This window comes from Loxodonta africana, chromosome 3 (assembly GCF_030014295.1).
Source record: "Loxodonta africana isolate mLoxAfr1 chromosome 3, mLoxAfr1.hap2, whole genome shotgun sequence".
Classification (NCBI taxonomy): Eukaryota; Metazoa; Chordata; class Mammalia; order Proboscidea; family Elephantidae; genus Loxodonta; species Loxodonta africana.
In genome coordinates this window covers 7,207,899-7,278,566 of record NC_087344.1, presented here as the reverse complement: position 1 = coordinate 7,278,566, position 70,668 = coordinate 7,207,899, and the positions used below count along the sequence as shown (strand labels likewise).

At 49.1% G+C, this 70,668-nt stretch overlaps 2 protein-coding genes and 1 long non-coding RNA gene across 11 annotated transcripts; 2 read left to right on the top strand and 1 right to left on the bottom strand.

Moving 5' to 3' along the window:
• Window positions 1–16,329: 16,329 nt before the first annotated feature.
• Window positions 16,330–35,228, top strand: TICAM1 (TIR domain containing adaptor molecule 1). Of its 9 annotated transcripts, none has more exons than XM_064280331.1 (3): window positions 16,381–16,430; window positions 19,788–19,855; window positions 30,470–35,228. In XM_064280331.1, exon 3 carries the CDS (start codon window positions 32,826–32,828, stop codon window positions 34,926–34,928), a length of 2,103 nt encoding a protein of 700 aa, XP_064136401.1. In that variant the 5' UTR covers window positions 16,381–16,430; window positions 19,788–19,855; window positions 30,470–32,825; the 3' UTR covers window positions 34,929–35,228. The 9 variants fall into 9 exon arrangements, with proteins under 9 accessions (XP_003421709.1, XP_064136402.1, XP_064136401.1 ...); XM_023540707.2 differs by having other exon boundaries at window positions 19,788–19,866; window positions 32,687–35,228; XM_010601044.3 differs by having other exon boundaries at window positions 16,387–16,430; window positions 32,687–35,228.
• A 2,940-nt stretch (window positions 35,229–38,168) lies between these two features.
• Window positions 38,169–44,582, top strand: LOC111748437 (uncharacterized). Its single transcript, XR_002784158.2, has 2 exons — window positions 38,169–41,704; window positions 41,851–44,582. It is a non-coding gene; the product is annotated as an uncharacterized LOC111748437 (long non-coding RNA).
• A 682-nt stretch (window positions 44,583–45,264) lies between these two features.
• Window positions 45,265–53,287, bottom strand: FEM1A (fem-1 homolog A). The gene has a single exon (XM_010601045.3). The coding sequence runs from the start codon at window positions 53,150–53,152 to the stop codon at window positions 51,134–51,136; it is 2,019 nt and encodes a 672-aa protein (XP_010599347.2). The 5' UTR covers window positions 53,153–53,287; the 3' UTR covers window positions 45,265–51,133.
• Between the last annotated feature and the right edge of the window lie 17,381 nt (window positions 53,288–70,668).

Sequence of the window (70,668 nt, the reverse complement as noted above, 5' to 3'; positions counted from 1 at the left end):
CACCTCTTCACCGCACAGCTTAAATGGTTGCAGTCTGCAACAAGGGCCTTTTCTCCTGAAATAGGCCCACACAGGTCCATGCAGGGGGAAAAGGTATTCAAAGTCCATGGACCATTTATGTCTGTGCAGGAGCCGCTTCTCTCCTGATCTACCCCAGTTAGTGGAGCTGGCAAGTTATCTTTACACCAATTGTGAATTTATTCCTACTCCAAGGCCAGGAGGATGGCTTTAGGCGGTCAACAGGACCTATCTCAGACCCAGGGAATTCAGCCGCTGAAGCCAGCTTGGGGGTGGGGGGGGGGCGTGGTAAAATATGCACGAGTACTTAGCTTTTGCAGAGAGTGCCGTTCTTCTCTGGTTCCGGAGGTGTGAATAGGCTGTGTGGCTGGCTGCTTCTTCCTGAGGAAACTGTGGCTGAACACTAGTACTAGCCCACTACCGTTGCTGCTCCGGGAATGGTGCCTGAGGGCTCCACACGATTCAGGTCTCATAACTCCTCTCCGCTTCTGAATGGTCTCTTCCTCCCCCTGCCCCTCAGTTTGTTTTCTAACTTTGCCTTTGATGTTCAGGGCTCCTAGCTTGTCATAAATATATTCATTTCACTTGTTTTTTTCAGGTCTTTATCGTAAGAGGGATTGCAGGAAGCACCTGGCTATTCCGCCATCTTGGCCCCGCCTCAACCACTGCTTCTTGATCTAGGAACAGGTTCCTCATGAGCACAATTAAGTGTTCTGGGATTCCCATTCTTCACAATGTTTTTCGTAATTTGTTATGATGCCTTTGCATAGTCATTAAAACACAAGTAAACATTTTTCTTGTATTTTCTGCTTTCAGCCTGGAGCCATCAGACATCAGCAACGATATCCCCGGTTCCATATCCTCTTCTGAATCCAGCCTGAATTTCTAGCAGTTCCCTGTCATTACACTGCTGTAGCTGCTTTTGAATGATCTTCAGCAAAATTTTACTTGCGTGTGATATTAATGACATTGTTTGATAATTTCTGCATTCGGTTGGATCACCTTTCTTCGGAATGGGCATGAATATGGATCTCTCCCAGTCAGTTGGCCAGGTAGCTGTCCTCCAAATTTCTGGGCATAGACGAGTGAGCACTTCCAGTGCTGCATCCGTTTGTTGAAACATCTCAGTTGATATTCCGTCAGTTCCTAGAGCCTTATTCTTCACCAACGCCTTCACTGCAACTTGAACTTCCTCCCTTAGCACCATTGGTTCCCGATCATATGCCACCTCTTGAAATGGTTGAACACTGACTAATTGTTTTTGGTATAATGACTCTGTGTATTTCTTCCATCTTCTTTTGATGCTTCCTGAGTCATTTAATATTTTCTCCATAAAGCCCTTCACTACTGCAACTCAAGACTTGAATTTTTTCTTCAGCTTGAGAAATGTCGAGTGTGATCTTCTCTTGGTTTTCTATTTCTAGCTCTTTGCACATGACATTATGATACTTTGTCTTCTTGATCTGCTCTTTAAAATCTTCAGTTCTTTTACTTCATCATTTATTCCATTTGCTTTAGCTGCTCAGCTTTGGAGAGCAAGTTTCAGAGTCTCCTCTGACATCAGTCTTGGTCTTTTCTTTCTTCCCTGTCCCTTTTCAATGACCTCTTGCTTTCTTCATGTATGATGTCCGTCCTTGATGTCATTCCACAACTTGAATGGTTTTCAGTCACTAGTGTTCAATGTGCCAAATCCATTCTTCAGATGGTCTCTAAATTCAGGTGGGATATACTCAAGGTCATGTTTTGTCTCTCGTGGACTTGCTTTGATTTTCTTCAGTTTCAGCTTGAAATTGCATATAAGCAATTGATGGTCTGTTCCACAGTTGGCCCCTGGCCTTGTTCTGACTGATGATATTGAACTTTTCCATTGTCTTTTTCCACAGATGTAGTTGATTTGATTCCTGTGTGTTCCATCTGGCGACGTCCATATGTATAGTCACCATCTATGTTGGTGAAAAAAGGTATTTGCAATGAAGAAGTCATCAGTCTTCCAAAATTCCATCATTTGATCACCAGCATTGTTTCTTTCACCAAGACCATATTTTCCAGCTACCACTCCTTCTTCTTTGTTTCCAACTTTCACATTCCAATCACCAGTGATTATCAACGCATCCTGATTTCATGTATGATCAATTTCAGACTGCGGAAGCTAATAAAAATCTTCAGTTTCTTCATCTTTGGCCTTAGTGGTTGGTGCATAAATTTGAATAATGGTAGTATTAACTGGTCTTCCTTGTAGGCATATGGATATCTATCAGGGTAGATCTTGAAGTGTTCTTTTTGACGATGAATGCAACACCATTCCTCTTCAAGTTGTCATCCTGGCATAGTAACTATATGATTGCCCAATTCAAAATGGCCAATGCCAGTCTATTTCAACTGACTAATGCCTAAGACATCGATGTTTATGCATTCCATTTCATTTTTGATGATTTCCAAATTTCCTAGATTCATACTTTGGACATTCCAGGTTCCGATTATTAATGGGTGTTTGCACCTGTTTTCTCTCATTTTGAGTCATGCCACATCAGCAAATGAAGGTCCTGAAAGCTTTACTCCATCCACATCATTAAGATCGACTCTACTTTGAGGAGGCAGCTCTTCCCCAGTTGTCTTTTGAGTGCCTTCCAACCTGAGAGGCAGCGACATACAAGCCCCCACGTATCTGTCAGTTTGTTGTACTGTGCAGGTTTCCATGTTGCTGTGATGCTGGAAGCAGCTATGCTACCGGTATTCAGATACCAGCAGGGTCACCCATGGAGGACAGACTTCGGCTGAGCTTCCAGATGAAGATAGACTAGGAAGAAGGATCCAGCAGTCTAGTTTTGAAAAGAATTAGCCAGCAAAAACCTTATGAATAGCAGGAGAACATTGTCTGATATAGTGCTGGAAGATGAGCTAATATTATAGTTTATTTAAAGAGAAGTTACATTATAGAAAGCTAACAAGCACCACACACATATGTATACATGCTGTTAAAAAAAACAGGTGCCATCAATTCCATTCCAACTCATAGCAACCCTAGGTACAACAGAATGAAACACTTCCTGGCCCTGCACCATTCTCACAATTGTTATGCTTGAGATTATTGTTGTAACCACTGTGTCAATCCATCTCTTGGAGCTTCTTCCTCTTTTTCGCTGACCTCTACTTTTCTAATTGTGATGTCCTTCTCCAGGAAGTGACCACTTCTGATAATGTGTCCAAAGTACACACTCCAATGTGTGAGTAAGCAAAGGAGGGGACACCAGAGATTATCAGACTTTCGACCCCAGAGATAATATTGGAGCCTTTATTCTCTGTCCTAGAAGGTGACCCAGCTGGACCTGGACTCTCAATGACCCACAAGCACTCACAAGGACACATCAACTTGGCCCTGAGGTATAAAGACAATAGCTAGAACAATCTTGGGAGTCATTTTTTAGGGAATCTTTCACATAAACAAATCATAAACAAAGCCCAACTGACTGAGACTAGAGGGACCCTGGAGGTCCCCAGACCTTCTGTTAGCCGAAGACAGGAACCATTCCCAAGCCAACTCTTCAGACAGGGATCAGATGGACTTTAAGACAGAAAATGACACTGGTGAGGAGTGGGCTTCTTGGATCAAGTAGACACATGAGACTATGTGGGCAGCTCCTGTCTGGAGGGGAGATGTGAAGGACGAGGGGAACAGAAGCTGGCTGAATGGACATGGAAACACAGGGTGGAGAAAAGGAGGGTGCTGTCTCATTAGGGGGAGAGCAATTAGGAGTATATTAAAAAAAAGGACTAGCAAGGTGTATATAAGGTTTTTTATGAGAGACTGACTTGATTTGTAAACTTCCACTTAAAGCACCATAAAAATAAAATAAATAAACAAAGCACGAAAGACCCCCGGACTTCCTGTTCTTATCTTTCTGTTAGCATTTAGTGAATAGTAAGATTTGTTGGTCCAGTAAGGACCCTCCTGACTGTGGTTGCTGAAATCTGTACCAGTGATGGTTAAGAAAGACGATTCAAAATGTAGGATCACAGTGACTTAACAGTTTTTAGCTAATATGTGAAATGGTGTCGTTTTCAATGGTTTTGCCCATTTGTAACGTTAATATATACTGATGATTCTGTAATAATTCCTTGGACTCAGGCAGACATGGCTCTGTCAGCATGCTTATCCACTTCCAACTTTTGCCTCTTTTTTTTTGTTTTAATAATTTTTATTGTGCTTTAAGTGAAAGTTTACAAATCAAGTCAGTCTGTCACATATAAGCTTATATACACCTTACTACATACTCCCATTTACTCTCCCCCTAATGAGACAGCCCGCTCCCTCCTTCCAGTCTCTCCTTTCGTGACCATTTTGCCAGTTTCTAACCCTCTCTACCCTCCCATCTCCCCTCCAGACGGGAGATGCCAACACCGTCAACTTTTGCCTCTTTGAATGTATGTCGAATAAAACCTCTTTTTTTTGCTTTACTGAACGTTGTGATTTTTTACTCTTCAACACTGAGAACCCTCGCACACCTTAATTAAGCCCGGGTTATAGGAGCGTATCATTGTTGTTGTAAGGAACCCTGGTGGGGCAGTGGTTAAATGCTCAGCTGCTGACAAAAGTTCAGCTCTTCAAACCCACCAGCCACTCTTCACAAGAAAGATGTGGCGGTCTGCTTCAGTAAATATTAAACCCTTTGCTGTGAAGTTGATTACCAACTCGTAGCAACCCTAGAGGACAGAGTAGAACTGCCCCATAGGGTTTCCAAGGCTGTAAATCTTTTTTTTTTTAATTTTTTTTTTGCTTTAAGTGAAAGTTTACAAATCAAGTCATTCTCTCATACAAAAATTTATATACACCTTGTTATATACTCCTAATCGCTCTCCCCCTAATGAGACATCACACTCCTTCCCTTCACTCTCTATTTTCGTGTCCATTTGGCCAGCTTCTGACCCCCTCTGCCCTCTCATCTCCCCTCCAGACAGGAGATGCCAAGATAGTCTCATGTGTCTACTTGATCCCAGAAGCTCATTCTCCACCAGTTATCTTTTTCTACCCCATAGTTCAGTCCCAACCCTGTCTGAAGAGTTGGCTTTGGGAATGGTTCCTGTCTAGGGCTAACAGAAGGTCTAGGGACCATCACCTCCAGGGTCCTTCTAGCCTCAATCAGACTGTTAAGTCTAGTCTCTTTATGAGAATTAGGGGTCTGCATCTCACTGCTCTCCTGCTCCCTCAGGGGTTCTTTGTTGCACCCCTTGTCAGGGCAGTCATCGGTTGTAGCCGGGCACCATCTACTTCTCCTGGTCTCAGGCCGATGCAGTCTCTGGTTTATGTGGTCCTTCCTGTTTCTTGGGCTCATAATTACCTTGTGTCTTTGGTGTTCTTCATTCTCCTTTGCTCCAGGTAGGTTGAGACCCATTGATGCATCTTAGATGGCTGCCTGCTAGCATTTAAGACCCCAGAAGCCACTCTCCAAAGTAGGATGCAAAATGTTTTCTTACTAGATTTTATTATGCCAATTGACTTAGGCTGTAAATCTTAATGGAAGCTGACTGCCACATCTTTCTCCCAAGGAGGGGCTGATGGGTTTGAACCGCTGACCTTTCTGTTAGCAGCCTAGCGCTTTAACCACTCTGCCACCAGGGCTGCTCTCGAGCAAGTATACATATGTCAGAACTCATGGAGCCATTCCTTTAAGATGTGGACACTTAAGTACATACGAATTGTACTTTGATACCACCTAAGACAGGGATGGCAGAAGGTGGTGGCAATTAGGGAAACCAGTCACTTCATTTCTTGCCAGGGAGAGTGAAAACGAGGAGGGTGTGATGATAAAGATTGTGTGTCAACTTGGCTGGGCCGTGATTCTTGGTGTTTATATGTAATGACCCCCATGATGGGATCTGCTGGGAGTAGCCAATCAGTTGAAAGCAAGTTTCCTTGGGCGTGTGGTCTGCATCCAAATATAAGCGGACGTTCTGGCTTTTGCCCTGTCTGGATCCTGCAGCTGCCTTCTGTTCGTCTGACCTCCGATTCTTGAGACTTTGGCTGGCAGCTTATCTGCTGATCTGGGGATTTGTTGGTCTTCACAGTGTGTGAGCAAGAACCTGCTCTCTGACCTGCCGATTTTGGGTTCACCGACCCCTGCGGCTACGTTAATCAGGAGAAGCCTTGTGTCGATCTTCACAGCTTGTGAACAAGAGCCCTGCTTTCCTGCCTGCTGATCTTGGGTTCCTCAGCCTCCGTGGCTGCATAAATCAGAAGGCTCTATTCTGATCCATGGACTTGGGATGTTCCAGCCTCTACAATCGCATGAGCTGTTTCCTTGATATAAATCTCGATATATATAAATTTTGGAAACCCTGGCGGTGTAGTGGTCCAGAGCTACAGTTGCTAACCAAAAGGTCAGCAGTTTGAATCCACCAGGTGCTCCTTGGAAACTGTATGGGGCAGTTCTACTCTGTCCTATAGGGTCACTATGAATCAGGATCGGCTCGACCACAAAAGGGGTTGGTTTTTGTTTTGTTTTATATGTATATATTTATACACTTTACTGGTTTTGCTTCTGTAGAGAACCCAGCCTAAGACAGAGGGCAATTTGGAGAAGAATCTGGAGGTGTTTAGTAAGAGTGAGACTGTGCTTTGTCCCAGAATTTCCCCTTCTCCGTAGCTACCCTAGGGCAAGAAACACTCACTCGTGACCTGAGCTATCTTGACCAGTTGCATCAGGATGAGGTTGTGTTTAATGTTGGCCCCTTCCCCTAGCCCAGAGGTCCCAGAGGCCCTGGAGGCCTCAAAGGCAGGGACCACTTCTTTCTGATACATCCCCAGTCCCTGGATAGTGCAAACATTGAACGTGCTTTGCTGCTAACTTCAAGGTTGGAGGTTCAAGTCCGCCCAAAGGGGCCTCGGAAGAAAGGCCTGGCAGTCTACTTCTGAAAAATCAGCCATTAAAAACCCTATGAAGTGCAGTTCTGCTCTGACACACATGGGGTCTCCATGAGTCGCGTGTCTGGCACATCATGGGCACTTTATAAAATTTCTCCCTTACTAGTGAGAGCCCCCACGCATCTGTCAGTTTGTCCTACTGTGGTGGCTTGCATGTCGCTGGGATGCTGGAAGCTATGTCTCCGATATTTCAAATACTAGCAGCGTCACCCATGGTGGACAGGTTTCAGCAGAGCTTCCAGACTAAGGCAGACTAGGAAGAAGGACCTGGTGATAAACTTCTAAAAAAAACCTGGCCAGTGAAAACTTTATGAACAACCTGCGTTATGCAGGTGACACAACCCTGCTTGCTGAAAGGGAAGAGGACTTGAAGCACTTACTGATGAAGATCAAAGACCACAGCCTTCAGTATGGATTACACCTCAACATAAAGAAAACAAAAATCCTCACAACTGGACCAATGAGCAACATCATGATAAACGGAGAAAAGATTGATGTTGTCAAGGATTTCGTTTTACTTGGATCCACAGTCAACAGCCATGGAAGCAGCAGTCAAGGAATCAAAAGGCACATTGCATTGGGCAAATCTGCTGCAAAAGACCTATTTCATGTGTTCAAAAGCAAAGATGTCGCTTTAAGGACTAAGGAGCCCCTAACCCAAGCTTGGTGTCTTCAATCACCTCACATGCGTGTGAAAGCTGGACAATGAACAAGGAAGACTGAAGAACTGATGCCTTTGAGTTATGGTGTTGGTGAAGAGTACTGAATACACTATGGACTTCCGGAAGAATGAAGAAATCTTTCTTGGAAGAAGTACAGCCATGATGCTCCTTAGAAGCAAGGATGGTGAGACTACATCTCATGTACTTTGGTTGTGTTATTAGGAGGGACCAGTCCCTGGAGAAGGACGTCATGCTTGGTAAAGTAGAGAATCGGAGAAAAACAAGAAGACTGTCAAAGAGATGGACTGACACAGTGGCTGCAACAATGGGCTCAAACGTAACGATTGTGAGGATGGTGCAGGACTGGGCAGTGTTTCCTTCTGTTGTACATGGGGTCGCTATGAGTTGGAACTGACTTGATGGCACCTAACAACAACAGCTAGAGAGAGACACAAAGTCAGGGGTATAGGGCAACTTAGCACATAACTCCCTTTGCATCCCCCTCCCGAGAATCTTCGAGTGAACTTTAATCTAGGGGCCGGAGGCTTCTTGCGGGGACCTGGTGATAGACTTCAGGGTGTCCGTGAATTCTGATATGAAAGTGAAATCCCATCTTTATTTTCACTACCCTTAACTGAGATTTACCATTTCCTTCATTATAAATGAAAGCAACAGACCAAGGAGATAGCAAGACCTGTGACCTTGTCCCCAACTGAAGCCAGAGATTTTTTCATATCAGATCCCACTGCTTCAGAAAGCTCGAAATAATGCTTATACACGTCACTGCTGCAGTATCACAATGGTTATTAAAAACCAAACCAGACCCAATGCCATCGAGTTGATTCTGACTCACAGTGACACTGTAGGACAGAGTGGAACTGCCCCACAGGGCTTCCAAGGCTGTAAATCTTTACAGAAGCAGACTGCCATGTCTTCCTCCCATGGAGTAGCTGGAGAGGTCAAACCATCCACTTTTTGGTTAGCAGCCAACCTGTTAATCACTAAGCCACCAGGGGTCCTTCTACTATGGTTATTAAATCTTGTTATTTAATGTCATGGTAAATATAAAAATATACCACTAAGTTTTTTTTTAATGGAAGTCATAAAAATGTTAATAAATTTTGATGCACAGAGATATTCATCTTAATATTGTTTATAATAATTAATCATTGGTTCCCTTAATGTCCAGCAGTTGCTAGTACCAGTTGCCATCAAGTCGACCCCAATTCATGGTAACCCCACATTTGTCAGAGTAGAACTGTGCTCCATAGGGTGTTTTTTTTTCCTCATTCAAAAATTTATACACAAATTGTTTCATGACACTGGTTGCAAACCCCTCAATGTGTCAGCATTCTCCCCCTTTCCACCGCAGGTTCCCCTTTTCCGTTTGTCCAGTTTTCCTGTCCCTTCCTGCCTTCTCGTCTTTGGTTTTGGGCAGGTGTTGCCCACGTGGTTTCGTATACTTGATTGAACTAAGAGGAATGTTCCTCACGTGTGCTATTGTTTGTTTCATAGGCCTGTCTAATCTTTAGCTAAAAGGTAGACTTCGGGAGTGGCTGCACTTTTGGGCTAGGGTGTCTGGGGGCCTTAGTCTTGGAGGTTCCTCCAGTCTTTGTCAGACCAATAAGTCTGGTCTTGTTTTTGAATTTGAGTTTTGTTCAACATTTTCTACTGCTCTGTCCAGGATGCTCTGTTGTGATCCCTGTCAGAGCGGCGGGTGGTGATAGTCGGGCACCATCTAGTTTTTCTGGGCTCAGGCTGGTCGAGGCTGTGGTTCATGTGATCCTTTAGTCCTCTGGGCTAATATTGCCCTCGTGTCTTTGGTTTTCTTCGTTCTCCTTTGCCCCGGGTGGGATGGGACCAATAGATGTATGTTAGGTGGCCACTTGAAAGCTTTTAAGACCTCAGATGCTACTCACCAAAGTAGGATATAGAACACTTTCTTTATGAACTACGTTATGCCAACTGACCTAGACGTTCCCCGAGATTGTGGTCCCCAGCCCTCAGTCCCAGTAATTTGTACCACAATGTTTTTAAAAATATATACCTTAGTAAATGTATTTCAACATAATGGATTTCCTTGTGTTGCTATTAGCTGCTGTTGAGTTGGCCCAGGTTCATGGTGAGCCTATGGCCAACGGGATCGGACCATTGTGATTCATGGGATTTTCACTGGCTAATTTTTCCTAAGAAGATTGCCAAGGGTTCCTTGATTTCCTTATAACCTTGTGTATTTTCGTAATGGTATTTTTGGTATAGACTTTTGTCATGGATTAGATTATGTCCCCCCAAAATATGTGTCAACTTGGTTAGGCCGTGATTCCCAGTATTGTGTGGTTGTCCTCCATTTTATGATTATAATTTTATGTTAAAGAGGATTAGGATGAGATTATAACACCCTTACTAAGGTCACATCCCTGATCCAATGTAAAGGGAGGTTCCCTGGAGTGTGCCCTGCACCATCTTTTATCTTACAAGAGATAAAAGGAAAGGGAAGCAAGGCAGAGAGTGGGGCCCTCATGCCACCAAGAAAGCAGTGCCGGGAGCAGAGCATGTCCTTTGGACCCAGGGTTCCTGTGCGGAGAAGCTCCTAGTCCAGGGGAAGATTGACGACAAGAACCTTCCTCCAGAGCTGACAGAGAAAACCTTCCCCTGAAGCGGACGCTCTGAATTTGGACTTCTAGCCTACTAGAGTGTGAGAAAATAAACTTCTGTTTGTTAAAGCCGTCCACTTGTGATATTTCTGTTGAAGCAGCACTAGATAAGTAAGACAAATTTATTTCTTAGAGCCACCACCACTTAGAGTTTGTCATACTGTGGTGGTTTCTGTCGTGCTAGATGCTGGAAACGCCAGTATTTCCAACCCTAACAGGGTCACCCATGGTGGACAGGTTTCAGTAGAGCTTCCAGACTAAGACAGACTAGTAGAAAGGCCTGGCAATCTACTTCCAAAAATTAAACAATGAAAACCCCGTGAATCACAACAGAATAGTGCCCAGTATAGTGCTGGAAAATGACCCCCTTAGGTTGGAAGGCACTGAAAATACACAGTGGCCGCCATGATGGAATGAAGCATGCTGAAGATCATGAAGATAACATAGCACAGGGCAATGTTTCCTTCTGTTGGACGTGGGTTCACCATGAGTCAGAACTGACTTGGCAGCAACTAACAAATTCTTAGAGTAGTTTCAGGTTTACAGAAAAACTGTGCAGAAAGTACAGAGAGGTCCCATATACCCCCTCTTCCTCCTGCACACACTTTCTCCCGCTGTTAACATCTTGCGTTGATGGGTACATTGCTTACAATGGGTGAACTAATACATATATATATGTATTTGATAATATTTTATTGTGTTTTCCCTGAAGGTTTATACAGCCATTTAGGTCCCTGTCATGGATTGAACTGTGTCGCCCAAAATGGGTGTCAACTTGGCTAGTCCGTGATTCCCAGTATTGTGTGATGGTCCACCATTTTGTTACCTGCTGCCATTTTCCTATGTGTTGTAAATCCTACCGCTATGATGTTAATGAGGTGGGATTAGAGGCAGATAATGTTGATGAGGCAGGACTCAATCTACAAGGTTAAATTGTGTCTTAAATCAATCTCTTTGGAGATATAAAAAAGAGAAGCGAGCAGAGAGACATGGTGACCTCATACCACCAAGAAACAAGAGCCAGGAGAATAGCGTTTCCTTTGGACCCAGGGTCCTTGTGCTGGGAAGTTCCTGGACAGGGGAAGATTGATGACAAGGACCTTTTCCCAGAGCTGGCAGAGAGAGAAAGCCTTCCCCCGAAGCTGGCACCCTGAATTCAGACTTCTAGCCTCCTGGACTGTGAGAGAATAAATTTCTCTTTGTTAAAGTGATCCACTTGTGGTATTTCTGTTATAGCAGTACTAGATAACTAAGACAGTCCCCATTCAATAATTTCTACACAAGTTGTTCAGTGACATTGGTTACATTCTTCATAATGTGTGAACATTCTCATTATTTCCAGTCTGGTTGTTTCATTTCTATTAATCTAGCTTCCCTGCCCTCTTGCAAGGAGCCCTGGTGGTACAGCGGTTAAGCACTTGGCTGCTAACCGAAAGGTTGGTGGTGTGAACCCACCACCTACTCAGTGGGAGAAAGATGTGGCTTCCATCAAGATTACAGCCTAGGAAATCCTATAGAGCCATTCTACTCTGTCTTACAGGGTCACCGTGATCATTAAGGTTGTATGTCAACTTGGCTGGGCCATGATTCTCAGTGTTTTGGCGGTTATGTAGTTTGGCAGTCACTGCCATGATGGGATACGCTGTGAGTAGTCAATCAGTTGAAAGGGAGTTTCCTTTGGGGTGTGGCCTGCATCCAATATAGGTGGACTTTCTGGCAAGGCTCATAGGCTTTTGCCTGATCCGATCCTGAATTCGGCTCATTAGCACCTGACCCCCAGTTCTTGGGACTTGTGCCAGCAGCCTGCTGCTGTCTTACCTACTGATCTTGGATTCTTTGGCCTTCACAGCTGTGAGCCAGCAGCCTACCATCTGACTTGTGGATCTTGGGATCCTCAGCCCCTGCAGCTACATGAGTCAGGAGAAACCCCAGCCCAACACCTGATGCCTGACCCATGGATTTGGGACTTATCAGCCTCTACAACTGTGTAAACCATTTCCTTGAGATCAGTCTCTGTCTGTCTGCCTCTCTCTCTCTCTCTACATTTCACCGGTTTTGCTTCTCTAGAGAATCCAACCTCAGACATTTGGTACCAAGAGTGGGGTGCTGCTTTAATAGACACCTAAAATGTGGAAGTGGTTTTGAAACTGTGAATGAGTTGAGACTGGAAGAGTTTTTAAGTACTTAATAGTAAAAGCCTAGATTGCCTTGAAGAGACTGTTGGTGAAATTACGGACATCAGGCAATTCTGGTGAGGGCTCAGAAGACAGTGAGGAGCTGTAACAGCTGAGACAGCGCAGACGGTGAAAAGTAGTGGCAGAGAAGCGGCAGCAGCAGAGCCAGGAGACCAGTGTGAGACAGCACGGGAGCCAACCCATGGAGTGAGAGAGCTGAGTGCCTTTGTGCAGCAGGCTTCCTGGCGGAGTGAGGTGCCTCTGGGCACTTATTGGTGGGGCTAGATTTGCCAACTCATGGAGCAAGAGAGCTGAGTGCCTTCTGGCTGAGGCTTACTGGCAGAGTGGAGTGCCTCCACGTGCTTATCAGCAGAGCTAAAGAGCTTTGGAACACCTGCCTGAGCAGGGCAGACACCTAGCTGGCCCAAGGGGCTGAGGAGCTGAGAGGCCAAGGAACGAGGAAGCAGAAGTTGGAGAGACAAGGAATGCAGAAAGCAGAGCTGCCTCAGTCTGAAAGGGCAAGGCCACAACCTCTGTGGTCTCAACAGGTCTCTGGGGTTTCTAAGGGTGGGGCCAAGGCCTCCTAGGTTTCAAAGAATCAGATATCTCCCAACTTGGTTCCAGAGTATGGGGCTGCCTTTCAAGACTGCCAGTGGGATGAGGCTGGACCCAATGAGCAAAGCTGAGGGCAGGGGCTGCCATGCCCAAGAGGCAGAAGAATGGGGCCTGCCGGGTTGAGGGGTGGTGTCACCACTCAGATGGACAAGGAGAATGGGGTGCCCAAATCCAAGCAAGCAGAGTTGCCATTTCAGTGGGCCTGGAAGGTGGAGCTGAAGCCCAGGGCCAAGGGGCCTTCACCCAGAATCCGGAGAATGTGACCAGCACCCAGAGTATGGAGGGCAATTGCCTAAATGATCTCGGAGAACAGAGGATTATTTTCAAGACTTGAGAGCTAATGTAATGTGTTCTGCTGACTTGCTTGGTGCCAGTCATCCCTTCTTTCCCTTCAATTTCTCCTATTTGTAAAGAAAATGTCTACCTTGTGCCTGCTCCACCAGTGTACTTTGGAAGCAGATAGCTTGTATTCTAGATTTCACAGATGAAGAGGAATTTTGCCCCAGGATGGAATTTGCACTTGGAGTTGATTTGGGATGATATGATGTGGTGAATATGTTTTACATGTGGCAAGGACATGGATTTCGATGGCCAAAAGGTGGAATGTTATGGATTGAATTGTATCCCCCAAAAATATGTGTCAACTTGGCTGGGCCATGATTCCAATATTGTGTCATTGTCCACCACTTTGTGATCTGATGTGATTATTCTGTGTGTTGTAAATCCTAAATTCTATGATGTTAATGAGGCAGGACACAATCTACAGTCACTCTTTTTTGAGATTTAAAAGACAGAAGTGAGTAGACAGATGGGGGCCCTCATACCACCAAGAAAGAAGCACCGGGAGCAGAGTGTGTCCTTGGGACTCGGGGTCCCTACACTGAGAATCTGCTAGACCGGGGGAAGATTGATGCCAAGGACCTTCCCCCAGAACCGACAGAGAGAGAAAGCCTTCCCCTGAAGCTGGCACCCTGAATTCAGACTTCCAGCCTCCTAGACTGCGAAAGACTAAATTTCTGTTTGTTAAAGCCATCCACTTGTGGTATTTCTGTCATAGCATTACTAGATAACTAAGACAGTCACTATGAGTCAGAATTGACTCAACACCAATGAGTCTGGATTTTTCCCCGGGACGTTCTCATCTTTGTTTTCAAGTAATTGTTGACCGCTTGGTTAGAAGAACCAATACTGATAGCTTATTATTAACTAAAGCCCATAGTTCACATCAGCATTCATTCTTTGTGTCCTAGAGTCCTACATTTTTTTGTTTTCTACTTTAGATGAAGGTTTACAGAGCAAATCAGTTTCTCATTAAACAACTAATACACACGTTGTTTTGTGACATTGGTTGTCAACGCCATGACATGTCAACACCCTCCCCTTCTCAACCTTGGGTTCGCCATTACCAGCTTTCCTGTCCGTTCCTGCCTGCTTGTCCTTGTCCCTGGGCTGGTGTGCCCCTTTAGTCTCGTTTTGTTTTATGGGCCTGTCTAATCTTTGGCTGAAGAGTGACTCTCAGGAGTGACTTCATTACTGAGCTATAAGGGTGTCTGGGGGCCATACTCTCCGTGTGTCTCCAGTCTCTGTTGGACCTTTTTTGTGAGTTAGAATTTTGTTCTACATTTTTCTCCAGGTCTGCCTGGGACAGTCCTATGGGTTTTGACATACGCATAATGTTATGCGTCAAACTTTTTTTTTTTTTTTTAATGTATCTGCAAATGGTATTCGGAGAAGGGCTCCCAGTTTCCCAAAGGGGCCCAGTCCAAGGCATTAGGACTTTTGTCAGTTTCAGGCACTTTAGCCTTCCTGAACTGAATCCTCCATAAAAAAATACTAAAAATTATATTCTACAACTGCCTCAGTACAAAAGCACATATAACTCAGGGTGGATTATGGGGATTTTTTTTCTTTCTGATCTTAAAATAAATAAAAACACTTTTTTTTCAGACACTGTAATTTTAATTATGAATAAACAAATTGTTTCCCAAAGGCTACACATTTTGTTGAAATACATATGTGAGTTGGAGTCAACTGAGTGGTAACTGGTACTGGTTTACTGCTGGGATTAAAAAATTTGCCTTGAGTGGTGAGATTTTTTAAAAATCCCTAATATAGAAAAAAATTTTTTTAATTTCAGTAGGAAAAATACAGACACTCTCACAGAATAAATGGGCAAAAGCAGCTTAAAAGCCATGAAATAGCAATAAACCTATTAAAAAATATTCAAATTCATACTGAAATGGTGATTTAAAAAAAGTGTTTAAACATATTTTCATGGCTCCAAAAAAATCGTGGGCCCCGTATCTGCTGTACTGATGGATATGTTGGCTCTGGATCCGCAGTCCCCAAAAGGTTAGGACCCCTGTGAATTTCAAAACGTCCTGTTTGCCAGTCACTCAAAGGAAGGTTCAAAATATACCCTTCTGCTAGCCCCGTTCCAATCACCTGGTCCCCCCCAAAAGCCCTCCAGGGCGGCCAAGATTTGACTCCCCAGTCCAGGGAAGCCACCCACCTTCCTTACCCTGTCCCCCCATTTTATTTCTTTGAAAGCACTTATCGCTAATTGAGATGGTTTAATTGGGAGTCCCTGGGTCCCAAACGGCAGTGGTGGTTTGGGTGGGTCACAAAAGGAAACCCTGGTGGCCTAGCGGTTAAGTGCTACCGCTGCTAACCAAGAGATCAGCAGTTCGAATCCGCCAGGCGCTCCTTGGAAAATCTATGGGGCAGTTCTGTTCTGTCTTACAGGGTCGCTATAAGTTGGAATCAACTCGAAGGCAGCGGGTTTGGTTTTTTTTGGGGGGGGTCGCAAAAAGTTAAGCAATGGGCTACTACTACCAGCGGAAAACTTGGCAGTTTGAACCCACCTAGAGGCACCTCGGTAGACAGGCCTGGCGATCTGCTTCCAAAAATTCAGCGATTACAAACCCTGTGCAGCACAGCTCTACTCTGCACACCTGAGGTCGCCGTGAGTCGGAATCGACTCTACGGCCACTAATAACAAAAATCATTTTTAAATTGGGGTGACCTTCTTGTCTGTGCCCCCACTGGCCGATGGGCTCCCTGAGGACAGAGGTCCTGTCTCTCTTGTCCCGTGCGGCGTCCCGCGCACAGCAGGCGCGCAAACTTGCTGAAAGTGGCAGCAGGCGGAGCTGCGGAGGGAATGGCTACGGGGCGTCTCGGGGGGTTTCCCGGCCCGGTAGGCAGCGCCCTGAAAGTGTGACATCACCTCTCCGGCTTCCTGCCCCGCCGGGCCCCGGAAGGGGAGGAGGCGCGAGGAGGCGCCGCAGGGGCCGTCCGCGCACCAGCACCTCCAGCCCGCCGCCAGGCCTCGCGCCCAGAGGCCGGGACCCAGGACCCGAGCGGTGCGGCCGACGCCCGGGGACGCCGGGTAGGTGGGCATGGGCGGGGGGCGGCCTCCCGGGGACGGCTGGCCGGGGGCGGCCTCGTGTGCCTGCAGGTTGCCGGTCGCCCGCGCCCGCGGCTCTTCGCCAGCCCCGAACTCCTCGAGTCCCCGCCGCCTGGTGTGCGGAGCCGCCTTCAGCGCGCCAGCTCCCTCCCCAGGGCCTCGGATTCCCTCCAACACCGCCGATGTACCTCTTCTGCACCCTAGATTCCCCCCTGATCCCCCGAATTCCTCCCCATCCCCCCAGATTTCACAACAGCTCCCTGGATTTCTTCCCAGAACTCCAGATTCCTCCTCAACTTCTCGGATTCCATCCCAACTCCCCGGATTCTTTCCTAACAGCCGAAATCCTTCCGGACTCCTCGGATTCTTCCGCAGTGGTCCTAAATTTCTCCCCGAAGTCCTCCCACTCTTCTGCTGATTTGGGGGCTTTCTAGGCCACAGTCCATGCGTGCCAACCTGCTCCTCTCCCCGCCCAGCCCCCTGGGACTCCTGAAACCCCACTTTTCCTGGGGCTCTCGAAACCCTACTTTCCCTGGGAGTTCCAAAACCCGGTTTTTCCTGGGGCTTCCGAAATCCCACATTTCCTGAGGCTCCGGAAATCTCTCCTCGGACCCTCCCCCTAAGCCCAGGTCTCCACCCCCCACTCCCAGCCCTCCCCATTGAGCTACATATCTGGGTACACTCCCCCCAGCACCAATAGGAGCCAGGGTGGCCTCAACCCATGGCGATCATCCCACGACCTGCATTTCTTCCCTGTCTTTGTGGCCCAGGCAGGGGTTTTGGGGAGCACAGCTGTGTGACCCAGGCATGGTGGAGGACGGGGGCTCTGAGAGGGCCCTGGAGCTAGGCAGCCTGGGTTAAATCCCTGCGCCTCTACTTTCCACCTGTGTGACCTAGGACGCCTAATTTACCTCTGTCTTCTCACCTGTGGAAAACCAAAAACCCATTGTGTTAGAGTCGATTCCAACTCAGCAATCCTATAGGACTGAGTAGAACTGCTCTGTAGAGTTTCCAAAGAGCGGTTGGTGGCCTTGACTGCTGACATTTTGGTTAGCAGCCAAGCTCTTAAACCACTGTGCTACCAGGGCTCTACGGAGTTTACTTATTTATGTTGCGTACCTGTGTGAACACCACCAAGAGCAAGGTTATTTATCTTGTTCCTGGCTGTATCTCCAATGCCCCACACGCAGTGGGTTCTTACTAAATACTTATTGGCTGAGTAAATCAATGAAAGGGCAGAACAGTGTCTGGCGCACAGTAAGCGCTCAACAAGAGTTTTCTGCTTCGGATTCCTTCCTCCCCAATTGACTAATAAGTCTTATCTGTGCCCAGCAGGGCTGGCGGATAGTAGGGGCTCCTGCGCACATTTTGACTTAATAAATGCTGCAAGGAGGCATGGAAGACAAGGTATGAAAAGCAAACCTGTTGCCGTTGAGTCGATTCTGACTCCTAGCGACCCTCTAGGACAGCGTAGAACTGCCCCATAGGGTGGATTCGAGGTGCCGACCTTTTGGTTAGCAGCTGTAACTCCTAACCACTATGCCATCAGGGTTTCCCCAGAGACACAGGGGAACCTCATACCACCAAGAAACAAGAGCCGGAGAATAGTGCATCCCCTGGGCCTGGGGTCCCCTGCACCACCAGGGCTCCATGAGGAGTGATGAGGCGTTTATTAATGCATTTATTCATGTGCGTTTATTGAGCACCTACTGTGTGTCAGGCACTGGGCAAAGCAAGTGATAACCCTAGGTGGTTATTGTTGTTGTTAGATGTCTTTGACTCATGTCCCTGACTCGTGTCCTTGACTCATGTCCCTGACTCATGGTGACCCCGTAGAGTTTCCTTGGCGCTAATCTTTTTAATCTTTATGGAAGGAGTCCTGATGGCATAACGGTTAAGCACTATCCTATTCCAACTCTTAGCGACCCTATTGGACAGAGTAGAACTGCCCCATAGGGTTTCCAAGGAGTGCCTGGTAGATTCAAACTTTTGGTTAGCAACCGTACCTCTTAACCACTACGCCACCAGCGTTTCCACAGAAACACAGGGGGACCTCATACTGCTAAGAAACAAGGGCCAGGAGAGTAGCGCGTCCTTTGAACCTGGCAGGTTGTCAGTTCGAACCCACTCAGAGGCTCTACTTGAGAAAGACCTGGCGATCTGCTCCCATAAAGATTACAGCCAAGAAAACCTTATGGAGCTCAGTTCTACTCTGTAACACGTGGGTTCATCGTGAGTTGGAATTGTCTCTATGGCAGCAGGGTAGAGTGTGTCAGATGGTAAGAAATTGAGAGGAGAAAAAAAAAAAAAAAGCAAGCAGTGTGGGGGAGTGACCTGTGATTTTAAGCAGGTGATATATGGGCTGAGACCTGAAGGAGGCCAGGGAGCCAGCCATCTGGGGATTTAAGGGAAAGAGTGGAACAGACAGAAGGAACAGCATGTGCCAAGGCCCTGAGGCAGGACTGTGCCAAGGGGGGTTAAGGAACAGTGTAGCTGGAACAGAGTGAGTGAGGGGGAGAGCAGGTGGCGGTGAGGGCAGTGAGGTGACAAGGACTCAATAAAATGAATCATGCCAAAAACAACTCTCGACTTCTCCCTCCTGATCCCAACCCCTCCTCCAAATCCTCCTACCTCGGGCCCAAAATCCAGGCATCCTTGCATCCTCCTGCTCCCGTTCCAGTTGACAACCAGCAGATCCTGCCAGCCCTGTCTCCAGATTATCCCCAAATCCGGTCCCTCTCCTACTGCCTCATGACAGCCACCCTGGGTCCAACCCTATGATCACCCACCCACCTGGACCAGTGCAGTCACCTCCACCCTGGTTTTCGCTCCTGCTCTTGCCCCCGCAGTCTATCCTCCCCTCAACAGCCAGAGGGCGCCTGTGAGCACCTGAGTCAGGGCCCATCCCTCCTCTGCCCACAGCCCTCCAGGGCTCCCACCTCCCTTAGAGTAAAAGCCCAAGCCCTCCCTGGGGCCCACAGAGCCTGCACGACCTGCCCTGTCCCTTCCCTGCCCTCCCCTCCTCTCTCCCCCTTGCTCACTCCGCTCCAGCCACACAGGCCTCTTTATGTTCCTCCAACTCTCCAGGCCCAGTCCTGCCCCAGGGCCTTTGCTGTTCCTTCTGTCTTTTACACTCTTTCCCTAGATGCCCATATGACTCCTCTCTCACCTCCGTCTGGTCTCTAACTCAAATGTTGCCTCCTCCCAGAGACCTCCCTTGAGCCCCAATTCTCCGTAGCCCTTTCCCCTTTCACCTTTGCCACCTCTCCTGGGCTCGTTTCCCTCACTGCACTTCCTGTTTTCAAAAATTACCTTGAGTTATTTTCTTGTTTATCATAGGTCTCTCCCAAATCAACCGTGAGCCGGTCTTGGTCTGTACCAACATCTAGAACAGTCCTTGGCACACAGTAGGTGCTCGGTAAATATTTGCTCAATATATGAAGAGAGTGTTGGAGAGTGTAGAGTGGGGAGGGGAATAGAATAAGAAAGAAGAAAATAGGTATCTCCAGAGGTAGCTTAAAATTTTTGTAAAAGGGGAGGAGAAAAAATAAGTTCTGCCAATATTTATTGTTAAGCTGCTATTATAATTAAGAGTCCCTGGGTGGTGCGAACAGTTAAGTGCCCGACTACTAACTGAAAGGTTAGTGGTTCAAACTCTCCCAGAGGTGCCTCGGAAGAAAGCCCTGGCGATCTGCTTCCAGAAGGTCTCAGCCTTGAAAACCCTCTGGAGCACTACTCTGACACGCGTGGGGTCGCCATGACTCAGAATTGACTCAAAGGCAACTAACAACAAGGACAGTTACAGTATTACGATTATTCTTTTGAGCTCTTGCTACGTGCTGGGGCATAGTCTGAGCTCTTTAACCTGATTTTCGCCCTGAACCTTCACAGCCATCTCACGCTCATCACAAGTACCATTTTTTTTTTTAATTGTTACTGTTTTTATTATTGTCCTTTAGATGAAGGTTTACAGAACAAACTAACTTCTCATTGAACAGTTAGTACACATATTGTTTTATGACATTGGTTACCACTCCCATGGCATGTCAACACTCTCCCTTCTCAAGCTTGGGCTCCCTATTACCAGCTTTCCTGTCCTCTCCTGCCTTCTAGTCCTTGCCCCTGGGCTCGTGTGACCCTTTAGTCTCGTTTTGTTTTATGGGCCTGTCTAATCTTTGGCTGAAGGGTAACTCTCAGAAGTGACTTCATTACTGAGCTATAAGGGTGTCCAGGGGCCATACTCTCAGGGTTTCCCCAGTCTCTGTCAGGCCAGTAAGTCTGGTCTTTTTTTGTGAGTTAGAATTTTGTTGTACGTTTTTCTCCACCTCTGTCCAGGACCCTCTATTGTGATCCCTGTCAGAGCAGTCGGTGGTGGTAGCCGGGCACCATCTAGCTGTGCTGGACTCAGCCTGGTGGTGGCTGTGGTAGTTGTGGTCTGTTAGTCCTCTGGACTCATCTTTCCCTTGTGTCTTTGGTTTCCTTCATTCTCCCTTGCTCCCGACGACGGACAGGTGCGTTTTCATGCTGGTTTTACAAACAAGGAAACTGAGCCTGAGGAAGGGGCTGCACAGGTGACAGGTGGAAGAGCTGGGAACCGCACCCCGTGGGTGTTTCCTCCCCACCTGCCTCCTACTCTCTAGGGTGTGGCATAGTCTCTGTCCCGGATTCCATAGAAGGTGGCGCAGGAGGGAAAGCAGGGTTTCCGGAAGGTTGGGGTAGTAGCTGGGCAGGGCAGATTCAGTGGACAGGGGACATGCTAATGGACTGTGTATGGGGGACAAAGCCAGTGCAACCACTGTGTCAGGGTTGCGTTCAGGCTGGTGGCCGGAGAGAAGGTGAAGGAAGGCCATTTGACTTTGTAAATTTCCAGGAATGCAGGCAGGGGCAGTCCTGCCTTGCTGATTCTGAGTTTGGTCTGCTCTGGCATAGTTTTCCACAGAAATCCCCGGGCCCTAACTGCAGTGATCTCCAGCGGCAGTGCCTACAGGGAGCATGCTCACTAGTGCTCATTGAGCACCCATGGTATACCAGGCACAGTTCTCTAGGTATTAACTCATTTAACCCCACAACAACTCTAGGAGGTTGGGCTTGTGATCATACCCATTTTACAGACAAAGAAGCTGAGGCACCAGTGGGCTCAGGGCTTGTCTGAAGTCACAGCCTAGAGATGAGATGTGAACCCCAGCTAGCTGGCTCCCAAGGGCATGCGTGCTCCAAGCTGCTTCTCCCTTCCGCCTGGAAGGGACTCAAGGGACACCAGCTAAGTGGCACCGTGTGGACGGGGCAGCGATGGGTCCTCACAAGAGGGCAGCGGCTCTTGCCAGTCGTCGCCCTGCGGGAATGTGGTCGCAGCCTGGCACAACGGTTGATTTTTCAACAGAGTCCTGAACGTTGGAGCTTTACGCAGAATCTCCTTTGTTCAGTGTTGGCGGTAATTCAAAATAAGTTAATTTCCACATTGCTGCCTTTGGGAATGTCTGAACTGTTTTTTTTTTTTTTTAACATTTTATTGGTATATAACCTGTGTCTTTGTTTCTTAGTGTTGCTAATAATGGAAATACCACAAGTGGTTGGCTTTAGCCAACAGAAATTTATTCTCTCACAGATGAGGAGGCCAGAAGTCCGAATTCAGGGCACCAGCTCTAGGGGATGGCTTTCTCTCTCTGTGGGCTCTGGGGGAAGGCCCTTGTCTCAGCCTGTCTTGCCAGCCATCCTTGGAGTTCCTGGGTGTGTCGACTGGTCGCCCTCTGTCGTCTACAGATAATGCCCGTCTTCCCCTGTGTCTGCCATCTTCCGTGCCTAACCTGCTCCTTTCCTATCTCAAAAGTGAGTGGTTTAAGACACCCGGCTATGTTGCTGTGGCCTCATGAACATAACAAACAAACCCTATTCCCAAATGGTATTATATCAACAGATGTGGTGTTATTGCTGTGTGCCTTCTAGTCAGTTCTGACTCACACCAAAAACCAAACCCATTGCCTCTGAGTCGATTCCGACTCATAGCGACCTTGTAGGACAGAGCAGAGTTGCCCCATACAGTTTCCAAAGCTGTAATTTTTTTTTTTTTTAATTGTGCCTTAGGTGAAAGTTTACAGAGCAAATTAGTTTCTCATCCAGATATTTACACACAAATTACTTGGCGACATTGGTTACAGTCCCCGCAATGGGTCAGCACTCTCCCCCTTTCCACCCCTGGTTCTCAGTGTCCATTAGGCCAGTTTTCCTGTCCCTTCCTCCTCTTTGCCTTTGGGCAGGTGTTGCCCATTTGGTCTCAACCACTTGATTGACCTAAGAAGCACATTCATCATATTTGCTGTTGTTTGTTTTATAAGCCTGTGGTTTGATTTTAATCTTTAGCTGAAAGGTGAACTTTGGGAGTGGCTTTAGTTCTGAGCTAGCAGGGTGTCCTGAGGCCATAGTCTCAGAGGTTCTCCCAGTCTCTGTCAGACCAGTAAGTTCAGACTTTTTTTGTGAATTTGAACTTTGTCTTACCTTTTTCTCCCACTCTGTCCAGGACCCTCTACTGTGATCCCTGTCAGGGTGGTCGGTGGTGGCAGCCGGGCACCATCTAGTTCTTCCGGGCTCAGGCTGGTGGAGGCTGTGGTTCACGTGGTCCGTTAGTCTCCTGGACTATTCTTTTCCCTTTGTCTTTGGTTTTCTTCATTCCCCTTTGCTCTGGATGCGATGGGATCAATAGATATATCTTAATGGCTGTTGGCAAACTTTTAAGATCCCAGACCCTATTCATCAAGGTAGGATGTAGAACATTTTGTTTATGAACTATGTTATGCCAATTGACCTAGATGTCCCTTGAGACCATGGTCCCCAGCCCTCAGCCCCAGTAACTGGGACCCTCAGGGTGTTTGAATTTGTCTGGGAGGCTTCTAGACTGTGCCCCCTTTGTGGTCTATTATGTGTATGAATATACATGCTGTACATGCCAATAACCAAAAACCAAACCCACTGCCATCAAATCGATTCTGACACATAGAAACCCCACAGGACAGAGTAGAACTGCCCTGTAGGGTTTCCGAGGAGTGCCTGGTGGATTCAAACTGCTGACCTTTTGGTTAGCAGCCAAACTCTTAACCACTACACCAGTGGGGTTTCTGTACATACAAATAAAAAAACAAATAGGTATGTAAAAATAGTCATGGCTGAAACTATACACTTGTGTGGGCATACTCCTATACGCCCTCCTTCCCCTGTGCAACGTATGTATCTAAGGCTATAAATCTTTATGGAAGCAGCTGCCACATCTTTCTCCTGTGGAGCGGCTGGTGGGTTGGAACTGCCAGCCTTTCAGTTAGCAGCCGAGCACTTAACCACTGTGCCACCAGGGCTCCTTGTATTCCAACGCACAGTGATCCTATATGACGGAGTAGAACTGCCCCATAGGATTTCTGAGGCTGTAATCTTTATGTGAGCGGATTGTGTGGTCTTTCTCCCTTGGAGCTGCTGAGTGGGTTCGAACCACTGACCTTTCATTTCGCAGCCCAGTGCTTAACCATTGCACCACCAGGGCTCCTTCGCACAGCTCTAGGGGGTTAGGATTTACAGCACTGATTTTGGGGGGACACAATTCATGTCTAACAACCTCCATCAGGGGACACAAATCCTAAGTGCTGAACTCGATGACTTTTTAACAAAGTGAACACAGAGTGAAATAGAATGTGCTACCCAGTCCCCTCCCAGGTTCTACCCTCGAAGGTACCCACTGTCTTTCTTCATGCTTTATCAGCTGTGCCCTTTTATCAGTAAAGAAATTGATGGGTGCATACCAACACGTATCACTTTTTTTCCTTTGTAAGTTATATAAGCAGCCATTCCCAGGAGCCATCAGGAGGTGGGAGGAACAGTTGGTCTGAGGGTCACTGCCACCAAGGGTGATACAGCGCCATATTTCGAGTAGTCATTCTTGATCATTTCAAAAAGTTTTGGCCCGACTTGTGGTCCCACCTGAACATAAGATCATCATCGTTTTTATCCCATTACATGACTTGACTGTACTCGCTTTACTTATATTACGGGCAGTGTCTTTCACCCTCTATTTCTCCACAGGAGCCCTCACAGGCCACACACTCATTTCATGAGGGTTAGTTTAATGAAAACTAGATAATTAGTTTCTCAGGCCAGGTAGCCAGATCCGCATAAGCTGATACCTCGCAGGACACTTGGAGACTACAAGCTCAGTGGGTTCTGGAGCCAGGCAGCCTGGGTTCCAATCCAGCTGTGCCCTTTTGAGCTGTGTGACCCTGGCCTACTTACCCAACCTCTCTGTGCCTCTGTTTCCTCATGTCTAAAGTGGCAATAACTCTAGCATTACCAGATTGTTGTGGGAATGTCTAAACTGCACAGTTCAATAGAAACAGAATGTAAGGCACATGAGTCATTTAAAATATTCTACAGCTACCTGAACAACAGGAAAAAGAAATGGGAAATCGATTTTAATAATAAATGTATTTAACCCATTATAATCCATTGCCATAAAGTTGATTCCGACTCATGGTGACTGCACGTGTTTCACAGTAGAGCCATACTCCGTGGAATTTTCATTATATCCAACACATAACTGATACAAAAAAAATTTAAAGAGGCATTCTACATACCTTTTTTCATACTAATTTTTTAAAATAGGATGTGTATTTTACACTCACAGCACATCTCAGTTCTGATGCTAAATTTTGAACAGTGAAAGTGAAATGGGTAGAATTCTCGCCTTCTGTGTGGGAGACCCGGGTTCGATTCCCAGCCAGTGCACCTCATACGGAGCCACCACCCATCCGTCAGTGGAGGTTTACACATTGCTGTGATGCTGAACAGGTTTCAGGGGAGCTTCCAGATTAAGACAGACTAGGAAGAAAGGCCTGGCTATCTCCTTCCAAAAATCAGCCAGTAGAAATCCTCTGGATCACAATGCTCTGATCCGCGGCTGATCGAGGGATGGTGCAGGGCCACGCAGCTTTTTGTTCCCTCGTGCGCGGGGTCGCCATGAGTCAGGCTGTTTCGACCGGCAGTGAACAACAACAGCAACAAAGTGAAATATAACCCTACCAAAACAAAGTTGTATCCAACAGGAAAAAGAAAAAAATTTACACAGCTTCCACTTTTTAATTTAAAATTTTGGCTAATTAAAAATTGGATAAAATTAAGTATTCAGTTTCTCCTTCGTAGCAGTAGGCACATGTGACCGGTGGCTATAGCGTTGGCCGTGCGGTTTTAGAACACGCCTATCATCACAGAAAGTTCTATTGGACAGTGATGGTCTTGACAGTGAGTGTCCGCCCGTAACAACTACGTGGGGCTAGAGTGAGGCAGCTGGTGTCGTGGTTACAAACACGGGCTTTGGCCCCAAATCGCCATTCTGCCAGTCACTAGCTGTGGGATCTTAACCATTTTTGCCCTTCTGTATATTGGAAAAAATAATATGCCTATTTCATAGTCCAGGGGTCTGCAAACTTTCTGTAAAGGGCCAGACTATAAACATTTTCAGCTTTGCAAGCCAGAAGGTCTCTGTCACAACCTTCCTTCCTCTGCCTCTTGATCACTCTATTTCTGCCACCATCGAATAAAAGCAGCCATAGGTGATATGTCACAAATGATGTGGCCATGTGCCAATAAAACTTTATTTAAAAGAACAGGCAGTGGGCCAGATTTGGCTCATGGGCCGTACTCTGTGGCCCCTGTCATGGGCAACTGTGCATAGTGTGATAGGGCAGGCTTGACAAAAACCTTAAAGGAGGGTAGGGAGTGTGCCATGGACATGCCCCAGGGAACAGTTTTCAGGCAGAGGGAACAACCCGTGCAAAGGCCCTGAGGCAGGACTGTGCCTGGTGAGTTTGAGGAATGAGGAGACCCGTATGGTACATAGTAGGTCCTCAATTACAGTCAGTTATTTTTACCCACTAGACTGTGAGCTCCAGGACAGAAGGATCTGTTCTTGTTTTGTCTCCACTGAGTCCCCAATATGTTCTTGAATGAATGAATGAATGAAAGCTATGTGGGTCTCTCTCCCTCTAGCTGTTTTCATTTACAGGTAGTCCCCGACTTACAACTTATTTGAGTTACGACGAACCACACTTACGACCGTCCATTTTTTGTTTTGTCCACCTTATTGTTAGCGACGGAGCCCTGGTGGCGCAGTGGTTAAACCACTTGGCTGCTAACCGAAAGGTCAGCTGTTCGAACCTGCCAGTTGCTCCGAGACAGAACGGTGTGGTAGTCTGCTTCCGTAAAGGTCACAGCCTTAGGAACCCTATGGGGCGGTTCTACTCTGTCCTATAGAGTCACTATGAGTTGGAATCAACTTGACTGCGGTAGGGTTTGTTTTGGGTTTTTATAGTTAGTTATATGTACAACACACAATGTTGCAGCGTAATTCGCTGATGTTACCATTCTCACATATAGTGTTTCCAACCCCCAAAGACAAAGATCAGATTTATAAAGATATTACTAATAAAAGGCAATAATGATGAAAACTTAAAAAAGAAAAACAATGAGGTATTCGACTTACGTCAGAACCGACTTATGACGGCGTAGTCATCAGAACGGAACCCCGTCGTAAGTCAGAAACCTACCTGTATTTATTATTTAACACACGTGTTTAGGGTTTTTACTCCAGGGATTGCACTTTGGCTTACAAGTGTGATTTTTTTTCCCCTGCTCACAAAGTGTCTTAAAAATACTGAATCGATTGCCAACTTGGAAAACTTAGGAGACTCCCAAAAATCCAGATTCCTGGCTTCTCTTGAAACCTGAGCAGACTTGGCTCCTCTGTTTTCCCTCAACGGATGACAGTGAGTCACGGCCAGTGCAGTTAGACGGGTGACTCTGGTTGTTCAGGTTCCAATGACCGGGGGGTGTAGTGTGTCCTCATCCAGCCCTATTTCAGCCCACCTGGACCAGTGCAGTCACCTCTGCCCTGGTCCCCTACTCCTGCCGTCACCCACCAACAGTCTGCCCTCCTGCAGCGGCTAGAGGGCGCCCGTGAGCACGTGAGTCAGGGCCCCTCCCTCCTCTGCTCACAGCCCTCTAGGGCTCTCCTCCCTCAGTTTAAAGTCCAAGTCCTCCTCGTGGCCCACAGGGCCCTGTGTGACCTGCCCCATTCCCTCCTTGCCCTCCTTTTCTCCTCTCTCCCCCTCACTCGCTCTGCTCCAGCCACACGGGCATCGCTGTTCCTCCGACTTCACCAGGCACCATCCTGCCCCAGGCCCTTTGCATGGGCTGTTCCCTCTGCCTGGAACACTCTTCCCTCAGGTGTCCCCATGGGTCATTCTTTCACCACTGTTATGTCTTGCTTAAATGTCTCCTTCTCACTGAGGCCTTCTTGGCAGCCAGAGCTCTAGCCATAATATTCATATCCCAGCCAGAAGGAGAATGGAAAGGGGGCATAACCTCTCCCTCTAAGGGAAATTGCACACAGAATTCTGCTTGCACCCCGTTGGCCAGAACTTAGTCACTGTAGCAGCAAGACCTGTAGACCTGTTGCCGTTGAGTCGATTGTGACTCATAGTGACCCTATAGCAACCCTATAGGACAGAGTAGAACTGCCCCAAAGGGTTTCTAAGAAGCAGCTGGTGGATTCAAACCGCCGACCTTTTGGTTAGCAGCTGAGTTCTTAACCATTGTACCACCAGGGCTCTGTAGCAGCAAGGGAGGCTGGGAATTGTAGTTTGTATCTCGGGAAGCCATGTGACCAGTAAGAATCAGGGGCTTCATTAACCGGGAGGAAGGTAGGACAGGTGTTGGGGCATTACCCAGAAGAGTCTATCCCAGTCTCTGGGAGTTCGTGTGGAACCTCCAGGCTCTGCTGTTTCTGGTCTATTTTCCCTGGCTGAGACTCCTTTCCCCTGTACCCTCTCACCCCAGCTCCCTCACCCCGTCACCTTCCTGTCCATGTACTCTGCCTGGCCAAGCCACAATCTGCCAGAGCCCCAGCAGTTGCAGAAATAGCTTGTAGACTTTCCAGACAGTCTGGGTCCGTGTCCCCAGGCTCTGTGACTTTGAGCAAGTGACATCCCCTCTCTGAACCTCAGTTTCCTCATCCGTAAAATGTCAGTTATAACGCTGTCTGGTGTAGGAATTGTTGTTGGGTGCTGTTGAGTCAGTTCTGACTTAGAGTGACCCCATATGACAGAGTAGAACTGCCCAGTAATGTTTCCTAGGCTGTAATCCTTATGGGTCATTCTGAGTCAGCATTGACTCAACGGCGACGGGTTTAATCTTTACAGGAGCAGACTGCCAAGTCATTCTTCCATGGAGGCGCTGGGTGGGTTCGAAGTACCAACTTTTCAGTTAGGAGCCGAGTGCTTAACCGTTGTGCCACCAGGGTTCCTTTGTAGAGGTTACAGGAGATCATTTCATGTAGTTCAGTATTTTTTTTGTATTTGAGATGTAATTCATATATCATAAAATTCACCATTTCGAAGCATACGATTCAGTGGTTTTTAGTATATTCGCAAGATTGTGCAGCCATGACTGCTATCTAGTTCTAGGACATTTTTCTTCACCCCGAAAAGAAACCCAGAACCCATTAGCCATCACTCCTCCTCCCCCAGCAATCCTGACCTACTTCCTTTCTCTGTGGATTTGCCTGTTCTCGACAGTTCATATCAATGGAATCATATTTGTCCTTTCATGACAGACTTCTTTCACTGAGCATCATGTTTTCAAGGTTCATCCATGTTGTAGCGTGTATTGGAACATCATTCATTTTTATAGCCAAATAAATAATACACCATTGTGTGGAAGGACCACATTGTGTTTATCCACTCCTCTGTTGATGGACACGGGCTGTTGCCACTTCTTGGCTGCTGTGAACGGTACTGCTGACAACGCTGATCTACAAGTATTCGTTTCAACACTTGTTTTCACATCTCTTGGGTTTATACCTAGGAGCACAAATGCTGGGTCATATGATAACTCTCAGGAGCCCTGGTGGCACAATGGTTAGGCGCTTGACCGCTAACCGAAAGTTTGGTGGTTTGAACCCACCCAGTGGCTCCAGGGGAGAAAGACCTGGCCATCTGCTCCCGTAAAGATCACAGCCTAGAAAGCCCTATAGGCCAGTTCTACTCTGTCACATGGGGTTGCCACGAGTCAAAATTGACTCCATGGCACCCAACAGCAACAACAGTGGTAACTCTATATTTAACTTTTTGAAAATGGCCACACTTTGACAACTGCCCGGTAAATAGCTGCTGTTATTACTTTATTGATTTCCCCCTCCCTCCGTCAGTTCAACTTCTCTCTTTCTACTCCCCTGCCATCTTGCCTTATGTTAGTATTTCAACATGTCAAGCCACTTCCAGTTTTCGAAACACCCAGACAGCCACTCTGGCTACGCTCCCCATCTCAGCTCCCCGTTCTCTCTTCCCCACACCCAGCCTAGGCTCAGTCATGTCTCCCTCCTGCTTCTGCCCCTGCCTCTGGCACCCTGCCATACTCTCTCTGTTCTTCCCTGCACTCTGACCTTCCTGGCACCACTGACTGTGGTCCTGGAGCCCCAGTGGACCTGCTCAGAAGGAATCTGTTTAAAATCCTGTATCACTTATGTAACAAGGCCTGTCGTTTATCAGCAAAGGGGGTTGGTCACAGAGTCAGTTCTTGGTCTAGACCAGGGTCTCTCTCCCTCAGCACTGTTGACATGGGGGTGGATTCTTCTCTGGAGTGGGGGCAGTCCTGGGCACTATAGGGTGTTGGGCAGCATACCTGGTCTCCACCCACTTGATGCTAGTAGCACCCCGCCCCCGCCTTCTGACAACCACAAATGTCTCCAGATATTGCCAAGTGTCCCTGGGGGGCGGAACTGTCCCCAGGTGAGGACTCCTGGGTTAGGGGATTCCACTGACCCCCCAAGAGACTCTGCATCCCATAATCACCTGACCTTCTGCCATCCTAGGACGTGGTACAGAAACTAGAGGATCACCCCGGTTTACACCGTCTAACCCATGGGAAATTTATTCTGCTGTATGGTGTGAAGTAGGGATTGAACTCTATTTTTTCTAAATAATCTAATGCAGGGTTTCTCAACCTCAACACTGTGGACATTCGGAGCTAGATTCTTCTCTGCGTGCGGGCCGCCATCTGGTGCACTATAGGGTGTTAAGCAGCATCCCTGGTCTCCACCCACTCGATGCCAGTAGTACCCCAGTCATGACTACCACAAATGCCTCCAGACATCACCAAATGTCCCCGGGAGGCAGAATCAGCCCTGGTTGAGAACCACTGTCCCAGGGTGAGGCATTTCATCTTCCCGGGCGTCAGTTTTCTGATCTGTAAAATGGGGTTAGCACTGTCACCCCACAGGGTCTTTGTGAGGATTAAATGAACTCACGTTTGGGAAAGATATCTAAGAGCACAAATGGGCTCGTTAAATGGGCCCTTTGCTTATTTACGTAAAAGCCATTGTGGATGAAGCTTTGTCCTACCAGGGTGTGGGGGTTACTGGGGGCCATCTTACAGGCTGACTAATACCCTAACAAACGTGTATTGAGCATCTGTTGGTTTCTTGTCATCAGGCTCAGCACTTTCCGTATATTAACACAACCCATTTCCCTGCAACAAACCCATAAAGTGGCTGCTGTTACCCTAAGAGGCAGCACAGTCTTGTGGTTAGGCACATCACCTCTGGAGCGTGGCTGCCTGGGTTCGAATCCCAGCTCTATCCCTCGCTTGCTGTGTGACTTTGGGCAAGTGAATTGACCTCTCTGTGCCTCAGTTTCTCCATCGGTAAATGAGGATAATAATGGTGTCTACCCTTTGGAGTTGCGAGGGTTGAATGAGCTAAAATAGAGAGAGCTTGGCTCTTTGTAAGTACCAGGTAAATAGTCACTGTTGAGTTGGTTCTGACTCACGGTGACGCCATGTACAACAGAACAAAACGCTGCCTGGTCCTGGGCCTGCTTGAGTCCCCTGTTGTGACCACTGTGTATTTTGAGTGCCTTCGAACCTAAGGGGCTCATCTTCCACCACTGTATCGCATAGTATTTTGTTGTGTTCCATAGGGTTTTCATTGGCTGGTTTTCGGAAGTAGCTCGCCAGGCCCTTCTTCCTAGTCTGTCTTAGTCTGGAATCTCCGCTGGAACCTGTCCACCACGGGTGACCCTGCTGCTGTTTGAAATAACCAAAGCGTAGCTCCCAGTATCACAGCAACATGCAAGCCACTGCAGAACGACAGACTGACAGATGGCAGGGGTAATATTGCTATTGTTAGTTGTCAATTCCAACTCATGGCGACCCTGTGTGTGCCGAGTAGGACTGCCTTATAGGGTTTTCAATGGCTGTGACCTTTTGGAAGTAGATCACCAGGCCTGTCTTCTGAAGCATCTCTGGGTGGGTTTGTACCACCAACCTTTCAGCTCGTAGTCGAGCACTTACTCCTTTGTGCCTCCCAGGGGCTTCCAGGTAAATGTTGTTGTTGTTGTTGTTGTTGTTAGGTACTGTCGCGTTGATTCCGACTCACAGCGACCGCATGTACAACAGAAAAAAACACTGCCCGGTCCTGCACCATCCTCACAATCATTGCTATCCTTGAGCCCATTGTTGCAGCCACTGTGTCAGTCTATGTCATTGAGGGTCTTCCTCTTTTTGCTGACCCCCTACTTTACCAAGCATGATCTCCTCTAGGAACTGATCCCTGCTGATAACATGTCCAAAGTACGTGAGACGTAATCTCTCCATCCTTGCTTCTAAGGACCATTCTGGTTGTACTTCTTCAAAGACAGATTTGTTCGTTCTTCTGGCAGTCCATGGTATATATTCGATATTCTTCGGCAACACCATAATTCAAAGGCATCAACTCTTCTTTGGTCTTTCTTGTCCATTGTCCAGCTTTCGCATGCATGTGAGGCAATTGAAAACACCATAGCTTGAGTCAGGCGCACCTTAGTCCTCAGGGTGACATCTTTGCTTTTTAACACTTTAAAGTGGTCTTTTGCAGCAGATTTGCCCAGTGCGGTGTGTCTTTTGATTTCTTGACTGCTGCTTTCCGTAAGTGTTGATTGTGAATCCAAGAAAAATGAAACCCTTGACAACTTCAATCTTTTCTCCATTTATCATGATGTTGCTTATGGGTCCAAGGTAAATGTTAGCTGGTGTCATTCTGCAGAGGAGGACACCGAGGTCGGGGGAGGTGACGTGTATTGGCCAAGGTCACCCTGATAGGATGTGGTGGCATTTGGAGGAAGGCGGGCGGGCTGCCTCCTTTCTGGTGGTAACTGTGTCCCCTCCTCGCCCAGGTCTGCTCTGAGAGCCCCCACGGCACTCAATGCAGTGAATGGATAGGGGACGTCCGGCCTGCAGGAGTTAGGCGGCACATAACATGCCTGGGTCACTCAGCGATTCTCCTGCCCCCGGAGGCCACATCCAGCCGCGCGCATGGCCGACACAGAACCCTCGCTCCCTGGAGCATTTGACATTCTCCGTGGGGCGGGCCAGGACAAGCTCTTGCATCTGAAGCACAAACTAAAGACACTGCATCTGAGCTGCCAGGGGGCCAGCCTACTGCGTGCCATGGTGCTCCTGGCGTTGGGCCAGGACACTGAGGCCCGACTCTCCCTGGAGATGCTGAGGACAGATGCAGCAGCCCAGTTTGTGGCCCGCCGGTGGGCCAGCATGGACATCACTGAGGCCCTAGAGGAGCCAAAGGACATGTCCTGGACAGTTGCCTGTGTGTACCACTTGCTGGCTGAGGAGAAGCTGTGCCCGGCGTCACTGCGGGAGGCCGCCTACCGAGCTGCCCTCCAGGCCCTCAGCTCCATGGACGACCCCCGGCTGCCAGAGCTCCAGGCAGAGGCCCGTGACCGGTGCGGGTGGGACGTCAGCAACTCGGGTGGCTTCCAGCCCCTGCACTCCCATCTGGGCGGCCGCCCACCATCCTCGGCATTGCGCTCAGAGATAAGGAGCGTACCTCAGCCCATCAGGAATCCCTCAGGCTGGAGCCAGGCGTGTTCCCTGAAGTCCACGGACAGCCCAGCCTCTCTGGCCAGCAACCTGGAGATCAGCCAGTCACCCACCATGCTTTTCCTCACCCAGCCCCACAGCCCCCCCAGGCCCAGCAAGCTCTGTGATGAGCCCCGGGACAGCCTTAGGCCCGAGCCTACCCCCATGGGCTGCCAGGAGCCGGAGCAGGTGAACTGGCCCCCCTCCATGGAGACTGACCCCCCTCAGGAGCCCCCACACAGTCCAGCCCCCCAGCTGCCTGTGGTGGCCCCAGATCCAAGCCCTGCTGGCCTTCCCAACCCCTCAACACCGCTGGCATCCAGAGCCCACTATCCAGAGGAGTGTACTGAGGTGTCTGTGGCCCCCCAGTCTCTCCCCTCAACCCCCCAGTCTCTCCCCTCACCTGTCCTAGACCCCCCGGACAACCCTACCAAAAATGGGACATCAGTCCCACTTTCTGTAGAAGACACTGCCTCCCAGAAATCTAAGCAGAGCCCGCCTCCTCCCTCAGCCCCCCAAACGTCCTCTCCCTCACACTCTGCTTCTGCATCACCGGCGTGTGCGGCTCCCCCGGCCTCGTCCTCAGGCCCCGCGCCCCCCGAGTTGGAGTCCTCCGAGCAAAAGTTCTATAACTTTGTGGTCCTCCATGCCAGGGCCGATGAGCACGTGGCTCTGCGTGTCCGTGAGAGGCTGGAGCAGCTGGGCGTCCCGGACGGGGCCACCTTCTGCGAGGACTTCCGGGTGCCCGGGCGCGGCGAGCTGAGCTGCCTGCAAGATGCCATCGACCACTCTGCCTTCACCATTCTGCTGCTCACTCCCAACTTCGACTGCCGCCTGAGCCTGCACCAGGTGACCCAGGCCCTGATGAGCAGCTTCGTGAGGCACGGCTGGCAGGACTCCGTCATCCCCTTCCAGCCGTTGGAGACATCCGAGCTCAGCTCCGACGCAACCAGGCTGCTCTCCAGCCTTGTGTGCTTGAACGAACACTCCCAGCTCTTTGAAAGGAAGGTGAAAAACACCTTCAAGAGGCAGAAACTGCAGGAGCGCAAGGCCACCTGGAAAAAGGAGCAGCAGGTCCGGGCGGTCCGGGAATACAGCCAGCACCTGGAGGGTGAGCGACAGCACGCGGCCGAGATGAGTACCGCCTACTCTGCCTACCTGCAGAGCTACCTGGCCTTTCAGGCGCAGATGGAGAGGCTACAGGTGGCTTTGGGAACCCAGATGTCGCTCGGGCCTCAAATGCCCCCCGGGGTTCAGATGCCCTTTGCGGGGCAAGTGCCCCAGGGGGTTCAGCTGCCCTTGCCTACCTGGCCAGGCTACCCTCAGCCACCCCTGCCTCCATGGCTGGCTAGCACTCCTCCACCAGCCTTCCCGCAGCCCCCCTCCTTCCTACCAGTTTCCCCTGGGTCCCCTCAGAGCCCTGGGCTGCAGCCCCTCATTATCCACCACGCGCAGATGGTCCAGCTGGGGCTCAACAACCATATGTGGGGCCAAAGGGAGGCCCAGGCCCCTGAGGACAAATCACAAGAAGCAGAATGACCGAGTGACCAGGTTTGATGACCTTGGGCCTGTGGGGTCACGGACGGATGGACACACCTGGACCCCAGCATGGGCTTTCGGCTGTACCTGAGACCCTCATCTGCCACCTTCCCTTTTCCCGTGCCCTCATCCCTTTGGGGGGCAGTGGGAGGTGGGGTCATCAACAACTTTCGCGACATGGTCGGGGAGACCCTCAGTGGCCGGAAAGTAGTGCAAAAGGGTAGCTGATGACTTTATGGCCTTCAGAAAGGCCGGAATGAGACTTGATGTTTACAAATTATCGCGCTTTTGGGAAATGGGGGGGGGGTGGGCTGGGGGATATCGTTATGGTCTTTATAATAAATATTTATTGAATGATTCTCTGGCGACATCGTCCTTGGGGAGACCTTTGCCCCGCTATTCGTTAAAAAAAGATGTGGGTGCTGTTTTCAAAGAGGGAGTAGGAAGAGAGGCGCGCCTCCTTTGACAGAAAAGTACCGGAAGTTGCGCACTGGAATGTGCTCTCATTCCATTGGGCAGGAAGTAGTCACATGACGTGCTGCTCAGCCGCAAAGGAGGCTGGGAAGTGTAGTCTTCTGTCTGGCCACGTGCCTTGATTTTAACATCAGAGGTGGACGGAGGGGCAGTTTCGGGCACCACGTTTTTCCTTTGGTGCGGACCTTGATAGGAAGGCACTTTGGGGCTCCACTACCAAAGCTGGGTTCAAATCCCACTGTGCGTCCTTGGGTGAGTGGCTTTACCTCTCTGAACCTCAGTTTTCTCATCTGAGAAGTGGGTTTATGTGCCAGTGTTTCGGTGTCAGAATCCTTGAGTGCTCGACTGCTAATCCAAAGACTGGCAGTTCGAGTCCTCCCAGAGGTGCCTCAGAAGAAAGGCCTGGCGATCTACTTCTGAAAAATGAGCCATTGAAAACCCTGCAGAGCATGGTTCTACTCTGACACACACATGGGGTCGCCATGAGTCAGAGGCGACTCAGAACAACTGGTACTCGTGGTTTCGGGGTCATCAGCAGGTCACATCCGTTAACACTCAAACACTAGGTACAGCATAAATGCTTAGTAAGTGTGCACGTCCCAAGGATTAATCTGTTCCAGGGTCACAGACTTTTTGAGAATGAGAACAGAGTTAACATTTATTGAAAGGATCCCTGGTGGCACAATGGTTAAGTGCTCAGCTGCTAACGGAGAGTTTGGCGGTTCGAACCTCCCCAGTGGTTCTGCGGGAGAAAGACGTAGCGATCTGCTCCCCTGAAGTTTACAGCCAAGAAAACTCTATGGGGAGGTTCTACTCTGTCACATGGAATCTCTATGCGACACAATCAACTCAACGGCACTCAACAACAAAAACGAAGTCAAGAATACACGTGTGACTATAGCATTTATCGAGCCCTTGATATTTGCCGGTTCTTGATTCTTTAAATATGTAAGCACGTCTTTTTGTTGTTGTTTTTTTTTATTTTTTCATTGTACTTTAGATGAAGGTTTAGAGAGCAAACTAGCTTCTCATTAAACAATTAATACATGTTTTGTGACATTGGTTGCCAACCCCATGACATGTCAACACTCTCCCTTCTCGACCTTGGGCTCCCCACTACCAGCTTTCCTGTCCCCTCCTGCCTTCTCATCCTTGCCCCTGGGCCAGTATGCCCATTTAGTCTCCTTTTGTTTCATGGGCCTGTCTAATACTTGGCTGAAGGGTGAACCTCAGGAGTGACATTTACTGAGCTATAAGGGTGTCCAGGGTTCACACTCTCAGGGTTTCACCAGTCTCTGTCAGACCAGTAAGTCTGGTCTTTTTTGTGTGTATGAGTTAGGATTTTGTTCTACATTTTCCTCCAGCTCTGTCCAGGACCCTCTACTGTGATCCCTGTCAGAGCAGTAAGTGGTGGTAGCCGGGCACCATCTAGCTGTGCTGGACTCCGTCTGGTGGAGGCCGTGGTAGATGTGGTCCATTAGTCCTTTGGGCTCACCTTTCCCTTGTGTCTTTGGTTTTCTTCATTCTCCCTTGCTTCCGACGGGGTGAGACCAGCAGAGTAGCTTAAATGGCCGCTTACAATATGAGCGCACCTTAATCCTTTGAGTGGCCCTTTGAGGGAGAAGCTTATATTTTGGACCCATTTGACAGATGGGGAAGTCAGGGACAAAGAAGTGAATTCTGATGCCCAGAGTGACATAGGTCGGAAGTGGGGAGGTCACAATTGAATAAGGTAAACTTTGGGAAGTTTGGGAGGTTGTGAGGGAGTGAGGGAAGGGAGCAAGTTCTGGCCCGCTGAGCTGGAAGCCGCTGACCCCTTCTGACCAGGAACCTGGTTTGGACACTAGCTCTGCCTGCCCTTTCTTCCCTTGCTGGGCGGGCCTGGCATGAGTCACCTAGGCAGTTGTGCTCACTGGCTATTTCCATTGCTGAGTCAGACCTCGGCTGGGGTCTGCTCTGGGCCTTGGTAAAGTGAAACCTAGGGGAGGAAACCCTCTGAGATTAGATTCCAGGGTGGGGGATAAGGGCTCGTGAAAATGGAGGGTCTCTGACCATTGAAGCAAGAAAACCAAAAAACCCAAACCTACTGGCGTGGAGTCGATTCCAACTCATGGTAACTCCATACGTTACAGAGTAGAACTGCCCCAGAGAGTTTTCTGGGCTATAAACTTGATGGAATCAGATCTCCAGGTCTTTCTTGTGCAGTGCCGCTGGGTGGGTCAAACCGCAAACCTTTAGGTTAGTAGATGTAGACAAGGAGCCAGTAACAAATTGCAAATGACTGGACAGCTGCAATGAACTGGCTATGTGCTCATTTGACCAACATTTATTGAGTGCCTACTGTGTGCCAGGGATTTTCCAGACACAGGGATGCAGCACAGGCAAAAACAGACATGATCTGTCCCTTGTACCCATTTTAGTGTGGGGGGTAGGGTGGGGGAGGCAGCAAATGAGCCATGAAATGAGGAAGCAAGATAATTTTAGAAACGGAAGAGACTTCTGAAGGAACAACCAGGCCGAGGTGACTCAGAGAGCGTCTCAGGGTTTCCGGGGGAAGAACTTCAGTGTGGTGGGGAGGGCGTCTCTGAGCAGGTGGCTTTGAAGCTGAGACCTGGAGGAAGAGAAGGGAAGAGAAGGTGGTGGGAGTGGTGTGCGGGGGGAGGGTTCAGGACACAGGAAACAGCTGTGCAAAGGCCTTGAGGCATAGCTGTGCCTGGTGAGTTGGAGGAACAGTGAGGAGGCCCAAGTGGCTGGAGCCGGGTGAGCGAGGTGGAGAGAGGAGGGGAGGGCAGAGAGGGGATGGGGCAGGTCTTGCAGGGCCCTGTGAGAGGTGGGAGCCCTGGAGGGCTGTGAGCAGCGGAGGGAGGGGCCCTGACTCAGGTGTTCACAGGCGCCCTCTGGCTGCTGCGGAGGGAACAGACTGGGGCGGGGTGAGGGCGGGAGCCTGGGACCAGGTTGGAGCCCACTGCCCTGGTCCAGGTGGGCGATGAAGCAGCCGGACCAGTTGGAGGCAGAGGAGGAGAGCAGCCGGCGTGTTTGAGATGTGTTATTTCTATAGAACCCTCTCCTGTTCCTTAACGCGGCTGGACAAGAATTCTGCCAGCAACTCTTCACCTGCCCCAGGTCAGAAGAGCCAGGTTCCGCCCCCTCTTCACCCCTGAGATGCTGTGGGACTTGGGGCAAGTCGCAACCCTTCTCTGGGCTTCCTCTTCCCCATCTGTGTGGTGGACCCAGTGACCTCGGGTCTGGAACTCTGATTCCTACGCCCCCTGTGCCACCCCAGCTCAGCTGCAGAGAAGGATCATTTTGACGGCGCCCATGGCCTGAGGGTCTGCTCATGGGGTCCCTAGGCCCTGGGCTGAGGACTTTACACCCTGACAAGCTTGTTCATCCTCCTAACAGCCCCAAGAGGCCCTGGCTGGGTGACACAAATGGCTCAGCACTTGACTACTGGCCAAAAGGTTGGTGGTTTGAACCCACCCAGGAATGCCTTAGAGGAAAAGCCTGGCAATCTGCTTCTGAAAGATCAAGGCCTTGAAAACCCTATGGAACATAGTTCTACTCTGATACACTTGGGGTCGCCGTGAGTCAGAATCGACTTGATTCGATGGCAGCTAAAAACCACAAGAACCAACACCTCCAGGAGCTAGGAACCATCGTTATCCCCAATTTACAGATGAGGAAACTGAGGCTCAGAAAGGCAAAGTCACTTGTCCAGGATCACACAGCCAAGTAAGGACCTACGGGGGCAGGAGAAGGAGCTGGACCTTCTCTACTGGGTTCTAGTCCATATGGACGAATTTATTGCCCCTGTTATTTTGTTCTCAGAGCTATTCTTGTTCATTTCGTTATGTGTTAACTGTGTGGTTTCTCTCTCCTGTGGGACTGGGATATCTGAGAGGGCAGCGGAGGGGCCTGTGCTGGTCAGCTGTGTTTCCAGGACCCCAGCACAGGGTGTAGCATACCGTAGGTGCTCAGTAAATTAATTTTCTGCAGTATATGAGCACCTACTGTGTGCAGGCCCAGCGCTGGGCTCTGGGGACACACAGATCTGCTCTCCGCCTTTGTCGAGGTCTTTGGGCCCTGGGGAGGGTGTTGATTCATGCATTTATGTATTTCACCAACACTTGTTGACCTCCTATTATGTGCAGGCCCTGTGACCCAGCAGTGACCCCGCAGAGACCACACTAGTGGCCACGAAAACCATACTCTGTCTTCTCGGGGCTTAGGCTGTTACGAGGTGATCAGGGCTGTGATGGGGAAGTGCAAGGCCCTGTGGGAGCCCAGAGGGGGCCTGTGGCCAGCCTGGGGGAGATCGTGGGAAGCTTCTGGAAGGAACAAGTGAGCTGAGTTCTGGTGTATAAGTCAGAATGAGCCATCGACAGGGAAGAATGTTCTAGAAAGCATGGGCAAAAGCCTAGGGGGGAGACTGCACAGGGTAGGGCATTCAGGATCCTGAAAGCAATTGCAACCAAAAAACAAACAAACAAACCCCTTGCCAACAAGTCGATTCGGACTCCGAGCAACCCTACCCACAACAGAATGAAACACTGCCCAGTCCTGCGCCGTCCTCACAGTCATTGCTGTGTTTGAGCCCATTGTTGCAGCCACTCTGTCAGTCCATCTCCCGAGGGTCTTCTTCTCTCACTGACCCTCTACTTTACCAAGCATGGTGTCCTTCTCCAGGGACTTGTCCCTCCTGACAACATGTCCAAAATACATGGGACAAAGTCTCACCATCCTCACTTCCAAGGAGCATTCTGGCTGCATTTCTTCCAAGATAGATTTGTTAGTCCGTGGCGTAAACAACTGCCAAAACCAAAAACCAAACCCAGTGCCGTCAAGTCGCAGGCGGCCCCAATTTTCGGGAGTCTGGGGGAAGGTGTGTGTGTGTGATGTCAGCTATAACTCACATCTGCCCAGCGCTCCCTGGGCGGAGGGGTGTGTGTGTGTGTGTGGTGTGTGTGTGGTGTGTGCGGTGTGTGTGAGGTGTGTGTGCAGTGTGGTGTGTGTGGTGTGTGTGCAGTGTGGTGTGTGCGGTGTGTGTGCAGTGTGTGTGGTGTGTGCAGTGTGAGATGTGTGGTGTGTGTGATGTGTGTGCGGTGTGTGTGTGGTGTGTGCGTGTGGTGTGTGTGTGTGGTGTGTGTGCGGTGGGTGTGCGGTGTATGTGTGGTGTGCGTGTGGTGGGTGCGTGTGATGTGTGTGGTGTGTGTGTGCGATGTGCGTGTGGTGTGTGTGATGTATGTGGTGTGGTGTGGGTGTGCGGTGGGTGTGCGGTGTGTGTGGTGTGCGTGTGGTGGGTGCATGTGATGTGTGTGGTGTGTGCGTGTGGTGTGTGTGTGGTGTGTGATGTTTGTAGTGTGGTGTGGGTGTGTGGTGGGTGTGTGGTGTGTGATGTGTGTGTGGTGTGTGGTGTGTGGTGTGTGTGTGAGGTGTGTGTGCAGTGTGTGTGGTGTGCGGTGTGAAGTGTGTTGTGTGTGGTGTGCGCGTGTGGTGTGTGTGGTGTGTGTGTGGTGGGTGTGTGTGGTGGGTGAGTGATGTGTGTGGTGTGTGCGTGTGGTGTGTGTGATGTGTGTGGTGTGGTCTGTGTGTGGTGGGTGTGTGGTGGGTGATGTGGTGAGTGATGTGCTGAGTGTGTGAGGTGTGTGTGTGGTGTGTGTGATGTGTGCGTGGTGTGTGTGTGGTGTGTGTGCGGTGTGTTTGTGGTCTGTGTGTGTGATGTTAGCTATAACTCACATCTCCCCAGCGCTCCCTGGGGGGAGGGGTGTGTGTGTGTGCGTGGTGTGTGCGTGGTGTGCGCGTGGTGTGTGTGGTGTGTGTGTATGATGTGTGTGTGGTGTGGTGGTGTGTGTGGTGTGTGTGTGTGTTTGTGTGTGTGGTGGGTGGTGTGTGTGTGTATGGAGTATGTGTGTGATGTCAGCTATAATTCATATTGCCCCAGCGCTCCCTGGGAGGAGGGGTGTGGTGTGTGTGTGTGTGTGTGTGTGTGTGTGTGTGTGTGGTTTCAGCTACAAGTCATGTTGCCCCAGCGACCCCTGGTGGCCATCCCCAGCTCTGAGGCCAGCGGGCTCCACATGGCCAGGTGAGTTTCTGGGTGTTTCCTGGGGGAAATCCCATGTCCCCTGCAAGCAAAACAACCTAAAAGAAAAATAAGGGGGGGAAAATGTTTCCCTTCCTTAGGAGCTGTGGGACGTGAGTACACAATGGACGATTCACTTTCGGAGATCAACAAGCTCACAGCTAGACCAGGCGGGGCAGCTGTATCCCGGGTTGGAAGTGTTCCGTTTCTGGGATGTTTGAAGGTACTTTACAAACGTCCTCCTGCTCTCTGGGCCCAGAGAGGGTGGTGATCTGTCAGCGTCACACAGCACGTGCGCAGAGGGCGTGACCGGGGCCGACCTGAATGGCGCTGGGTTTGAATTGTCAATATTCTTTATCTCCGATACAGTGTGGTTGTCCCACTTCCGGCGAGACCCCAAGGAGGTGATGGGACCCACCAAGCAATTCGGCACCCTGCACAAAGACACAGTCAGCATATGCGTATTTAAAATCATTTTCTGAACAGGGAATACATTCGAGTGGTTCAAAATTTAAAATCCTCCAAAGAGGAGTCAGAGTACAATTTCCCTCCTTCCTCTGTCCCCAGCCACTCAGGTCTCCTTCCTAGACACAACCAGAGTGACCGGTTTGTGTCCCAACTTCCCCAGCCTGTCCTCCCCGCGGCAGCCAGAGGGCGCCCGTGAGCACCGGAGTCAGGGCCAGTCCCTCCTCTGCTCACAGCCCTCCGGGGCTCCCACCTCCCTGGGGTAAAAGCCCACGTCCTCCCCGAGGCCCACAGGGCCCTGCACGCCCTGCCCCGTTCCTTCTCTCCCCTCCCCACCTTCTCTCTCCTCCTTGCTCACTCCGCTTCAGGCACACGGGGCTCCTCGCTGTTCTCCAATTTGCTGCCCCAGGGCCTTTGCATCGGATGTACCGTTTGCCTGGAATGCCCTCCCCCAGATCTCCCCACAGCAGCCTTCCTAGGTTTCTTCAGGTCTCTCCTCAAATGTCACCTTCTCAGTGGGGGCTTCTCTGAGCACCCCATTCACAATTGCACCCACCCAGCTCCCTACTCTGCTCTGTTTACAGAGCACATAGCACTTAGCTGGCAGGACGAACATGATTCACTAGTTTACTGTGCACATTACGCCTGCCTTCTCCATGAAGCCAGGGATTCTGCCTGTGTACATCACCGCTGGATCTCAGTGTCTGGCATACAGTAGGTGCTCAATGGATGTTTGTTGAATTAATGCTCAAGTCTGCTTTTACCTTTAAAAACAAAAACTTTTGATGCCATGTTCCCTGCCCCCTGCCAGCTGGTTCATTAAAGAGCCTGTGTTAAACGCCGACTGTATGCCAGGGGACACAGATGGCAGGGGACACTGCTGTGACTAAGATCATTTCCCTGCCCTTAGGGTTCACAGCTCTGTGTGGAAGATATACATCTGAGCGGGGGGTCACAACCAGGGTGACCAGGGCTGTGATGGGGGCATGCAGAGGGCATTATGGGGCCCCGGCATTATGAACCCCCCCCAGGAATCAGGGGAGGCTTCCTGGAGGAGGAGGCAGAGCTTGAGACTCAAGGGAACAAAGGATCCACCAGACAGAGCGTACAACACAGGAGGAGTCTCCGTAGTGGGAGGGAGCATGGCCCTTCAAGGGACGAAAAGGAGCCAGTGCGGGTGAACTGGGTATAGGAAGGACTTGGGTCCCGCCACCTGGAAGGCAGCGACGCGGCAGTTATCTGTGGGGCCCAGAGAGCGCTGCAGTGAGCAGATAGCACCACCAGAGGGCGCTGCTGGATAGACGTTCCAGCCTCACTCCTTGCCTGGGGCTGAGAAGGCCGGCTTCCTCTTCCCGAGCCTGCAGAGGGACTGGGACGCCCAAAGTGTGTCAAGTTCCAGGCCTGCCAACAGCCCCCTCTCCCCGCTCACAATTCCAACCTATGTAACAACAACTCACTACTATTTTTAGATAATTTTATATAACTAAATTAGCAATGAAATAATTTTAATAATGGTGTATTAATAACACTTCCCCTTAATAGGGCCTTGACTGTTTCCCAGGCCCTGTACTAGGCAGTTTTCATGCAACATCTCCCTGAATTGTTAGATCACAGTTCACCCTGTTTCACATCGGGGAAAACTGAGGCTCCAAGAGGTGGCTTCGCTTTCCAAGGTTACATGGCGAGACTGCGGAGCTGGGACTAGGGCTGTCAAGGAACCCAGGGCACAGGGTTTAACAGGGCGTTGGCCCTTGGGGTCTGTGGAAATGGTTTATCTCACACTGTTGTCTGCAGCCTGGGACCAAAGCCCAGAGAGGGCAGGCAGCTCCCTGAGGACACACAGCATGTCATCGTAGTCCTACCCAGTGCTCGCAGCATCTTCTCCCAGCCCTGGGCCTCACCAGGGCCATCCCCAAGTGCCCCTGGGCAGGGATCTTTTATTTTTAACCTGTTCAGTAGCCTTTTTATAGCCCTGGGAGGCGGCCACGGTTTCCAGTTTCTAGGGAAGCTTTGGAAATGTTCTCTTCTCGAGAAAAGAAGCTGCCTGAGGCTTCTCAGGGGAATGTGGCCCAATGGCCTCTCGTCCCTGGGCTCTGTCCCAACTGGACAGACCCCACAGACCCCGCTGCAGGCTCTTGCTCCCCTCTGTGCCTGCCCCTGCCTTCAGGGATCACAGCTGTGTGTGGGAGACAGACACGTGAACAGAGGGTCGGGGTGACCGGGGCTGTGATGGGGGGCTTAGAGGGCACCATGGGAGCCTGGGGAGGTATCTGAACCCACTTAGGAATCAGAGGAGGCTTTCTGGAGGAGGAGGCAGAGCTTCAAGCTCAAGGGAAGGAAAGATTCCCTGCTTGGCGCTTGGCTGGAAGTAGCGTGGTAGGCTGGGTCACTCCCTCCCTGGATGCAGTGTGGCCTTGGCCTGTCCCCACCGTCCCTGGCCCTCAGAATCCACACCAGTCAGCTGGGGCTGAGACGCTCACTGGTATCCGGCTGTTTCCCAAACTTGTGTTTCCCATGTGGGGTCCCTATTATCTTGGCTGGCAGTTCTGTACTCCTGTTTGCTTTATTTCCTATTACTGGAGTCATTCAATGGTTTTCTTTAAATAAGCTTTAAAATAAACTTGTTCTTTCCCAGAGTTCGATAGTGATAATAGTTGCACAGGTGTCCCTGGGTGGTGCAAACAGTTAAGCACTCAACTACTAACTGAAAGATTGGTGGTTAGAACCCACCCGGAGGCAACTCAGAAGAAAGGCCTGGTGAGCTGCTTCCGAAAGCTCACAGCCTTGAAAATCCTATGGAGCAGTTCTACTCTGACACACATGGGGTCAACTCCGCAGCAACTGGTTCGATTTTGGTTTGGGTGGTAGAGAATGGTTGGGGGTGGCTCTTTAGATAATCTGGGAGGGCTTCCTGGAGGAGGTGGCATTGGCTCCAGATCACTGCCTAATAGGCTTTAATGGAGGACATAAAGGCAGAGGAAGGGAGGGAAGGAGGGCACACTGGCTGATCTCCAATGTCCTGTTTGATGCTGAGATTCGATGTCTCTTCTGTGACAGGACACACAGCTGCTGGTGCCAGTGGAGGGCACATTTCTTTCCAAGGGGTGGTGCTGGCCACACTGGTGCCAGGTCTTGCCTAACACTTGTGATGAAAACTACTTCGTTGAACCACCCTTTTTTTTTTGTAGTCCTAACGGAATCTCCCCACTGGAATCCACTCCCTCCCCACCCTGCCTCTGGGGACACATAGCCCCAGGGGCCGGTCACCTCACCTCTTTGGCCTGTGATGTGACTCCGAGCGGAGCTATCTTTAAACTCAGGCCGGGACGCTCTGCTCCCCTCCCCATAAACACTGCTCGGATGACAGTCCTGGAATCCCATGGGGGTGGCAGGTGCCAGGGCACTGCAGTGTCTGCCAGGCCCTCCAGGCCCTTCCCGTGTCCTCTGTGGCTGTTCCAGGCAGTCGAAGGAGAAGGCAAACTCTTGGAGACCAGAGACATTCACTCATTCACTCAACACATATTTACAGGACACCTAGCATGTGCTGAAGGAGTCCTGGTGGCTCAGCAGTTAAGTCCTCGGCTGCTGACTAGAAGGTTAGTGGTTTGAACCCACTCAGCAGCTCTGCTGAAGAAAGACCTGGCGATCTGCTCCCATAAAGGTCACAGCCTAGGAAGCCCTATTAAGACAGAGGTCCTGAGGCTGTGGAAAATTCCATTGCCTCAGGAAGCTTGCTTGGCATGCCCCGTGGCTTTATATTAAAATCCTAGTTCCCCTCTCCATAACTGCTGCCCAAAACGAGAGGAAATTGGTGGAAACTGGTTTAGGTGCCATGTTGATATTCAGGACAACCTTTTAGACCTCATACACAGTGACTTCCCTACCTCGGGGTGGAGTTTAACCACCATTGTCTGGACACACGATGCATAAAGTTATATGAAACTCCATTGTGCCCGTGGAGTGTGATTACGAGTATTGCTCATGTAACTCGTATGAACTTCCTACTTGTAAATCCCTTAAAAGTAACCTTTCCCCTTACCCTGGTGGAGCAGTCTTGGCAGCAGCAGCCCCAACTGTTTCCTTTTCTTGCACAATGAAATAAAAGTGCCTTTCCACTTTCCCACCTCAGCCTCTCGCTTATTGACTGAGACTAGTCGTGCTGAGCAGAACCTGGGGTTTCCACCTGGCAACACTATCGGGCAGTTCTCCTCTGCCACGTGGGGTGGCCATGAGTCGGAATCGACTTGATGGCATCTAACAACAGTGTGTGTCAGGCCCCGGACTGGGCACTGGTGACACAGAGGTGACCAACACAGACCTTGCAGAGCTCTTGGTCTCACACAGAGAGGAAGGCACTAACCAAGTAGGTAAGTGAACAAGTGAACTTCAGGCCCTGACTTCAGTTCCGTGGAGAGAAGGAAGCAGGTGGGGGGTGATGGTGAGTGGGGGGATGATGTCCCCCATGAAGACTGGGGTGAGCTGCAGGATTTTGAAACCCTCAAACCTGGCTTAGCTCAACACCGATGCATCCTAGCTGGTTAAGCTTGCGCAAGCCCCTTCCCCTCTCTGAGCCTCAGTCTCCTCTAAGTAACCTGGTTTTCACCCTGGCTGTGTGGCCTTGAGCAGCTACTTGACCTCTCTGAGCCTGTTTTTTTCTTCATTGATAAATTACAAGTAATAATTTTATTACTGTAGACTTTTTTGCTGCCTTCTAAGCATATATTCCCCATTTTATAGGTATTTGGAAATTTCTGGAGGATGAATGCTTTGATACAGTGTTATGTCTTATGATGTGTAAAAGCAGGTGGCTTAATGGACAGTCTGCTTAGTTAGAACATGGTTCAAATCAGTACTTTAATAGGTGCAGGCACTTGTCGCCAGTTGCCATTGATTCTGACTCATGGCGACCCCATGTGTGTCAGTACAATTGTGCTCCATAGAATTTTCAAGGGCTGCAACCTTTCTAAAGTGGTTTGCCAGGCCTTTCTTCTGAGGCCCTTTAGGTGGGTTTGAACCGGCAACGTTTCAGCTAGTAGTTGAGTGCTTAACCTTTTGCTTGACCCAGAGACTCCTTATTCCCCCATTTTATAGTAACTCCAATTTCCTTTGGACCAAGTTGTTCTGGAGAGGGGGACTCCACCCACCTCCCCTGTGCCAAGGTGACCCAGGCTGAGGCCAATCAACACATCCCATTCCTGGGCTACTGTGATTGGTTCAGAGATGGACACGTGACCCAATTTGGCCCAATCAGTGTGAATATCAGGATGTTTGCCGGGAAGAGGGGGCTGGGGGAAGACCTTCCACTGCTGGAGGTGGACAAGGGAAGCGTGGCCTCCTTCCTGCTGGCTGCCAACTTGCACCCCCTGAGCAGCCAGTTTATTGGTAACAATTTTGACCTCCTGGATCACCTTTCACCTGAAACCAGACTTTAAGATGGCCTTCATTACAGGTTATGAGGCCAAAGTTACAATTTTCAGGTATGAGTTTTTAAAGCAAGTTTTAGCCCAGGTAACTTTTCCCCTTGAGCTACTTGCTGGGGCAAGGGGCCAGTGATTCTGGTAGACCCAGAAGGGGAAAAGACACTCAGGATTTCTCAGGTTGTAGAGCAAAGATGGAAGGCGATCATTTCCTCATTGTATGGGCAGACAGCCCCTCCCAAGTGGGCCATTTGCCCTGTGGACTGAGGAGCTTGTGCCAAATCAGCACGAAAATGCAGGGAAAGGGAACCCAAGTTCCTGGCCTTTGAGATGCTCTCGTATTTATTTCCCCAAACTCCTGTGGGATGGAGAGTACGCACAGACATGGAGTCAGACAAACCCGGGTTCCAATCCGGGCTCTTTCCCAATGTGCTCCGTCCTTTGCCACGCTGATAGCCGCAGTTCCCCCCACTTGCAAAACAGGAAGGCTAATACCTGCTTATCATGTAGGGTTGTCGAGAGCAGTACACGAGGCACCACTTTTAAGAGCTCAGAACGTGCCCGGCACAAGTATGGACTCAAATGTTTGCCAGCCCGTGTGTCTCCTAGGAGACTGTTCTGGGGCCGGCTGATTTCAAACCCTGTCCTTTCATGCAATGATAAATTCCTACTAGGGCTGAGTAGTTTAAGGGCCCTGAGTGAAATGAGACGGCAGCCGCGTGAAACCAGGAGACAGAATTCTCCAACCCATGCATGACAGGAGGCGCGAAGTCCCTGCACACAGCCTGTCCCTGCTGTGACAGGAGGCGGAAGTGATCTCGGGGAAAACCAGTGCTGTCATTTACCATTAGCGGGTCAGGAACAGTGCCCGGCATGTGGCGGCTATTCAGTAAGCTGCTGTTCAGTCAACTGAACGTCGGGTCAGTGGTTCTTTTTGGTAGTTTTGACGATACTGATAGGGCGAAAAGCAGGACTTAAGAATTCCCAGGTTTACACAACTGAGATGGCAGAATAAAGGGAAACCCTGTCGCCGTGGAGTTGACTGGGACTCATGGCAACCCCATGAGTATCAGAGTAGGGCTGTGCTCCGTAGATTTTTCAATGGCTGAGTTTTCAGAAGTAGATTGCCAGGCCTTTCTACCAGGGCACCTCTGGGTGGACTCGAACCCAGAGGTGCAGCTGGACCCGTTCACTCTTTGCACCACCAGAGAGTCTGAATAAAGGAAAAGGCATGGGTATTTTCCTCTTAAAGCTCAATGAGCTCTAGGAAATCCACCAAGTCCAGAGACGTCAACTTCATGGTCACAACACTCCACTGAATGGGCCGCCTGTGTCTCACTCAGAGCAAGGGTGTTTGCCCAAAAGCCTGGCACAGAGCCGTCCTCAGGCTCCATCTCCCTTGTTAGGGCATTTTCCAGGTTCCTTAACCCTTCTTTGCCTTTAAAAAGAATCAAGGTGCCTTTATTTATTTTTTTTCCTGTGTCAACTCTACCCCAAAGCAGGCGTTTAAACTAAAATACTTCTTTTTTTTCCCTTTGCCAGTAATGCACCATATTCAAAGGAAATCTTAACAAAGCTCACTGCACGACAAGAAACTGCTCTTGTGGCAGAGGGTGGCCCCAAGGCGTATCTTCCACTTGGAACTGGGTCAGGTGCACGGCTCATGGCGACCCCGTGCATGCACAGCAGAACTGCTCCACAGGGTCTTCAAAGCTCTGAGCTATGGGAAGCTGATCACCAGGCCTGTCTTCCGAGGCACCTCTGGGTAGGTTCGAACCACCAACCTTTTGGCTAGGAGCTGAGCACTTAACCGTTTGCACCACCCGGGGACACCTCATCTTCCATTTGGACCAACACCATGGACGTTTACAGGGTTTATGCTTGGCTACTAATCGAAAGGTTGATGGTTCAAACCCAGCCAGTGGCTCTGAGGGAATAAAAAGCCCGTACAGTCTACTTCAGGAAAGATTACAGCCAAGAAAACACTATGGAGCTGTTCTATTCTGTACATGTGGGGTCACCACGAGTTGGATCAACTCGAGGACAAGTTTTGCACACACTGCACGGCCTCTCCCCGCCCTCCCCCCAGCCACCAGCTGCCAGGCGATTCTCTCCCGTGATCTTCTCACGATTTAAAGACCAGAGCCCAGACTCCTAAGTGAACCCGTCTCGTTTCTTTATTCTGTGCTTTGGAAGGGGCGGTGTTCCCGCCCTGACGGAAGTGAAAACCTTGTCTTGCAAATAAATAATTTCCTAACGAACACTGCAAACCCAAACAACAAGCGCTCGTTTCCTTAAAGGGCCAGAGCAGCCAAGGCCCCGTTTCAGCTTCCGCTGGCCTGGCCGCAGCTACCCGCCACGGGGCTGCCAGAGAGGTGCTGTGTCGGAGCGCCACTCCCGGACCTGGCCTTCCTCCTGGGCGGCCGGGGCAGCTGTTGGCCGTCTGCTGTGCACCGTCCTCCCAGGCGCCCAGAAACCTGCTGCTGCCTGCCAAGGGACAGACAGCATTGCCCCTGAGAACAGTCTCACTGTGGCAGCTTCCCCAGCACTGACACGTTACCCTGAGAAGGGGGAATGGAGGTTTGGTACGAGCTGGAGCTGACAACTTATCCCTGACCGTCCTAGCCCGCTGGCTTCTTGAATTCATGCTGTTCTCCTCTCAGGAAGGCTCCATTCAAGGGCTCAGGGCTGCTGAAAAACGGCTAGAGCCACTTGGGGGAAATCTGGCCCACAGCCGCAACCCGATGTTCTTGGACGTGGGCTTGGGAAGCTGAAGGGGCCTGTCGTTTCATTCAGAAACCTAAAGCCACCATGCTCTCTCTCACTGGGTGGAAAATGGTTGTCAAGCCTGGCTTCCTCGGAAACTGGCCTGATGCTTGCTTGGAAAAAATAATTCTAATGCAGATGGCAGGTTGGGAGGTCCAATGAAAAGGCCAAAAAGTGATGTTTTAAAAAATGTACGGTTGCCCAAGTTTTAGGGACTAGTACCACGGATGTCTGCCTCCCTCACACCACAAAGCATGTGCCAACTGCCTTAGCCATCTTGGGCCCAGCGAACCCCTCACCGCTTGAAATGCACTTAAGTCCAACAAACAAAATTCTTAGAAGCTGGGGGCAAACTCTCAGGACTCCTGTGTAATAACACTGGTAACCTGCCCACTTGTCAGATAAACAAAACACCAAACCCACCGCAAGCTTGGCAAGGGGCAGGCTGCCCTCTGCTGAGCACCCTCCCGCCCGGCACGGCCTGCTCCGTGACAACAACCTGGGAGCAGGCTGGGATCGTGCAGGGAGAAATGAGAAATGCGGGGGGGGTCTTTCTTCTTGAGTTTCCAACTTTTGCTCTGAGGAACCCCCCAGTCCTAACCCTGCATTCCGCTGCCAGTTTTATCTGACCGCGCGAGGGAGAAAGGAGGAGGAACCAACTCTCAGCTTCTTCCTGTGTTTCTAGGAAGGCAGGCAATGGCTTTGAGGCAGGCACAGGGGGTGGGTGGAAGGCCTGTCTTTTTCCAGTAAAGGATGGCTAGGTGAGCTCCTGGAGAAAGTTCGAGTACACGCTCCTGAAGGCTTTTAGCACCAACAGCTTGCTAGCTCCTTCCCTCCTCTCTCTGGAGAGGTGAAGAAGGGGAAGTGAAGGCGGAACAGCCCTTTTCTGCCAGGGCCGCCTGAAGCACGCGCCAGAAGGCCAGATGGGTACCCGCTACACTCTCTCGATTCTGTGCTCTCTCTAGATGCGAGGGCAGGGATGAGAAGGAGACCTCTTGGGCAGGTCAGTGCAACTCAATGAAAGCCTCTAGCTCTTCAGGGATGAAGCCCTTGTACGGGATCTTGTTTTTATCCAGGGCTCGGGCGGCCAGGCACTGGAGGGTCACGTAGTTGAAGGGCTGCATGGTGCTCTTGGCCAGGAGCTTCTCGTCCAGCAGCTCGTAGGCGGTCTTCTTGAAGGCGTTGGTGGCATCCATGTGGGCCCCTGCGTCTATGAGGGCGGTCATGATGGCCGGGCAGTTGTTCTGGGCAGCAATGTGCAACGGTGTGTTGTTGTCAAAGTCCCTGCTGTCAGGGTCAGCCCCGCAGCCCAGCAGCACTTTGACCACCTGGAGGGAGGGAAATCGGCCCACCGGGTAGCGGCCCACGTTCGTGGTGTCCTTGTCCACAGCCATGTGCAGAGGAGTGAAGCCGTTCTTCCCGCGGGGGGCACACTTGAGCAGCCGGTACACGGTCTGGTGCTTCAGGTGCTCCTGCTCGGGGGTGCACTCCACTTTCTCCAGCAGGTAAAGCAGATGGAGAATGATGGCCAGGGCCTTGGTGAACTGCGCTGAGTCTCCCGGCTCCTTGGGCAGCTGCAGGGCCCGTTCCACCTCCCTGACTCCTTTGCTGAGCACGCCCATGAGGTCTGCAAAGCCGATCTGGGTGCCCAGGCTCCCCTTGGCGGCCCGGTCCTGCAGGACGTAGGAGAAGAGTTCGGCGAAGGAGAGGAAGCTGCTGGCGGTCATGGGACTCAGGGGCTCCAGGTTGTTCTGCTGCATGTCCAGGGCGTACTTCCAGAGGCGGATGCAGCGCTCGAAGTTGCCAGAGTCGGCGTACACGGCGCCCCGGTAGCGGATGTAGTAGGAAGTGTCCGGGTGAGAGGGGCCAAGGATGCGCTCGCGGATCAGCAGCGCCTGCATGCGCATCTCATCCGGGTCTGTGATGAGTGCTTCCAGCTCCTCGGCAGTGTTCACCTCCCTGGAACAGTCATAGGCCAGGACCAGCTGCTGGGGCTCTGGCTTGGGCAGGTACTCACCCCCCTGGTGACGCAGCTCCATCGCACGTCTCCAGTGCTTGAGGGCGCCCAGCAGATCCCGTTTCTTATCCACATAGGTGGCTCCCAGCAATTCCAAAGCTTCCACCGCCGCTTCCCGGCTCGTGGGGCAGCAGCTTTCATAGGAATCACCATTAAGTGCTTCCTCCGGGCAGGCGCTGGCGCAATGGGCGCCCTGGGGCTGCAGGTACCCGCGGCTGGTGGAGGAGGGGCCTTTGTGGGGCAGCCCCGGCCTGGCCTCTTCTGCAGCCCCAGCAGCCTGTTCCTGGCCAGGCTGCTCCTGGATGAGGTACTCCACGATGTTGGTGTGGCCCGTCACGCTGGCCGCCAGCAGCGGCGTCATGCCGTAGCCGTCGCGCTCCATGCGGGCGTTGCAGCCCAGCAGCAGCTGCAGGATCTCCAGGCTGCCGGACTCGGCGCAGTCGTGCAGCGCCGTGTTGCCTTTGGCGCTGCGCCGGTTCACCTGGGCGCCCTGCTCCAGCAGGTAGCGGGCGATCTCACGGTGGCCCTTGTAGCAGGAGATCATGAGGCACGTGTGGCCGTGCCGGTTGGCCACCTCCAGGTCGGCCTGGTGCTCGCCCACCAGGTAGCGCACCACCTCGAGGTGCCCGTCGAAGCAGGCGGCGCGCAGGGGCGTCGAGTTGGTGCGCGTGGTGCGGTTCACCGAGGCCCCGCGGCGCAACAGGCTGCGCACCACGTCCAGGTGGCCGGCGGCCGAGGCGGCCCACAGCGGCGGCGCTCCCTCGATGGTCTCGCCATCGAAGTGCACCGAGCCGCCGGCCTCCACGCTCGCGCCGCACCGGTCCACCAGGTACTCCACCACGTCCAGGTGGCCGTAGCGGGCGGCGATGAGCAGCGGCGTCCCCCCGGTGGCCACCTCGCCCGTCAGCTCCTCCAGCTCCTCCCGGCTCCGGCCGCTAAGCAGCTTCTGAAGCAGCTGCAGCTTGCCGTCGCGGGCGGCATTGTACACGGCGGTGTGGAGGTCCATGGTCCAGGCCTCCGCCCGGCCATGTACCGGCCACTGGGGGACGGGGAGACGGCGGACTAGAGGCCAAAGCGGCCGGCCGCAACCTTTATCGTCTCCCCCGCCGCCATCTTAGGTCTCCTCGGGCGGAACAAAATGGCGGCCACGGCCTGGCACCGTCGGTGAGGCAGCGCGCGCAGGGAAACGTAGTCCGCTGAGCCGGCCCGCTCCATAGGACAGAGAAGGAAGGGTGAGGGCTCAAAACTGCATCTCCCAGAAGGCCGCGTGCCGACTTCGGCGAACTGTGGGCACGGTGCATGACGGGAATTGTTGTTCTAATTACAAATGATTGCTGCGAAAACTAGCAAGGCAAGAACTAAAATTCCCGTCATGCAGTGCGACAACGCTTTCTCACGGAACCAGGGGCGATTTGGTGATGTACTTCCTGCGGCTGTCACTGCACTGGAGCCGACAGGAAACGCAGGTGCGGGCCATAGGACTACATTCCCCAGAAGGCATCGCGAGAGAGACTCAGAACCAATCAGAAGCGAGGGTGTGGCAAAGCCTCCGACCGGCAGAGGGCGCTCGGGAGAGATGAAAACACGGGTAGGAGGAGACGTTAAAGGAGCAGACCAAAAAAAAAAAAACAAAAAAACACCATTGTCAAGTAGGGTGATTCCGACTCACAGCAACCCTATAGAACAAAGTAGGACGTGCTTTATAGGGTTTCCAAGGAGCGGCTGGTGGATTTGAACTGCCGAACTTTTGCTTATCGGCCAAGCTCTTAACCGCTGCGCCAGCAGAGCTCCAATGGAGCAAGGAGGGCATCAATTTCCAACGGTCTCACTTCTCATTCACACATTCACACGGTCGTATTTATTCACTCATTAATACCTTTTTCAAAACTTTAATTTTCTTTGCCTCCATCCTCAACCCCTTCAATACAAAGTCCAAAGGCATTTGCCTAAGGCTTTTGGTGACCCTGGCCCCTTGGCCTTTCCAAACTCATTGTGTGTGAAACAAGAGCAAACAGGACCTCTGCGGGTGGGGGCTTTGGGAATTCAAGTTACTGAAGTTTGTCCTCGTGAAGTAGTGGTTAAGGGTTGGGGTTTTTTCTGCTAACGAAAAGGTCAGCAGTTTGAATCCACCCGGCACTCCCTGGAAACCCTTTGGGGCAGTTCTACTCTGTCCTATAGGGTTGCTGCGAGTCGGAATGGACTCATAAGCAACAGTTTTTGTTTTTTTAACCTTTATGGAAGCAGACTGTCACATCTTTCTTTCGAGAAGCAGCTGGTGGGTTTGAACCATGAACCTCTCAGCAGCCAATCGCTTAACCCCGGTGCCACCAGGGCTTCTTAAAGATCACAGCCAATAAAAAAAACCCTATGGAGCAGTTCCAGTCTGTAACACGTGGGGTCGCCATGCGACGGAATCAACTGAGGGCAATGGGTTTACTTTTTGGTTTACCCTTTAGCTGTGACTCTCCTATGCCTGTCTTCCTCCTGGTGAATCTATTTTTAAAGAAAAAAGGAAAGGACAGAGAAAGCGCTTTATTTTACTTTTGTAGTTGACTTTCTGTAATTATATTTAACAAACAAACAAAAACCTCCCCCACTTATTTCTGGAAGTCTCTGGAGGGGATGGGTCTTGTGTACCTGCAGATCCCTATGGGTCTGCTCGCTGGCTCTGTGTCCTTCTAGAAACATCCTAGCCACCCGCGACGTGGCAGAGCACGGAGGATCTGGGGCTACCTAGATTCAAATCCCACCTCTACTACTTTATCTCTGCAGGTTTTATAACCTATCTGTTCCTCAATTTTGTCGTCTGTAAAATGTGAGAGTTACTTGTTTGCAAGCTCCAGAGATCAGGGCTTTTTCTTGTTTTTTTATGCCCCATTGTATCTCTAGCATCTAGTACAAGCCTACTGCACAGTACCAAAAAAGCCAAACCCATTACCATCAAGTCAATTTTAACTCATGGTGACCCCACATGTTTCAGAGTAGAACCGTTCCATAGGGTTTTCTTGGCTGTGATCTTTACATCAGGAGCTCTGGTGGCCCAACAGTTAAGTGCTCAGCTACTAACCAAAAGGTTGTCTGTTTGAATCCACCCATAGACTCCATAGGAGTAAGACCTGGCCATCTGCTTCCGTAAAGATTAAAAACCAAAAAAAAAAAAAAAACAAAACCCAGTGCCATTGAGTCGATTCCAACTCATAGCGACCCTATAGGACAGACAGTCTAGAAAATGCTATGGGGCAGTTCAACTCTGTTACATGGGGTTGTTATGAGTTGCAATTGACTCCACGACACCTAACAACAACAACAACAACAACAACAACAACCTTTAAGGAAGGAGATCACTCACTGCTGGATAGGTTTGAACTGCCAACCTTTAGGTTAGTAGTTGAGCACAAACTGTTTTCACCACCCAGAGACCTTGGCACGCAGTAAAAAAAAAAAACTAGTGCCATCGAGTGGCACACAGTAGGTGGTTAATAAATACACCGTTTCCTCACTTTCGAACCCATCAGCAGCTCTGCAGGAGAAAGATGTGGTGGTCTGATTCTGTAAAGATTTACAGCCTTGGAAACCCTATGGGGCAGTTCTATTCTATAGGGTCACTATGGGTGAGAATCGACTCAACAGCAATAGATTTGCTTTTGATTTGGTTCTCCTCACTTATCAACATGGTTAGGTTCAAAAGACCAGGTCACTACGTGAAATTGGCGTTCTGCAAAAATGGAGGATGACCACATTGGATCACAAAATGGATGACTACATCATTACTTAACTGCCAAGATTCATCGTTACCTAACTGTGAAATCACATCGTTACATACCTACCAAATGTCATCATCATGTAATTGCAGGATTATATCGTTACATAACTGCCCAATCACTGAGAATTACGGCCCAATCAGGTTGACACATAACCTTAATTATCGAAGCCGGCATTACTCTCACCTCATACCTCAGCGTTCTTTACTGCCAGACTTACGTTGGTAAAGAGCAAATTAGGCAGATGGTAGGTTTTTTACTATTGTCTTAAAAGTGAAATGTCCTACAAAGAGATATTCGATAGTGACGTGGTTGTTCTTAGGTGCCCTTGAGCTGGCTCCAACTCTAACAACCTCACGTACAACAGAATGAAACACTGGCTGGTCCTGCGCCGTCCTCACAATCATTGTTACGCCTGAGCCCATTGTCACAGCCACTGTGTTGATTCATCTCTTCGAGGGTCTTCTTCTTTTTCAGTGACCCTGTACTTTACCAAGCATGGTGTCCTTCTCCAGGGACTGGTCCCTCCTGATAACGTGTCCAAAGTTCTTGCTTTTAAGGAGCATTCTGGCTGTAATTCTTCCAAGACAGATTTGTTTGTTCTTCTGGCAGTCCGTGGTATATGCAATATTTTTCACCAACACCAAAATTCAAATGCATCAATTCTTCAGTCTTGCTTATTCATTGACCAGCTTTCACATGTGTCGTGGATGGAATTATGTCGCCCCCCAAAATGTGTGTATTAATTTGGCTGGGCCATGATTCCCAGTATTGTGTGGTTGTCCTCTACTTTGTGACTGTAATTTTTTGTTAAAGAGGGTTAGGGTGAGATTGTAACACCCTTACTACGGTCACATTCCTGATCCAATGTAAATGAAGGTTCCCTGGGGCCTGGCCTGCACCAGCTTTTATCTTACAAGAGATAAAAGGAAAGAGAAGCAAGCAGAAAGTTGAGGACAGCATACCACCAAGAAAGCAGCACTGGGAGCAGAGCACGTCCTTTGGACCCAGGATTCCTGCACAGAGAAGCTCCTACTCCAGGGGAAGATTGACGAGAAGGACCTTCCTCCAGAGCCAATAGAGAGAGAAAGCCTTCCCCTGGAGCCGATGCCCTGAATTTGGACTTTTAGCCTATTTTACTGTGAAGAAATAAATTTCTCTTTGTTAAAGCCATCCACATGTGGTATTTCTGTTAGAGCAGAACTAGATGACTAAGAGTTTGGTACTGAGAGAGTTGGCTGCTGCTCTAAAACAGATACCTAAATGTGGAAGCAGTTTCGAAACTGTGAATGGATAGAGGAGTCACAGCAGCAGAACCAGGAGACCAGTGCTAGGTGGTGCTGGAGCCGACCCACGGGGTGAGAGCTGAGTGCCCGCACGCAGGAGGCTTCCTGGCGGAGTGGGGTGCTGGAGCCGACCCACGGGGTGAGAGCTGAGTGCCCGCACGCAGGAGGCTTCCTGGCGGAGTGGGGTGCTGGAGCCGACCCACGGGGTGAGAGCTGAGTGCCCGCACGCAGGAGGCTTCCTGGCGGAGTGGGGTGCTGGAGCCGACCCACGGGGTGAGAGCTGAGTGCCTGCATGCAGGAGGCTTCCTGGCGGAGTGGGGTGCCTCCAGGCACTTAGCGATGGAGCTACTGAGCTTTGGAACACTTGCCCCAGCAGGGCAGATGCAGGCTTGAGGCCCAAAGAGCTGAGAGGCCAAGAAACCAGGAAGCAGAAACTGAAGAAACAAGGAACCCAAGAAGCCGAGCTGCCTCAGTCTCAAAAGGTATGTCCATGACCTCAGGGGTTTCAAAGGGTGGAGCCACGGCCTCTGGTGTTTCTAAGGGTGGAGTCGCCACTCAGATGGACTAAGAGAATTTTGCACCTAAAGCCGAGGGAGCAGAGTTGCTGTCCCAGTGGGCCTGGAAGACGGAGCTGAAGCCCAGGGCCGAGGGGCCTCCACTCAGAATCCAGAGAGTGTGGCCAAAACCTGGAGTCTGGAGGGCAGGGCCATTGTGTAAACGGTCTTAGAGAACAAAGGATTATTTTCAAAGCCTTGAGGGCTAATGTAATGTGTTCTGCTCACTTGCTCAATGCCTGTTATGCCTTCTTTCCCTCCAGTTTCTCCCATTTGTAATGGAAATGTCTAGCTGGTGCCTGTTCTGCCATTGTCCCTTTGGAAGCAGATAGCTTGTATTCTAGATTTCACAGATGAAGAGCAATTTTTGGATTTTGGACTTGGAGTTGATTTAAGACTTTTGCTTTTATGATGGGATGAATGTGTTTTGCATGTTGCAAGGATGTGATTTTTGGGGGGCAAAGGGTGGCATGTCATGGATTAAATTATGTCCCCCCAAGAATGTGTGTATCTATTTGTCAGGGCCATGATCCGCAGTGTTGTGTAGCTGTCCTCTACTTTGTGATTGTAATTTTATGTTAAAGAGGATCAGGGTGGGATTGTAACACCCTTAGGAAGGTCACATCCCTGATCCAATGTAAAGGAAGTTTCCCTGGGGTGTGGCCTGCACCACCTTTTATCTTAAAAGAGACAAAAGGAAAGAGAAGTGAGCAGAGAGGGGGATACCTCATACCACCAAGAAAGCAGCACCAGGAGCAGAGCGTGTCCTTTGGACCTGGGGTTCCTGCACAGAGAAGCTCCTAGTCCAGGGGAAGATTCATGAGAAGGCCGACAGAGAGAGAAAGCCTTCCCCTGGAGCTGACGCCCTGAATTTGGACTTTAGCCTACTTTACTGTAAAGAAATAAATTTATCTTTGTTAAAGCCATCCACTTGGGCTGTTTCTGTCCTGGCAGCAGTAGATGAGTAAAACTACATGCATTTGAGGAGATTGAGTCAGGCACACCTTAGTCCTTAAGGTGACATCTTTGCTTTTTAACACTTTAAAGAGGTCTTTTGCAGCAGATTTGCCCAATGCAATGGGTCATTTGATTTCTTGACTCCTGCTTTCATGGCTGTTGATTGTGGATACAAGTAAAATGAAATCCTTGTCAACTTCAATCTTTTCACCATTTTATCATGATGTTGTTTATTTGTCCAGTTGTGAGGATTTTTGTTTTCTTTATGTTGAGGTGTAATCCATACTAAAGGCTGTGGTCTTTGATCTTCATCAGTAAGTGCTTCAAGTCCTCTTCACTTTCAGCAAGCAAGGCTGTGTCATCTGCACAACACAGGTTGTTAATGAGTCTTCCTCCAACCCTGATGCCCCGTTCTTCTTCACATAGTCCAGCTTCTCGGATTATTTGTTCAGCATACAGATTAAATAGGTATGGTGAAAGAATACAACCCTGACGCACACCTTTCCTGACTTTAAGCCAATCAGTATCCCCTTGTTCTGTCGGAACAACTTTCTCTTGGTCTATGCACAGGTTACCCATGAGCAAAATTAAGTGTTCTGGAATTCCCATTCTTCGCAGTGTTATCCATAGTTTGTTATGATCCACACAGTCGAATGCCTTTGCATAGTCAATAAAACACAGGTAAACATCTTTCTAGTATTCTCTGCTTTCAGCCAAAATCCATCTGACATCAGCAATGATATCCCTGGTTCCACATCCTCTTCTGAAACCAGGCTGAGTTTCTGCCATTTCCCTGTTGATGTACTGCTGCAGCCATTTTTTAATTTTTTTCAGCAAAATTTTATTTGCCTGTGGCATTGATGATATTGTTCAATAATTTTTGCATTCAGTTGGATCACCTTTCTTTGAAATGGCCACAAATATGGATCTCTTCCAGTCAGTTGGCCAGGTAGCTGTCTTCCAAATTTCTTGGCATAAGATAAGTGAGAGCTTCCAGCCCTGCATCCGTTTGTTGAAACATCTCAATTGGTATTCTGTCAATTCCTGGAGACTTGTTTTTCGCCAGTGCCTCAGTGCAGCTTGGACTTCTTCCTTCGGTACCATCAGTTCCTGCTCATATGCTACCATCTGAAATGGTTGAACATCGACCAATTCTTTTTGGTACAGTGGCTATGTATTCCTTCCACCTTATTTTGATGCTTCCTGTGTTGTTCAGTGGAAACCCTGGTGGTGTAGTGGTTAAGTGCTGTGGCTGCTAACCAAAGGGTTGGCAGTTTGAATCCACCCAGTGCTCCTTGGAAACTCTATGGGTCAGCTCTATTCTATCCTATAGGGTTGCTATGAGTTGGAATCGACTTGACGACACTGGGTTTTTGGTTTGGTGTCATTCAATATTTTGCCCATAGAATCCTTCAGTATTGCAACTCAAAGCTTGAATTTTTTCTTCAGTTCTTTCAGCTTGAGAAATGCTGAGCGTGTTCTTCCGTTTTGGTTTTCTATCTCCAGGTCTTTGCACGTTTCATTATAATTTTTTACCTTGTCTTCTTCAGCTGCCCTTTGAAATCTTTTGAACAGCTCTGTTATGTCATCATTTTATCTGTTCACTTTAGCTACTTCATGTTCAATACCAAGTTTCGGAGTCTCTTCTGACATCTAATTTTTTTTTTTTCTGTCTTTTTAATGACCTCTTACTTTATTCATATATGATATCCTTGATGTCATCCCACATCTCATCTGGTCTTTTGTCATTAGTGGTCAACGTGTCAAATCTATTCTTGAGATGGTCTCTAAATTCAGGTGGGATATACTCAAGGTCGTATTTTGGCTCTCATGGACTTGCTCTGATTTTCTTCAGTTTCAGCTTGAACTTGAATATGAGCAATTGATGGTCTGTTCCGCAGCCGGCCCCTGGCCTTGTTCTGACTGATGATATTGACCTTTTTCATTGACTCTTTCCACAGACATAGTTGATTTGATTCCTGTGTTTTCCGTCTGGTGAGGTCTGTGTGTATAGTTGCTGTTTATGTTGGTGAAAAAAGGTACTTCCAATGAATAAGTCATTGGTCCTTCAAAATTCTGTCACACGCACTCTGGTGTTTTTTCTATCACCAAGGCTTTATTTTCAAATACTGACCCTTTTTTTTTTTTCCCCCAACTTTGACATTCCAATCACCAGTAATTATCAATGCATCTTGGTTGCATATTTGATCAATTTCAGACTGCAGAAGTTGGTAAAAATCTTCAATTTCTTTGTCTTTGGCATTAGTAGTTGATGCATATATTTGAATAATAGTCCTACTAACTGGTCTTCCTTGTACCCAGTGCCATCGAGTCGATTCCGACTCATAGCAACCCTATAGGACGGAGTAGAGCTGCCCCATAGAGTTTCCAAGGAGCACCTGGCGGATTTGAACTGCCTACCCTTTGGTTAGCAGCCGTAGCACTTAACCACTATGCCACCAAGGTTTCTGGTCTTCCTTGTAGGCATATGGACATCATCCTGTCACTGACAGCGTTGCCCTTCAGGATATCTTGAAATTCTCTTTTTGACAATGAATGCCGTTCCTGTTCAATTTATCACACTTGGCAGAGTAGACCATATGATTGTCTGATTCAGAACGGCCGATACCAGCCCATTTCAGCTCACTGATTCCTAGGATATGGATGTTTATGGGTTCCATTTCATTTTTGACAATTTCCAATTTTTCTAGATTCATACTTCGTACACTCCACATTCTGATTATTAATGACTGTTTGCAGCTGTTTCTTCTCATTTCGAGTTGTGCCATATCAACAAATGAAGGTCCCAAAAGCTTGACTCCATTCGTGTCATTAAGGTCGACCCCACTTTGAGGAGGCAGCTCTTCCCCAGTCATCTTTTGAGTGCCTTCCAACCTGGGGGGCTCATCTTCCAGCACTATATCAGACAGTGTTCCACTGCTATTCATAAGGTTTTCACCGGCTGCTTTTTTAAGAAGTTAGATTGCCAGGCCTTTCTTCCTAGTCTTAGTCTGGAAGCTCTGCTGAAACCTGTCCACTGCGGGTAACTCTACTGGTATTTGAAATACTGGTGGCACAGCTTCCAGCATCACAGCAACACTTGAGCCACCAAAATATGACAAACAGACAAACAGACAGTTAGTGGTAGTGGAGTGGTCATTCATGGAGTTATGAAAGAGGTAATTCTAAGAAACATTCTAACCACAGAACCACCCTACCTAAGATTGAGATCTAAAATTTTCTGGCTCCAGAACACTCTGGGGTTTCTCCCATCCCTTCCTCCTGCATTCTGATTGATATTTTTTTTTTTATGGGTTTCCAGAGAAGCATTCATGAGAAGACACAGTGGGGGCCCCTATTTGGCTGTATCTGTGCCCAGGCGGCTGCCCCTGCCCCAGCCCCTCCGCCATCTGAGCTCTGTTCTCCAGCTCACGACCTCTCAATGTGCCAGGCTGGGCTGCAAATTTCCACCCTCCATGCAAGGGCACAATTCTGGCCACCTGCCAGGCGTGCCCCGCGGGGTGTCATTATCTGCAGCGTTTAATCTAAGCACAGCGGCAGATGTGAAGGCACGGCCAGGCCACCTGCGTGGGTTCCCAGCGGCCGGGGAGGAAACAGGACCACTGGGAGCCCACCAGACCCCAACCAGAGTGTGCATCCTATGGCATTTTGAATTTTTTTTTAGTTAAAAAGTATTTTGATATATCAATATTGGTTTATCAGTTATGACAAATGTGCCCTAGAAATGCAAGATGTTAATACTAGGAAAAAACTGTGCAGGAGGGAGGGGGGCACACTGTGACTCTTTGTACCTTCTGCACAAATTTCCCGTAAATCTAAAAGTATTCTAAAATATCAAGTCTGCTGTTAGTTGCCCTTAAGTCAATTCCGACTCATATTGACTCCATGTGTGTAGAGGAGAACAGCTTCATACGGTTTTCAAGGCTGGGACCTTTTGGAAGGAGATTGCCAGGCCTTTCTTCTGAGGCACCTTTGGGTGGGTTCAAACTGCCAACCTTTTGGCTAGTAGTCGAGCATTTAACTGTTTGTGCCACCCAGGGCTTATTAAAAAAGATAAAAAATAAAGGCTATAAAAGAGCCTAAAAAATATTTTAAAGTAGTTTAAACATTCAGAAAAATAGAGAAAATAATATAATAGACGTTGTCTTAGTTATCTAGTGCTGCTATAACAGAAATACCACAAGTGGATGGCTTTAACAAGGAGAAATTTATTCTCTCACAGTCTAGTTGGCTGCAAGTCCAAATTCTGGGCATCAGCTTCAGGGCAAGGCTTTCTCTCTCTGTTGGCTCTGGAGGAAGGTCCTTGTCATCAGTCTTTCCCTGGTCTAGGAGCTTCTCTGCACAGGAACCTCAGGTCCAAGGGACGCGCTCTGCTCCTGACACTGCTTCCTTGGTAGTATGAGGTCCCGCTGTCTCTCTGCTCACTTCTCTCTTTTATATCTCAAAAGAGATTGGCTTAAGACACTATCTAATCTTGTAGACCTCACCAATATAACTGCCACTAATCCATCTCATTACATCATAGTGATAGGATTTACAACACACAGGGAAATCACATCAGGTGACAAAATGATGGACAATCAAACAATACTGGGAGCTGTGACCTTGACAAGTCCACAGGCACTTTTTGGGGACACAATTCAATCCATGACAGACACCAAGTAACAATGACAAAGAGTCAACAGATGCAACCATTCAATAAACATTTATTGAGTGGCTACTGTGTGTCAGGCACCGTGTTAGGAGCTGGACACAGCCGTTGAAAACCCCACGGAGCACAGTTCTACTCTTTCACACATGAGGCCACCATGAGTTGAAGTTGACTCAATGGCAGCTGAGTCCCTGGGTGGAGGAACTGATGACGTACGTGACAACTAACCAAAAGGTTGGCAGTTCAAACCCACCCAGAGGCGCCTTGGAAGATCAGTCTGGAGACCTGCCTGAGAAAAGTCACAGCCTCGAAAACCCTGTGGAGCAGTTCTGCTCTGCACACATGGGGCACCATGAGTCGGAGTTGACTGAATGGCAACTAACAACAGGATATTTATGTGACTAAAGCCCACAGTTCACATGATGGCTCTCTCTTTGAGTCGTACAGCCCTACGTGTCCACCATGGCAGTGTCACGTAGAATAGTCTCACCGCCCTAAAAATGCCCTCTGCTCCCCCTATTCATGCCTCTCCTCCTCACTCCTCCTGAGCCTCTGGCAACTGCTGATTTTTAATTTTTTCTTTAATTATGATGACTTTGAGGATCTGAAAGCAGAGGAAACGAGTGCCTTCTTTCTAGAACGACCCCAAATAGATCCTAATCCCAGCGTGGCGCTGGCTGGAGACAGCTTTGAAGAGTTTTCAGAGCTCCAAACATACAGGTGAAGCACTGAGTACTAACTGAAAAGTTGGCGGTTTGAACCCACCCAGAGGCACCTTGGAAGAAAGGCCTGGCAATCTCCTTCTGAGGGTCACAGCCATGAAAACCCTATGGAGTGCAGTAGTTGTACTCTAAAACACATGGTGTTGCCATGAGTCGGAATTGGCTCAATGGCAACTAGTAGGATATAGCAGGAGAAATGGAATAACCTTCCTGTCCCCGTGTGCAAGAATAGCATGGGCCTCGTAGGTGGAAGCAGAGGAGGAGTTGGGGTTAGGAACTAGTGAGAAAACCCCCAAGTTCTTTCCCAAAAAGTTGGCCCCAGGTCACACCAGCTCCAGCCATCTTGGAGTGTCTTAGTTTCTAGTGCTGCTATAACAGAAATACCACAAGTGGGTGGCTTTATTTTCTCACGGTTTAGGAGGCTAGAAGTCTGAATTCAAGGCCCTAGCTCTAGGGGAAGGCTTGCTCTCTCTGTTTGCTCAGGTGAAAGTCCTCGTCTTTCTTCAGCTTCTGTTCCTCCATTCCTTGGAGATCTCATGTGGCGTGTCATCTATCTTCCCCGCCTGCGCTTTTTTGCTACTTGCTTACTCTGCTCTTTTACATCTCAAAAGAGATTGATGTAAGACACACCCTACAGTAATAAAAACCACCTCATTAACATAATGAAGAAGACCCTATTCCCAAATGGACCAGAACCACAGGTACAGTAGGATTTACAACACATTTTTTGGGGGGGTGGGGGCACAATTTAATCCATAACATGGATCATCACTGTCTTATCTCCAGACAGCCTTGCCAGCATTGGATTTTTATCACTTTTTTTTTGTAGTTTAATAGGTGTTTGTGGCATTTTTTAAACATAGCCTTGAAATTCTCTGATCCTCTTCTCATCAAGAGGTGGGGTCTGCATCCTACCCTTGAATGTGGCCCTGTGACTGCTTGGACCATTCGAATACGGTGAAAGTGGTGCTGTGATCCCTGGGGTTGGAGCATAAAAGGTCACCAGCTTCCTTCTGGTTCTCTAGGAGTACATGCTCTGAGGGAAGTCAGACTCCACGTAAGAAGTTCAGCAACAACTCTTCGGTTCTCAGGGCTGCCGTAACAAAATAGCATAAACCAAGAGCAGCTGTGAAAAACAGAACTTCATGGTCTCACAGTTCTGGAGGCTGGAAGTCCAAATTCAGGGCACTGGCAGGATGCTCCCTCTAGGGATGTATCTGTTGGCTCCAGGTGAAACTCCTTGTTCTCTTTCAGCTGCTTAGCCCTTGGTGTTTCTTGATGTTCTTTGGCTTGTAGACAGGTCCTCAGCTGGCGCCTTCCCATGTGTGTGACTCCACCTCTGTCTGTCCTCCTCTTTTCTAAGACACCACTCAAAAGGGATCAGGACCCATTCTACTCTGTTCCAACTTCCTTAACTGATAACAATAACCAAAATTTATTTCCATACAAGGTTACACTCACAGGTACAGAGGTTAGGACTTTGGCATATCTTTTGGGGGCGCACAGTTCTGTCCACATTGTTAGGTACCACCGAGTCGATTTTGACTCATGGGGACCATGTGTGACAGAGTAGAACTGCCCCCATAGGGTTTTCTAGGCTGTAAACTTTATGGGAGCAGCTGGCCAGGTCTTTCTCCTGCAGTCACTGTGTGGGTTCAAACTGCTAACCTTTCCCTTAGCAGCCGAGTACTTAATTAACTACTGTGCCACCAGGGCTCCATAACACACCCCAAGACCATCATGCTGGAAAAGCCACTTGTAAACTCTTCGGTCCACTATCCCAGCTGAGCTCAGCCATCTAGCCATTCTCACCAAGGTCTCCACCAGGCCAGCCGCCATCCACCAGCCAAATACCACCGAGTAAGCCCAGTGTCCGCCCACATGGAACGGAAGAATGCCCCAGCTGAGCCCTGCCCAATTTCCTGACCTACAGAATCTGTAAATAAAAGGACGATTGTTTTAAACCAGTACATCTCGGGGTAGCTTGTGGTTTAGCAACAGTGGTTGCCAACAGCGCTTAATGCTAGCTCATGGCCTTAATTTTGTTTCTGTAATTACTAACAAGATCACACAGTTCCTTGAGAGCTTGTTTACCACGCCTGTTGCCTCTCCCGGGAACTGCTTATTCACTGGGAAAATAGGCCTTGGTTTAATTTCTAAGAAATGATCTGGAAGTATTTCCTTTCCCTTGGAGGAAATAGATACGTTTATATCATTTAGCCTGGCCTGAAGCTTAGAAACTTGTCTTTGTTTCACTCATTCATTTATTCGGCAACATTTATTTCTATCCTAAGCTACTGTGTGCCCAGGAGTGTGCTGTGTTGGGATCCATAGAGTTTCCATTGGCTGGTTTTTGGAAGCAGATAGCCAGGTCTTTTTTTCCTAGTTTGGCTTAGCCTGGGAGCTCTGCTGAAACCTAACATACAAGCCTCCACTGATATACGGGTGGCGGCTGCACGGGGTGCCTTGGCCAGGAGTCAACCCCGGGTCTCCTGCATGAGAGGTGGGAAACCCTACGGATCACAATGGTACGACCTGCAACCGATCATGGAGGTGACGCAGGACCAGGCAGTGTTTTGTTCCTTTGTGCATGGTGTTGCCATGAGTCGATGCCAACTCGATGGCAGCTGTTACATACTGAACTGTGTCCCCCCAAATGTGTCAACTTGGCTGGGCCACGATTCCCAGTATTGTGCGATTGTCTACCGTTTTGTCATCTGATGTGATTTTGCTATGTGTTGTAAATCCTGCCTCTAGGATGTTAATGAGGTGGGATTAGCGGCAGTTACGTTAATGAGGCAGGACTCAGTCTACAGGATTAGGTTGTGTCTTAAGTCAGTCTCTTGACAGGAGTGTGTTGAAGCCTCCCACTGTTATGGTGGTACTGTCAATTTCTGTCTTCAGTGCTGTTAGAGTTTGTTTTATGTATTTTGGAGCCCTGTCATCGGGTGCGTAGATGTTTATTATGGGTATGTCTTCATGACACATCGTCCCTTTAATCATTACATAGTGCTCTTCTTTGTCTTTTATGGTGGATTTTATTTTAAAGTCTATTTTACGTGAGGTTAGTATTACCACTCTTGCTCTTTTTTGGTAGCTGTTTGCTTGATATATTTTTTCCATCCTTTGATTTTTAATAAATTTACATCTTTGTTTCTAAGGTGTGTCTCTTGTAGACAGCATATTGATGGATCCTTTTTATTAATCCATGCTGTCACTCTCTGTCTCTTTATGGGTGCATTTAGGCCATTTACATTCGGTGTAATTATTGATAGGTGTGAGTTTATTGCTGTCATTTTGTAGAGCGTTTTTTTTTTTTTTTTTGTGGTGCTGACGTTTTCTTTGTTCTCATTTGAGAGATAGGAGAGAGAAGTGAGCAGAGAGACATGGGGAACCTCAAAGCACCAAGAAACTAGAGCCAGGAGAATAGCACATTCTTTGGACTTGGGGTCCCTTCACTGAGAAGCTTCTCATCCTGGGAAGATTGATGACAAGGTCCTCAGACTTTCCCCAGAGCTGGCACCCTGAATTTGGACTTCTATCCTCCTAAACTACGAGAGAATAAATTTCCCTTTGTTAAAGCCAATGACTTGTGGTATTTCTGTTACGGCAGCACTAGAGAACTAACAACACCAATAGCAACAGTATGCTGGGCTCTGGGCGTGGAGAGGTGAACGAGACAGATGCTGCCTTGTCTCACGGAGCCCAGAGTCCGACGGGAGGGAGCTAGCACAAACCGGGCTGTGGTCAGGGCTGGGAGAGCCTGGGGAGGAACAGATAGTGCCTGCAGAGGGAAGGAGCAAGTTGGAAGATGCTTCATAGATGAGGCTAGGTCTTAAAGCATGGTCAAAGATTCTTCAGGTCGAGTTATCGAAGGAAGTGGTGTCAGCTTGTTCCAGTTTGGCGTGGGTTGAATCCACCACTTTTCTGTGAATCTGTCATACCGTGGGGGCTTACATGTTGCTGTGATGCTGGAAGCTATGCCACCGGTATCCAAATACCAGCAGGGTCACCCATGGTGGACAGGTTTCTCTAGAGCTCCCAGACTAAGAGAGACTGGGAAGAAGGACCCGGTGATCTACCTCTAAAAAAAAAGTGGCTAGTGAAAACCTTATGAGTAGCAGTGGAACACTGACGTAGTGCTGGAAGATGAGCTCCTCAGGCTGGAAGGCACTCAAAATATGATTGGGGAAGAGCAGCTGCCTCCTCAAAATAGAGTCAACCTTCGGGACGTGGATGGTCAAGCTTTGGGGGCCTTCATCTGCTGATGTGACACAACTCAAAAATGAGAAGAAACGGCTGCAAAATCTATTAATAATAGGAACGTGGGATGTATAAAATATGAATCTAGGAAAATTGGAAGTTGTAAAAAATGAAATGGAACGCTTGAAAATCGATATCCTAGGTGTTGTTGTTAGGTGCCATGGAGTCGGTTCCAACTCACAGAGATCCCATGGACAAGAGAATGAAACCCTGCCCAGTCCTGTGCCATCCTCACAATCGTTGTTATGTTTGAGCTCATTGTTGCAGCTACTGAGGCAATCCATCTCGTGGAGGGTCTTTCTCTTTTTCACTGACCCTCCACTTTACCAAGTGTAATGTCCTTCTCCAGGGACTGATCCCTCCTGATAATATGTCCCAAGTTTATGAGACAAAGTCTCATCATCCTCGCTTCTAAGGAGCATTCTGGCTGTACTTCTTCTGACAGATTGTTCTTTTGGCAGTCCGTAGTATTGTCAATATTCTTCATTAACACCACAACTCAAAGACATCAATTCTCCTTCAGTCTTCCTTATTCATTTTCCTAGGCATTAGTGAGCTGAAATGGACTGGTCTTGGCAATTTTGGATTGGACAATCATATGGTCTACTATGCCGGGCGTGACAAATTCAAGGGGAATGGTATCCCGTTCATCGTCAAAAAGAACATTTCAAGATCTACCCTGAAATACAACGCTGTCAGTGATAGGATAATATCCATATGCCTACAAGGAAGACCAGTTAATATGACTATTATTCAAATTTACCCACCAACCACTAATGCCAAAGACGAAGAAATTGAAGGTTTTTTTACCAAGTTCTGCAGTCTGAAATTGATCAAACTTGCAATCAAGATGCATTGATAATTACTAGTGGTTGGAATGTGAAAGTCGGAAATAAAGAAAGATCAGTAATTGGAAAATATGGCACTAAATCAGCACTGGAGTAGGGTGGGTCCTAACCCTGTCTGAGTGTTGTCTTGATAAAAAAGAGACACAGAGACAGATTAAGGGAGACAGCCTTGTAAAGATGCATGCATAAGCCAAGGGATGCCTGAGTCTACCAGAAGCTGAGAGACACAAGGAAGCGTCTTCCCCTGGAGATTTCAAGAGGGAGCATGACCCTGTTGACATCTTGTTTTCAGACTTCTGGCCTCTAGATGAAAAAACAAAAATCTGTTGCCATCGAGTCGATGCAATTCCAATTCATGGTCACTGTGTCGGACGGAGTAGAACTGCCCCATAGGGTTTCCAAGGAGCAGCTGGTGGATTCAAACAGCTTGACCTTTTGGAACTCTTGACCATTGAGCCACCAGGGCTCTAGAAGGGTGAAGCAATACACCTCTGTTCTAAAGAGTCACCTTATTCGTGGTATTTTGTGATGGCAGCCACAGGAAATGAATACACAGTTATCTGTTTCTGCTGAACAAACCGCCCCAAGCTTCGTGGCATAAATGACAACCTGCTATTATTGCCTTTTGTGTTTTGAGAGAGGGTTCAGGTAGTGGTTTCTTAGTGGTGGTTTGGTTTCTCATGTAGTTCTAGTCAGATGGAGGCTGTGGCTGGAGTCATCTCCAAGGACTTCAGCTGGGGCTGTCTTCCAGAACATGGCCACCCCGCCTCCCCCGGCTTGAGCTTCCTCTACACATAAAGTTGTTGTGAACATCCTCACACAGGTCTTTGTACAGACATTTGCTTTCATTTCTCTTGGGTAAAATACCTAGGAGCGGAACTGCTGGGTCACATGGTAGGTGTGTGTTTAGCCGCTTAAGAAACCATCACACTGTTTTCCAAAGTTGTCGCACCATTTAACTATGAGTTCCAGTTCCTTCACATCCTCTCCAACACTTGATGTGGTCAGTCTTTTTAAGATTTTAGACATTCTAATAGTTTGGTAGAATGAAATCATCAACAACTTCAACTTCAGTCATTGAAGTTGTCAATGGTTTTGCACTACTTGGATCAACAATCAACACCCATGGAACACTCAACACCCAAGTCAAGAAATTAAACAACATATTGCATTGGGCAAATCTGCTGCAAAAGACCTCTTTAAAGTTTTAGAAAGCAAGGATGTCACTTTGAGGACGAAGGTGAGTCTGACCCAAGCCATGGTATTTTCAGTCCCCTCATATGCACGTGAAACCTGGACAATGAATAAGAAAGACTGAAGAATTGATGGATTCAAACTGTGTTGTTGGCAAAAAATACGGAATATACTAAGGCCTGCCAGAAGAACGAACAAAGCAGTCTTAGAAGATATACAACCAGAATGCTCTTAGAAGAGACGATGGTGAGACTTCGGCTCGTTT

What these genes read in the sequence shown, in the direction of transcription:
- TICAM1 (XM_003421661.4), top strand. Translation starts at nt 32,826, where the DNA reads ATGGCCGACACAGAACCCTCGCTCCCTGGAGCATTTGACATTCTCCGT.
- FEM1A (XM_010601045.3), bottom strand. Translation starts at nt 53,152, where the DNA reads ATGGACCTCCACACCGCCGTGTACAATGCCGCCCGCGACGGCAAGCTG.